This window comes from Ranitomeya variabilis, chromosome 2 (assembly GCF_051348905.1).
Source record: "Ranitomeya variabilis isolate aRanVar5 chromosome 2, aRanVar5.hap1, whole genome shotgun sequence".
NCBI classification, from domain to species: Eukaryota; Metazoa; Chordata; class Amphibia; order Anura; family Dendrobatidae; genus Ranitomeya; species Ranitomeya variabilis.
Genome location: NC_135233.1, coordinates 386,443,480 through 386,513,790, shown reverse-complemented (window position 1 = coordinate 386,513,790; position 70,311 = coordinate 386,443,480). Strand labels below are relative to the sequence as shown.

At 46.9% G+C, this 70,311-nt stretch overlaps 4 protein-coding genes across 8 annotated transcripts; 2 read left to right on the top strand and 2 right to left on the bottom strand.

The window, feature by feature from the left end:
- Positions 1 to 24,262: 24,262 nt before the first annotated feature.
- Positions 24,263 to 31,386, top strand: LOC143806214 (peptidoglycan recognition protein 1-like). The gene is made up of 5 exons (XM_077286354.1): positions 24,263 to 24,356; positions 24,662 to 24,740; positions 27,449 to 27,650; positions 28,992 to 29,110; positions 30,177 to 31,386. Exons 2-5 carry the CDS (start codon positions 24,692 to 24,694, stop codon positions 30,371 to 30,373), a joined length of 567 nt encoding a protein of 188 aa, XP_077142469.1. The 5' UTR covers positions 24,263 to 24,356; positions 24,662 to 24,691; the 3' UTR covers positions 30,374 to 31,386.
- Positions 31,387 to 34,454: 3,068 nt separating this feature from the next.
- PGLYRP1 (peptidoglycan recognition protein 1) lies at positions 34,455 to 39,346 on the top strand. Its single transcript, XM_077286349.1, has 4 exons — positions 34,455 to 34,637; positions 36,246 to 36,447; positions 38,816 to 38,934; positions 39,034 to 39,346. The coding sequence occupies exons 1-4, from the start codon at positions 34,574 to 34,576 to the stop codon at positions 39,210 to 39,212; spliced, it is 564 nt and encodes a 187-aa protein (XP_077142464.1). The 5' UTR covers positions 34,455 to 34,573; the 3' UTR covers positions 39,213 to 39,346.
- A 5,598-nt stretch (positions 39,347 to 44,944) lies between these two features.
- On the bottom strand, positions 44,945 to 48,290 carry LOC143806211 (uncharacterized). Its single transcript, XM_077286347.1, has 2 exons — positions 48,156 to 48,290; positions 44,945 to 46,737 (listed from the first exon to the last, which is right to left on the bottom strand). The coding sequence occupies exon 2, from the start codon at positions 46,555 to 46,557 to the stop codon at positions 45,790 to 45,792; it is 768 nt and encodes a 255-aa protein (XP_077142462.1). The 5' UTR covers positions 46,558 to 46,737; positions 48,156 to 48,290; the 3' UTR covers positions 44,945 to 45,789.
- Positions 48,291 to 51,176: 2,886 nt separating this feature from the next.
- Positions 51,177 to 65,184, bottom strand: LOC143806210 (uncharacterized). Of its 5 annotated transcripts, none has more exons than XM_077286346.1 (5): positions 64,800 to 65,124; positions 63,947 to 63,979; positions 61,379 to 61,502; positions 58,877 to 58,978; positions 51,177 to 58,619 (listed from the first exon to the last, which is right to left on the bottom strand). In XM_077286346.1, exons 3-5 carry the CDS (start codon positions 61,500 to 61,502, stop codon positions 56,161 to 56,163), a joined length of 2,685 nt encoding a protein of 894 aa, XP_077142461.1. In that variant the 5' UTR covers positions 63,947 to 63,979; positions 64,800 to 65,124; the 3' UTR covers positions 51,177 to 56,160. The 5 variants fall into 5 exon arrangements, with proteins under 5 accessions (XP_077142461.1, XP_077142457.1, XP_077142460.1 ...); XM_077286342.1 differs by having other exon boundaries at positions 63,960 to 63,979; XM_077286345.1 differs by lacking the exons at positions 63,947 to 63,979; positions 64,800 to 65,124 and adding an exon at positions 65,145 to 65,184.
- Positions 65,185 to 70,311: the final 5,127 nt, after the last annotated feature.

Sequence of the window (70,311 nt, the reverse complement as noted above, 5' to 3'; positions counted from 1 at the left end):
GGAAGCTTTGGATTCATGACTTCCCAAATATCAGTCCTTGATGACACCCCTGTATACAACAATGCTACAATGACACCTCTGTTCTCCGACATTTGCCGGGTCATCTGTAGAGTTAGGTTCCACTTTACTTTGCCTTTTTCTTTCTGTCCTTTGTTTCAGTTTATTTTATAGGAAATCTTTTCATCCCACTTACATCATTGGTGATCTATAACATGGGACGTCATTTGGTATCAGAAATGGAAACAATTAAGCTTTTAGTAAATGTCAGAAAAGTAGCATTTACCTTTTTTTTGCACCAGATATACTTATAAGCCACTTCTGAAGTAATCATCTGCACTGAAATGCTTCTCAGTCAAAACCTGTTTACTTAGGTATCAGCTTATAGCTGCCCATTGAAGTCTATGGAGGAGGACGAAACAGACAGAGACACACACAAAAAGATGCTGCTGCTTTCTAGTGTTTTATCTAATCCAAATGTGAATTCACTTTAGCACTGCTTAGTACTTCTATATTTAGTCCTCTGTTGTTGGGTGACCCGTGACGAAGGGCTCCTTCCCGGTCCCTAAAACTAGGGGGCACCCTAGCTCGCCTTGTTCCCTGCATTACTTCTGAAGGTGAAGATGCCGGGGCCACGTACCTGGCCTTAACTCCTGAATCCGCCCTCTGTCTGTACCCTTCCTACACCCAGGGAAGAGGGGAGTAGTTGTGCTCCATAGTACACCAACCAGACAAACAAGGTAACACGAACAGGGAAAATGGAAAATACCAATCATACAAATTTTCACTCACATGTAACAAAGGAATGCACCCGGGAGTGGTAAATGGGGTAAAACCAAAGTAGGAGTAGGAAAGGGAATTATCACACTTACCAATGGGGTAAAACCAAAGTAGGAGAAGGAAAGGGAATTATCACACTTACTAATCCAATAAACAGTCACAGAAAAAACCCAAAACGCCTTCTCATATAACCACCAACAACCTCCAGTCATGCAGCATACGCTACCTCTGACAATCAGTGACAAAGAGTTATGACACGATTTTGGATTTTTTTAAATAGCTAATATCATGGATAAATGAAATACATCACCCCAAAATTAATGTGACAATTTGGTTTATACACCAGGCCATTGATAGACAGATACCCTTAAAGCAGCAGATATTTTTTTGCCTCGTGAGTATAGTGATTACTTTTATTGTTGTTGTGTACTGAAAGCCATTCCTTTATTACTTTTCTGTCAATGTAATCACATGAGGATTGCTTTGCATTTTTCAAGTCCCTGTTTAATTATTTATTACACATTATGTAATAGAAAAATATTTAGAATTGAGAGTCCTCAGTGGTTGATACCTTTTAATGGCTAACTGAAAAGATGGTAACAAATTGCAAGCTTTCGAGACTACATACGTCTCTTCATCAGGCAAAGACTAAAACAAATTCTGAAGAATCACATATTTATGCACAACATAGTATAGAGAAAAAAAAAAGAGGGGAAAAAAAACCATGGATAAGCTAGGTGACATGAAGCAGAATTACCATGGGTGATAAACAGTTACGTCCATAAATATTGGGCCAATTCTTAGATAAGGATTGTTTTATTGTCCTGTGATTAGGGTCTCGTTCTGTTGTGATGACCCCACATGGTCTGAGGGGCAAGTTCATTAGTTGAGTTTATGTAGTCTCGAAAGCTTGCAATTTGTTACCATCTTTTCAGTTAGCCATTAAAAGGTATCAACCACTGAGGACTCTCAATTCTAAATATTTTTCTATCTACTGGCTAACACGGTACCAAGATATATTTCTTTCCTGTAACATTATGTAATGAAATAAGTAATATAAATGTATAATATGAAGAATACTAAATCAGTAAGTTGCACAATAACAGCAATCACAGCACTAAACACCCAAGATAAAATATGTGGAGAAAATGTCAGCCAAAATAGTCATATAAATATCAGTTAAACTGTGCATGTGTCATGCTGCTGCAGTGCAGTATAGCGCAGCCTCCACCAGGGGATGCTGGTGAGGGAAGAGAGGTTGCACACACAGCGTAACACCACTGAGCAGCAGCACAAGCGCCACCTGGTGGCGAGAGAGTGGTCAGATGCAAAGTACAAAAAGGAGTAAGAAGTATACGAGGTCAGGAGCAAGCCAGGGGGTTCAGCAACGGTCGAAAGTGGATAAGGCAAAGACAGAAAGCAGAAACAAGTCCGAATACAGGCCGAGTCAGAAACCAGATAATATAACGAGAAACAGAGAAACGCTGGGAAAAGGGGAGACAGAGGAAGACAACAGACACGGGGCAAGTCAGGGATCACAGCAGGACAAATCAAGGGTTACCAGAGTCAGGTTCACACGCTGAAGGAAGAACTATAGCTGACACTGCCAGCAAGATTCATGGGAGCTAAATAGCAAACCTGAACCCAGAATGAGGCAGAGCAAAGTTAACCCTTGACATGATCAGCCCAGAAAAAGGACAGACAGGAATAAACCCTGGAACGGATCATGACAGCATATAGGTATCATACGTGGGCGGTAGCATGGGCGAGGTACTCGTCTCTTACGCCCCGGCACGTTACATGAAGGTAAGGGTCCTAGGTGGGTTTTGTGGACTTGTGATGTGAAGTCTCTATGCCCTCGCAGACCAATGAAGCTGGTTTGCCAGGACCAGATGTTTCACAGTTTAATGATGGAGACCGCCACTCAAAAATAAACTTTTAATAATGGAAAGCTGCTAACTGGAATTTGCTACAAGGCTCCTGATATAGCTGAACAGGTAGAGGATGAAATGCTGCTACAAATTAAAAAGGCAGAACACAGTAATAGGGTTCTTATTATGTGGGATTTTAACTATTCAAACATTTAATGGGACATAAAATCTTCTGGTTGTGCTAAAAGCTACAATTTCTTATCCACCGTTCAGGACAATCACCTCTCTCAGTTGATTGATGAACCAACCAGGGGAGGTAATCTGCTGGATTCGGTTCTGTCAAATAGACCAGATACAATTTCAGATCTACAGGTCAGGGAGCATTTGGGAAGCAGTGACCATAACATGGTAAGTTTCAATGTAATTTTCAATCAAACAATCACAAGGGGAAATGCCAAAACCTGTTACTGTTAGGCCGGCGTCACACATGCGAGTTTTACGGACGTATGAGCGCAGAAAATACGTCCAGAAAATACGCATTGCAGATGGCCCAATGATCCTCTATGGGGCAGCTCCTATCTGCTGCATCCGTTATATACGGTATGTTACGGGCGTAGAAAATCGCAGCATGCTGCGTTTGTCAGCATATTGCGCAAAAAATCCGCCAATGAAAGTCTATGGGGGCGAGAAAATTACAGATTACACACGGACCATGCATGTGACTTGCGAGAAATACGCACCGGTGTTCTATAGAAAAGCCAGCAATTCAGTGCATTGTACAGTAAAATCACACTGACAGAATAGAATAGGTAGAATAAATGTCTACACATACAATGTGTGTATATATATATATATATATATATATATATATATATACATATATATATATATATATATATATATATATGTCAGTGAGACACACACATATATATATATATTTATATTTAATTCAGCGCTAGATAGAAGAAAAGCCAGTAATTCCAGCTTTTCCTATCTCCTTCACAAACCCGACAGGATATGAGACATGGTTTACATACAGTAAACCATCTCATATGCCTTCTTTTATTACATATTCCTCTTTACTAATGTAAGAAGTGTATTTGTGTAAAATTTTGGGCTTCTAGCTATTAAATTAAAGGGTTAAATCCCGGAAAAAATTGGCGTGGGCTCCCGCGCAATTTTCTACGCCAGAGTGGGAAAGCCAGTGACTGAGGGCAGATATTATTAGCCTAGGGAGGTACCATGGTTATAGGACCCCCCCTGGCTAAAAACATCTGCCCCCAGCCACCCCAGAAAAGGCACATCTCTCTTCCCACTCCTGTGTAGCGTAGTGGGGTAATGAAGGGTTAATGTCACCTTGCTATTGTAAGGTGACATTAAGCCAGGTTAATAATGGAGAGGTGTCAATAAGACACCTATCCATTATTAATCCAATGGTAGTAAATGGTTAATATAGCACACACACATTAGGAATAAAGTATTTTATTGAAATAAAGACACATGGTGTTGTAATAGTTTATTATACTCTCAATCCAATTGAAGACCCTTGTCCCACGCTGTAAATCCATCTGAAGGAGTTAAATAATTTTACAAGCAGGAGCTCTGCTAATGCAGCTGTGCTCCTGTCTGTAAACGTTGGGGAATGAATGGAAGCAGGGGAACGTAGCTACCTAGACTTGCGGTGCTGCACCCCCTGCTGGCTGTTGTGAATTTGGATTCTGGGCTCCCCCGGTGGCCGCTTGTGGAATTGGACTTGTCATCCTCTTTCCTGTTTCACCTGGTTCCATCAGTAGTGGGTGTCGCTATTTAAGCTCATTTCTCTGGTGGTTTCTTGCCGGTCAACAATGTTATCTGATGCCTCTCAGTGCTTGTTCCTGCTTCTAGACAACTACTAGATAAGTTGGACTTTTGTCCATGTTTTGTTTTGCCTATTTGTTCCAGTTCACAGCTGAAGTTTTGTTACTGTGTCTGGAAAGCTCTCGTTGATCAGGGATTGCTACTCTGGCGTTATGAGTTAATGCCAGAGTTTAAGGTAATCTCTGGATGGTGTTTTGTTAGTGTTTTTCTGCTGACCATGAAAGTATACTATCTGTCTTCTGCTATCTAGTAAGCGGACCTCAAATTTGCTAAGACTATTTTCCTGCTGCGTTTGTTGTTTCATCTGAACTCACCGTCATTATATGTGGGGGGCTACTGTCTTCTTTGGAATATTTCTCTAGAGGTGAGCCAGGTCTTATATTTCCCTCTGCTAGCTATTTAGGTCTTAGGCCAGAGCTGGGCATCTAGCGATAAATAGGAAATGCTACCTGGCTATTTCTAGTTGCGCGGCAGGCTTAGTTCATGGTCAGTATAGTTCCATCTTCCGAGAGCTTGTCCCTCTATAGGCTTGCTATGATCTCTGCCTGCAGAGATCATGACAGTTTGACCGGCCCCTAAAGTGTTAAAGACCCAGGTTGAGAAAGGAGAGTTATAAGAAGTCTGCTGGAATTTTTTTTTTTTTTTTTTTTTTTCCTCCAGTCTGCCTTGCTGCAGTCTTTTTTCTCTCTCTCCTCCTAATCTCTGTATGGCTCTGTGTGCACCTGACAATAATGGATCTCCAGAGTGTAACTGCGGGTTTGAATAATCTCATCACGAAAGTACAAAATTTACAAGATTTTGTGGTACATGCTCCGGTATCTGAGCCGAGAATTCCTTTGCCGGAGTTCTTCACAGGGAATAGAGCTAGCTTCCAGAATTTCCGAAATAATTGTAAGCTTTATTTGTCCCTGAAGTCTCGTTCAGCTGGAGACCCTGCTCAGCAGGTTAGGATTGTGATTTCCTTGCTCAGGGGTGACCCTCAAGATTGGGCCTTCTCATTGCCAGCAGGGGATCCTGCGTTACGCGATGTGGATGCGTTTTTTCTGGCCTTGGGCTTGCTTTATGAGGAACCTCATTTGGAACTTCAGGCAGAAAAAACTTTGATGGCACTATCTCAGGGGCAAGACGAAGCTGAAGTTTTCTGCCAAAAATTCCGTAAATGGTCTGTGCTTACTCAGTGGAATGAGTGCGCCTTGGCGGCAACTTTCAGAGAAGGTCTCTCTGATGCCGTTAAGGATGTTATGGTGGGGTTCCCTGTGCCTGCAGGTCTGAATGAGTCCATGACAATGGCTATTCAGATTGATAGGCGTCTGCGGGAGCGCAAACCGGTGCACCATCTGGCGGTGTCTATGGAAAAGACGCCAGAGAGTATGCAGTGTGATAGAATTCTGTCCAAGAGCGAGCGACAGAATTTTAGACGGAAGAATGGATTGTGTTTCTATTGTGGGGATTCTACTCATGTTATATCAGCATGCTCTAGGCGTACAAAGAAGCTTGATAAGTCTGTTTCCATTGGCACCATTCAGTCTAAGTTTATTTTGTCTGTAACCCTGATTTGCTCTTTGTCATCCATTGCCACGGACGCCTATGTTGACTCTGGCGCCGCTCTGAGTCTTATGGATTGGTCCTTTGCCAATCGTTGTGGTTTTGATTTAGAGCCTTTGGAGACTCTTATTCCTCTGAAGGGGATTGACTCCACCCCATTGGCTAATAATAAACCACAATACTGGACACAAGTAACCATGCGTATCAATCCGGATCACCAGGAGATTATTCGTTTCCTGGTGCTGTATAATTTACATGACGATTTGGTACTGGGATTGCCATGGTTGCAGTCTCACAACCCAGTCTTGGACTGGAGAGCAATGTCTGTGTTGAGCTGGGGATGTAAGGGTATTCATGGGGACTTACCTTTGGTTTCTATTTCGTCGTCCATTCCCTCTGAAGTCCCTGAGTTCCTCTCTGATTATCAAGACGTCTTTGACGAACCCAAGCTTGGGTCGTTACCTCCGCACCGTGAGTGCGATTGTGCCATAGATTTGATACCGGGTTGTAAATATCCAAAGGGTCGTTTGTTTAATCTGTCTGTGCCGGAACATGCTGCTATGCGGGAATATATAAAGGAGTCTTTGGAAAAGGGACATATTCGTCCATCTTCTTCTCCCTTGGGAGCTGGGTTTTTCTTTGTCTCAAAAAAAGACGGCTCTTTGAGACCATGTATTGATTATCGGCTTCTGAATAAGATCACTGTTAAGTATCAATACCCATTGCCATTGCTTACTGATTTGTTTGCTCGTATAGAGGGTGCTAAGTGGTTCTCTAAAATTGATCTTCGTGGGGCGTATAATTTGGTGCGGATCAGGCAGGGGGATGAGTGGAAGACCGCATTTAATACGCCCGAGGGCCACTTTGAGTATTTGGTCATGCCTTTTGGTCTTTCTAATGCCCCTTCAGTTTTCCAGTCTTTTATGCATGATATTTTCCGCGATTTTCTGGATAAATTTATGATAATATATCTGGATGATATTCTGATTTTTTCTGATGACTGGGACTCTCATGTCCAGCAGGTCAGGAGAGTTTTTCAGGTTCTGCGGTCTAATTCTTTATGTGTGAAGGGGTCTAAGTGCGTTTTTGGGGTCCAGAAAATTTCCTTTTTGGGGTATATTTTTTCTCCCTCTTCCATTGAGATGGATCCCGTCAAGGTGCAAGCTATTTGTGACTGGACCCAGCCCTCCTCTCTTAAGGGTCTTCAGAGATTTTTGGGCTTTGCCAACTTTTACCGCCGATTTATTGCTGGTTTTTCGGATGTCGTTAAACCACTGACTGATTTGACCAGACAAGGCGCTGATGTGGCTAATTGGTCCCCTCATGCTGTAGAGGCCTTTCAGGAGCTTAAGCACCGTTTTGCCTCTGCCCCTGTGTTGCGTCAGCCTGATGTGAATCTGCCTTTTCAGGTTGAGGTTGACGCTTCGGAGATCGGAGCTGGGGCAGTGTTGTCGCAGAAAGGTTCCGACTGCTCCGTCATTAGGCCTTGTGCCTTCTTTTCTCGCAAATTTTCGCCCGCAGAGCGGAATTATGATGTTGGGAATCGGGAGCTTTTGGCCATGAAGTGGGCGTTTGAGGAGTGGCGCCATTGGCTCGAGGGGGCTAGGCATCAGGTGGTGGTATTGACTGACCACAAAAATTTGATTTATCTTGAGACTGCCAGACGCCTGAATCCTAGACAGGCGCGCTGGTCTTTATTTTTTTCTCGCTTTAATTTTGTGGTGTCATACCTACCGGGTTCTAAGAATGTTAAGGCAGATGCCCTTTCTAGGAGTTTTGACCCGGACTCTCCTGGTAATTCTGAACCCACAGGTATCCTTAGGGAGGGAGTAATTTTGTCGGCCGTTTCTCCTGATCTGCGGCGGTCCTTGCAGGAGTTTCAGGCGGATAGACCGGATCGTTGTCCGCCTGATAGACTGTTTGTTCCGGATGATTGGACCAGCAGAGTCATCTCTGAGGTACATTCTTCTGCATTGGCAGGTCATCCCGGTATTTTTGGTACCAGGGATTTGGTGGCAAGATCCTTCTGGTGGCCTTCCCTGTCACGAGATGTGCGAGTCTTTGTGCAGTCATGTGACGTTTGTGCTCGGGCCAAGTCTTGTAGTTCTCGGGCTAGCGGACTGCTGTTGCCCTTGCCTATTCCTAAGAGGCCTTGGACACACATCTCGATGGATTTTATTTCAGATCTGCCTGTTTCCCAGAAGATGTCTGTCATCTGGGTGGTCTGTGACCGTTTCTCTAAAATGGTCCATTTGGTTCCTCTGCCCAAGTTGCCTTCTTCTTCTGAGTTGGTTCCTCTGTTTTTTCAGAATGTTGTCCGATTGCACGGTATTCCTGAGAATATTGTTTCTGACAGAGGTACCCAATTTGTGTCTAGATTTTGGCGGGCATTCTGTGCTAGGATGGGCATAGATTTGTCTTTTTCATCTGCTTTTCACCCTCAGACTAATGGCCAGACCGAGCGGACTAATCAGACCCTGGAGACATATCTGAGGTGTTTTGTCTCTGCTGACCAGGATGATTGGGTTGCTTTTTTGCCATTGGCAGAGTTCGCCCTCAATAATCGGGCCAGCTCTTCCACCTTGGTGTCCCCGTTTTTCTGTAATTCGGGGTTTCACCCTCGATTTTCCTCCGGTCAGGTGGAATCCTCGGATTGTCCTGGAGTGGATGCGGTGGTGGAGAGATTGCATCACATCTGGGGGCAGGTTATGGACAATTTGAAGTTGTCCCAGGAGAAGACTCAGCGTTTTGCCAACCGTCATCGTCGTGTTGGTTCTCGGCTTTGTGTTGGAGATTTGGTGTGGTTGTCTTCTCGTTTTGTCCCTATGAGGGTCTCTTCTCCTAAGTTTAAACCTCGGTTCATCGGCCCTTATAGAATATTGGAGATTCTTAATCCTGTTTCTTTCCGTTTGGACCTCCCTGCGTCCTTTTCCATTCATAACGTTTTTCATCGGTCGTTATTGCGCAGGTATGAGGTACCTGTTGTACCTTCAGTTGAGCCTCCTGCTCCGGTGTTGGTTGAGGGTGAGTTGGAGTACGTTGTGGAGAAAATTTTGGACTCTCGTGTTTCCAGACGGAGACTCCAGTATCTGGTCAACTGGAAGGGTTACGGCCAGGAGGATAATTCTTGGGTCAATGCATCTGATGTTCATGCTTCTGATCTTGTTCGTGCCTTCCATAGGGCTCATCCTGGTCGCCCTGGTGGATCTGGTGAGGGTTCGGTGCCCCCTCCTTGAGGGGGGGGTACTGTTGTGAATTTGGATTCTGGGCTCCCCCGGTGGCCGCTTGTGGAATTGGACTTGTCATCCTCTTTCCTGTTTCACCTGGTTCCATCAGTAGTGGGTGTCGCTATTTAAGCTCATTTCTCTGGTGGTTTCTTGCCGGTCAACAATGTTATCTGATGCCTCTCAGTGCTTGTTCCTGCTTCTAGACAACTACTAGATAAGTTGGACTTTTGTCCATGTTTTGTTTTGCCTATTTGTTCCAGTTCACAGCTGAAGTTTTGTTACTGTGTCTGGAAAGCTCTCGTTGATCAGGGATTGCTACTCTGGCGTTATGAGTTAATGCCAGAGTTTAAGGTAATCTCTGGATGGTGTTTTGTTAGTGTTTTTCTGCTGACCATGAAAGTATACTATCTGTCTTCTGCTATCTAGTAAGCGGACCTCAAATTTGCTAAGACTATTTTCCTGCTGCGTTTGTTGTTTCATCTGAACTCACCGTCATTATATGTGGGGGGCTACTGTCTTCTTTGGAATATTTCTCTAGAGGTGAGCCAGGTCTTATATTTCCCTCTGCTAGCTATTTAGGTCTTAGGCCAGAGCTGGGCATCTAGCGATAAATAGGAAATGCTACCTGGCTATTTCTAGTTGCGCGGCAGGCTTAGTTCATGGTCAGTATAGTTCCATCTTCCGAGAGCTTGTCCCTCTATAGGCTTGCTATGATCTCTGCCTGCAGAGATCATGACAGCTGGCATAACCTCATATGAACTCGAGCGTGGGAATTTTTCTGATTATTTTCTCACTCTCGAGTTCATCTGAGGTTATACCAGCACCGCAAGTCTAGGTTCCCCTGCTTCCCATTCATTCCCCAGTTTTTACAGGCAGGGGCGGCTGCATTAACAGAGCTCCTGCTTGTAAAATTATTTAACCGAGAATACTGAAATAGCATTTCAGGAGTAAAAAGATCTAAATAAGAAATGTAAAATAGAAATCAAGCAAGCAAAGTTATCTACAGAGAAACAAATTGCCAACAACATTAAAATAAATCCCAAAATCTTTTATAAATACATCAATGCCAAAAATGAAAAAATAGATCGTATCGGACCCTTGAAAGATGATAATAACAAGATAATCGCAGAGGACAAGGAAAAGGCTGAGATATTAAACAGGCACTTTTCATCCGTGTTCACAAATTAACTGTCTGTTACAGGGAACATTCAACAAGGCAAAAATCAAAATTCACAACCTGATATAACTAGTCTAACACAAAAAGAAGTACATCTACGTCTGAGCAATTTAAACATTGACAAATCCCCCGGCCAAGATAGCATTCATGCATGGATAGTGAGGGAATTGAGCTCAATAATTGACAGACCACTGTATCTCATATTCTTAGACTCTCTTGCCACAGGATTGGAGGATTGCTGATGTAGTATTGATATTGTCATAAATGGTACGTTCCCTACATGGGATATAGTGAGCAGTGGGGATCGCAGGGACCTGCGCTAGGACCAATTCTTTTTAACCTCTTTATTAATGACCTAGTGGATGGGATTGAGAGTAAAGTGTCAGTCTTTGCTGATGACACCAAACTATGTAGGATATTAAAATCTGACCTTGACATTACAATATTGCAAAACGATCTGGATAAGATGACCCAATGAGCAAACACTTGGCAAATTAGATTTAATGTACATACATGTAGAGTAATGCACGTAGGATGGAGTAATCCTATTTCTGCATATATAGGCTGGGTCATTTATATGGATACACCTGGGTGGGCCATTTATAAAGTTGGATCCAAAATGGCTGACTACAAAATGGCCGCCATGGTCACCACCCATCTTTAAAAGTTTCCCCCCTCTCATATACTAATGTGCCACAAACAGGAAGTTGATATCACCAACCATTCCCATTTTATTTATGTGTATCCATATACGTGGCCCACTCAGGGGTATCCATATACATGGCACACCCTGTACATTAAATGAGAGTATACTCAGGACTACAGAACAGGAGAAAGACTTGGGTATTCTCCTTACAAGTAAGCTGAGCAGCAGTACTTAATGTCAAGCAGCAGCCGCAAAAGCAAACAAGATTTTAGGATGTACTGTATAAAAGAGTGATAAAATCCCCGATCCCAATGTATTATTACCCCCTTATAAATCAAAGATGAGGCCACATCTAGAATATGGGATACAGTTTTGGGTTCACAATTTAAAAAGAATATTCAGAAGTTAGAATCAGTTCTAACGACTGGCAACTAGATTATTACAAGGGATGGAGGCCTCTCATGTGAGGAGAGGTTGGAAAAGTTGGGTTTGTTTAGCTTATAAAAAGTCGCCTCAGAGGAGATCTCATTAACATGTATAAATACATGTGTGGTCAGAACAGAGGACGGCACATGACATATTTCTTCCAAAGATCGTACTGAGTACCAGGGGTCGCTCACTGCAGGTGGAAGAAAGGCGATTCCGACAGCTAAACATGAAAGGGTTCTTTACAGTTAGAGCAGTCAGACTGTGGAATGCCGACCACAAGAGGTTGGAATGGCCGACACTATAACAGCTTTGAAAAAAGGGCTGGATGATTTCCTTGATACACATAACATTGCGGGTTATAGGTAAATTAGTGACAATATGTACAATTGGTGGATAAAGGTTGAACTTGATGGACCGAGGTCTTTTTTTTAACCTATGTAACTATGTAACTGAACGGGCACTCGGTAGGGATTACATATTATATACAGGAGATAGCGGGCACATATCTTGATGAATGTTTCTTTTACATCACCAAGCATTTTCCACACACAGATTCCTTTCTCTTTTCTCATTTGTCCTCTGTCTGCACCTTTCCTCTTCTCTTCTCCACAGCCCAGCTCAGTATTACAGTCTGGCTTGTAAGAGTCCTATGCTCAAACTGCAGTTTTGTGTCCTTAAGGGTAACAATTTGGCCTCTGTGGCTGGTACTTATCTCCTCTGTCTCTGAGGCTCTGGAACTCCCGCATGGGGCACTCTCTTCATCTTAAGGCCCCGTCACACACAGCGACGCTGCAGCGATACAGACAACGATGCTGATCGCTGCAGCGTCGCTGTTTTGTCGCTGTGTGGTCGCTGGGGAGCTGTCACACAGACAGCTCTCTCCAGCGACCAACGATCAGGGGAACGACTTCGGCATCGTTGAAACTGTCTTCAACGATGCCGAAGTCCCCCTGCAGCACCCGGGTAACCAGGGTAAACATCGGGTTACTAAGCGCAGGGCCGCGCTTAGTAACCCGATGTTTACCCTGGTTACCAAAAAAAACAAACAGTACATACTCACCATCTGATGTCCGTCAGGTCCCTTGCCGTCTGCTTCCTGCTCTGAATGAGTGCCGCCGTACAGTGAGAGCAGAGCGCAGCGGTGACGTCACTGCTGTGCTGTGCTCTCACTGTACGGCGGCACTCAGTCAGAGCAGGAAGCAGACGGCAAGGGACCTGACGGACATCAGATGGTGAGTATGTACTGTTTGGTTTTTTTTACATTTACGCTGGTAACCAGGGTAAACATCGGGTTACTAAGCGCGGCCCTGCGCTTAGTAACCCGATGTTTACCCTGGTTACCAGTGAAGACATCGCTGGATCGGTGTCACACACACCGATTCAGCGATGTCAGCGGAACCTCAACGACCAAAAAAAGGTCCAGGCCATTCCTACACGACCAGCGATCTCGCAGCAGGGGCCTGGTCGCTGGTACGTGTCACACATAGCGAGATCGCTACTGAGGTCGCTGTTGCGTCACAAAACTTGTGACTCAGCAGCGATCTCGCTAGCGATCTCGCTATGTGTGACGGGGCCTTTACCTACTTATTCCTGTTTAGGCCCGTTACCTTTCCGAGTTATAAACTCCTCCAGGCCGTACTGCTAGGTGTCCTGTCTCCGATAACTCTATTCTCTCAGTCACTTCTCTTCTATCTCTCTGCTTAGGATCGCGCTATCCCCAGTCTCCATCTCCAGTCTCGGTAGGGACACCCATGTCCGGCGGCACTGCTCGCATTAGACCTCAGGGCTTTACTCTCGGCACACTGGGTCCTTTTTGACTACCTGTCAGGAACTGTCTCTTTCCCTTTAGCTTAGCCCCTATCACTATGGGCTAGTTCCAACCATTACCTCTCACTTTCCCTACACTCCTCAGTAACACCATTAATGCATCACACAATTCACATTGCACAACATGACAAGATACTTGTTCTTCAAGGGAGAACGTGGACAGCATGTCCATCTCCATACAGGTATACCAATCTCTCTGCTCAGTCCCCAATAGATGTCATACATGGGTATTTTTCCATCTCTTTTAAGTTTTGTCCCAAATTTTAAAGCTGGAGCTACAGTGTGGATCTTGACCTGGAGCCACAGTATGGATCTTGACATGGAACCAAAATATGGATCCTGACTCCGGTATCTGGTGCACTTTATTATATACAAATGATATAATCTTGATGATAACTTTGGTAATGAACAGATCCACCTTTAAATGACACGTCGGATGAAGAAGATAATAGGACAGTGACCAAATCTATGGTGGCCCAAGTCCAGACCCCTTTTACAAAGTCTGCATGTCCTAAGGGCTACGTTCCCCACCTCGGTACATACTGGGTTTACTGTGACTGATCTAAAGAATTTTAAAAGATAGTTCCACTGACAGTTCTGCTTAGAATAAAACTTTATCGCTGCGGAGTCCAACTTGTAGTTCTCCAATTATTTCAGAAGTACAACTTCCACCATGTCCTGACAACTGCAAGTCAGCTTGTCACACATGGATAAATGACTTTTTGTATCAGATGCGGAGCTAGTATTTGGTCACAGAGTCACCCGGGCGACATAGACGGTCACAGCCCCTGCGTCCTCCTTCCATCCCCTTCTCCTCTATCTCTTACTCTTTCTGGTGGAATAATCGATGGTAGTCAGTAGTGAAGTCATCCCGACACGTGGAGCGAGATAACTGGGGAGCTTCATACATGAGATTTGCTATTTGCTTTTTTTGAAGGTTAACTTCCATCCTAATTCCATTATCTAGATTAACCCAAGAAACAAATAAAGATCCGGATATTACTGCGTCATCTTTCATTTTGGCCTCACAGGTCTCTATAATCCTGTTTACAGTGTATGTTCCCTTGTTTAGGATCTGGACTTGGTCCACCATAGATTTGGTCACTGTCCTATTATCGTCTTCATCCGACGTGTCACTTAAAGGTGGATCTGTTCATTACCAAAGTAATTATCAAGATTATATCATCTTTATATAATAAAGTGCACCAGATACAGGAATCAGGATCCATATTGTGGCTCCATGTCAAGATCCATACTGTGGCTCCAGGTCAGGATCCATACTGTGGCTCCAGGTCAGGATCCATAGTGTGGCTCCAGGTCACGAATCAGATCCATACTGTGCCTCCAGGTCAGAATCCATACTGTGGCTCCAGGTCAGGATCCATACTGTGGCTCCCGGTCAGGTTCCATACTGTGACTCCAGGTCAGGATCCATACTGTGGCTCCAGGTCAGGTTACATACTGTGCCTCCAGGTCAGGATCCATATTGTGGCTCCAGGTCAGGATACATCCTGTAGCTCCAGGTCAGGATCCATACTGTAGCTCCAGGTCAGGATCCATACTGTGGCTCCAGGTCAAGATCCATACTGTGGCTCCAGGTCAGGATCCATACTGTGGCTCCAGGTCAGGATCCATACTGTGGCTCCACATCAGGATCCATACTGTGGCTCCAGGTCAGGATCTGTGGAGCCCAAGGGTCCTGGTTGTCACAGTAGCATTGCTTTCCTCATGGGGAGAGTGATGTTGCGTTTGGAAGCGATGAAGGATATCTTTTATGAGGTAATCACAATGCACACAACATGTTCACACTCCAGGCCACAAGGGGGAGCTTTTGATCCTATTCCTAAGTGACTCCCCTATATATATTGTGGTTTGGAGGGAAAGAGAGTTCAGTTTCAGTTTCAGTCAGAAAGTGCTAGGAAGCAGACTGGAGCAGTCTGAGGCAGTAAGAACGTACGAAAGGGCCGTGTAGTCTGAAGTACTACAGCTCCTAAAGAAAGAGACATACAGAAAGCTGAACATTGTTCAGTGAGCGTGCAGGAGAGCAAAGCACAGGAGAGCAGGGCTGCCACTAGATATTTTGGGGCCCCATACTGGCAAAATTTTCGGGGCCCCCTTGAGACTCCGCCCAGGCTCCACCCCAACCCCGCCTCCACGCTCCACCCCTCGAACTGTCCACAGTCCCACCGCTCTCTCTTGGAAAATCTCCACTTCTCACCTATCACAGATTGACAGTTCCCATCACCAGATCACACATATAGCCGGCAGCTTTTGTTTTGGCCAAAAGATTTTTTAAGCCACCAAAATGACAAGGTAGACACTTTTGGCCAGGCCTTACTCTACTGTAACCTATTAAATATTTGTTAAAATATGCAATACAATTTAGGTATATTTTTATTTATTTTTACATTTTTAAAATGACCTATAATACCACATACAAGAAACAAATACCACAGCACCATGACCAGATGACATATTACCACCACAGTGATCGAATAATATCAAATACAAGGAACAAATACCACAACATCAAGACCAGACCACATATTACCACCACATAGTGACTGAATACTACAATACTGATCAGTAATAAAAAAAAAACCCACAATACTATCACCATCAGTGCCATTATACACAGGAGATCTGTACTTAGTATGCAGTGTCTGTGTACAGGTAATACAGTGAACTGGTGAAATTATACACAGGAGCTCTGTATATAGTGTATAGGTAATACAGTGATCACTGGTGACATTATACACAGGTCCTCTGTATACAGTATACAGTGTATAGTGTCAGTGTATAGGTAACACACTGACTCACCAGTGACGCCTCTAGGTGAAGTCCTTCATCTTTCATCCAGCACAGATCGCCATCACTTCATCCAGCCAGGACTCGTCTCTGCAGGAAATAACACCGTTATCTCGAGTTCCGCTTGCAGAACACATTACTTAATTTTCCCAACTTCTACATTACACCACATGAAGAAGGCGACATAGTATCACTCTACACAGTAACAGGACCGCCCCCCTATTTAAAACAGTGTACTCAAAAAATAAAATAAATACATCACTGCAGGAATAATATCCCTTAATTAGCCCCTATGGTAATAATATTCGCCATCCTTGCCCCGTGTGTCTCATTCCTGGCGTCAGCCATATGTTCTCCCATCCTGCCCTCATGAGTATCCATTCTGCCCCATATGATCTTCCCATCCTGCCCCATCTGTCTCCATTGTATCCATCCTGCCCCATGATCCTGCCCCATCTGTCTCCAATCCTGCCCCCAGTGTCTTCAATCATGCCCGTATCTCCATTCTGCCATGTCTCCAATCATGCTCCCATGTCTGCAATCATGCCCCCCGTGTCTCCATTCTGCCCCATCTGTTTCCAATCCTGACCCATCTGTCTCCAGTCATGCCCCAGTGTCTCCAGTCATGCCGCCATATCTTTCATTCTGCCCCCTGTGTCTCCAATCATGCCCCGTATCTCCATTCTGCCCCGTGTCCAGCTTTCTGCCCCTGTGTCCAGCTTTCTGCCCCTGTGTCCAGCTTTCTGCCCGTGTCCAGCTTTCTGCCCGTGTCCAGCTTTCTGCCCCTGTGTCCAGCATTCTGCCCCAATGTCCTCCTTTCTGCATCAGTGTCCAGCATTCTGCCCGTGTCCAGCATTCTGCCCCAATGTCCAGCTTTCTGCCCCTGTGTCCAGCATTCTGCCCGTGTCCAGCATTCTGCCCGTGTCCAGCATTCTCCCCATGTCCAGCATTCTGCCCCTGTGTCCTGCATTCTGCCCCTGTGTCCAGCATTCTGCCCGTGTCCAGCTTTCTACCCGTGTCCAGCATTCTGCTCCTGTGTCCAGCATTCTGCTCCTGTGTCCAGCATTCTGCCCGTGTCCAGCATTCTGCCCGTGTCCAGCTTTCTGCCCGTGTCCAGCTTTCTGCCCGTGTCCAGCATTCTGCTCCTGTGTCCAGCATTCTGCTCCTGTGTCCAGCTTTCTGCCCCTGTGTCCAGCTTTCTGCCCCTGTGTCCAGCTTTCTGCCCGTGTCCAGCTTTCTGCCCCTGTGTCCAGCTTTCTGCCTCTGTGTCCAGCATTCTGCCCCAATGTCCAGCTTTCTGCCCCTGTGTCCAGCGTTCTGCCCCTGTGTCCAGTGTTCTGCCCCAATGTCCAGCTTTCTGCATCAGTGTCCAGCATTCTGCCCATGTCGAGCTTTCTGCCCGTGTCCAGCTTTCTGCCCCTGTGTCCAGCTTCCTGCCTCTGTGTCCAGCGTTCTGCCCCTGTGTCCAGCTTTCTGCCCCTGTGTCCAGCTTTCTGCACCAGTGTCCAGCATTCTGACCCTGTGTCCAGCGTTCTGCCCATGTGTCCAGATTTCTGCCCCTGTGTCCAGCGTTCTGCCCCTGTGTCCAGCGTTCTGCCCCTGTGTCCAGCGTTCTTCCCCTGTGTCCAGCGTTCTGCCCCTGTGTCCAGCTTTCAGCCCGTGTCCAGCGTTCTGCCCCTGTGTCCAGTGTTCTGCCCCTGTGTCCAGCGTTCTGCCTGTGTCCAGCATTCTGCCCCTGTGTCCAGCATTCTGCCTGTTTCCAGCATTCTGCCCATGTCCAGCATTCTGCCCGTGTCCAGCTTTCTGCCCGTGTCCAGCATTCTGCTCCTGTGTCCAGCTTTCTGACCGTGTCCAGCATTCTGCCCGTGTCCTGCTTTCTGTCCGTGTGTCCAGCTTTCTGCCCCTGTGTCCAGCGTTCTGCCCGTGTCCAGCGTTCTGCCCATTTCCAGCGTTCTGCCCCTGTGTCCAGCGTTCTGCCCGTGTCCAGCTTTCTGCCCCTGTGTCCAGCGTTCTGCCCCTGTGTCCAGCTTTCTGCCCCTGTGTCCAGCGTTTTGCCCCTGTGTCCAGCGTTCTGCCCTTGTGTCCAGCTTTCTGCCCGTGTCCAGCGTTCTGCCCCAGTGTCCAGTGTTCTGCCCTTGTGTCCAGCTTTCTGCCCGTGTCCAGCGTTTTGCCCCTGTGTCCAGCGTTCTGCCTTTGTGTCCAGCTTTCTGCCCCTGTGTCCAGCGTTCTGCCCCTTTGTCCAGCATTCTGCCCCTGTGTCCAGCGTTCTGCCCCTGTGTCCAGCGTTCTGCCCCTGTGTCCAGCGTTCTGCCCGTGTCCAGCTTTCTGCCCCTATGTCCAGCTTTCTGCACCAGTGTCCAGCGTTCTGCCCGTGTCCAGCGTTCTGCCCCTGTGTCCAGCGTTCTGCCCCTGTGTCCAGCGTTCAGCCCCTGTGTCCAGCTTTCTGCCCCTGTGTCCAGCATTCTGACCCTGTGTCCAGCATTCTGACCCTGTGTCCAAACTTTCTGCCCCTGTGTCCAGCGTTCTGCCCCTGTGTCCAGCGTTCTGACCCTGTGTCCAGCTTTCTGCCTCTGTGTCCAGCATTCTGCCCCTGTGTCCAGCTTTCTGCCTCTGTGTCCAGCATTCTGCCCCTGTGTCCAGCATTCTGCCCCTGTCCAGCTTTCTGCCCGTGACCAGCGTTCTGCACCAGTGTCCAGCGTTCTGCCCCTGTGTCCAGCGTTCTGCCCCTGTGTCCAGCATTCTGCCCCTGTGTCCAGCTTTCTACCCCTGTGTCCAGCGTTCTGACCCTGAGTCCAGCATTCTGCCCCTGTGTCCAGTATTCTGCCCTTGTGTCCAGCTTTCTGCATCAGTGTCCAGCATTCTGCCCGTGTCCAGCATTTTGCCCCAATGTCCAGCTTTCTGAGCCTGTGTCCTGCATTCTGCCCCTGTGTCCAGCATTCTGCCCGTGTCCAGCATTCTGCCCGTGTCCAGCTTTCTGCCCATGTCCAGCATTCTGTTCCTGTGTCCAGCATTCTGCCCCTGTGTCCAGCATTCTGCCCCTGTGTCCAGCATTCTGCCTGTGTCCAGCGTTCTGCCCCTGTGTCCAGCGTTCTGCCCCTGTGTCCAGCATTCTGCCCGTGTCCAGCTTTCTGCCCCTGTGTCCAGCGTTCTGCCCCTGTGTCCAGCGTTCTGCCCCTGTGTCCAGCGTTCTGCCCCTGTGTCCAGCGTTCTGCCCGTGTCCAGCTTTCTGCCCCTATGTCCAGCGTTCTGCCCCTGTGTCCAGCATTCTGCCCGTGTCCAGCATTCTGCCCGTGTCCAGCTTTCTGCCCATGTCCAGCATTCTGTTCCTGTGTCCAGCATTCTGCCCTTGTGTCCAGCATTCTGCCCCTGTGTCCAGCATTCTGCCTGTTTCCAGCATTCTGCCCGTGTCCAGCATTCTGCCCGTGTCCAGCTTTCTGCCCGTGTGTCCAGCTTTCTGCCCCTGTGTCCAGCGTTCTGCCCCTGTGTCCAGCGTTCTGCCCCTGTGTCCAGCTTTCTGCCCCTGTGTCCAGCGTTTTGCCCCTGTGTCCAGCGTTCTGCCCTTGTGTCCAGCTTTCTGCCCCTGTGTCCAGCGTTCTGCCCCAGTGTCCAGCGTTCTGCCCTTGTGTCCAGCTTTCTGCCCCTGTGTCCAGCGTTTTGCCCCTGTGTCCAGCGTTCTGCCCTTGTGTCCAGCTTTCTGCCCCTGTGTCCAGCGTTCTGCCCCAGTGTCCAGCGTTCTGCCCCAGTGTCCAGCGTTCTGCCCCTGTGTCCAGCTTTCTGCCCCTGTGTCCAGCGTTCTGCCCCTGTGTCCAGTGTTCTGCCCCTGTGTCCAGCTTTCTGCCCCTGTGTCCAGCTTTCTGCCCCTGTGTCCAGCTTTCTGCCCCTGTGTCCAGCATTCTGCCCCTGTGTCCAGCGTTCTGCCCCTGTGTCCAGCTTTCTGCCCCTGTGTCCAGCTTTCTGCCCCTGTGTCCAGCGTTCTGCCCCTGTGTCCAGCATTCTGCCCTTGTGTCCAGCTTTCTGCCCCTGTGTCTAGCATTCTGCCCTGGGCCCCCCGGATCGCCGCTCTCAATAAAAAAAGAAAAAAAACAAGTTCTTCTCACCTGACAGCGCTCCTGCGGCGGGCGGAGCTCTCTCCACACAGCTGAAGCGCGCATTTGCCGGCGACTGACAATGACGTCAGACGCCGGCGACATGCACGCTGCGGCTGACGTCAGCTGCCAGCCTCAGATTGCGGGCCCGCACGTCAATAGCGTTAAACAGCTGCAGCGCCGCTAAGGGCCCGGTTTAGCCTGCGGATGCCAGTAGGGGCCCGGTGAGCAGATGAGACAGGGCCCGATGCGGGCCCCCTCTGCCCACCGGGTCCCATACGCCAGTCAGGGCAGTAATGCCCTGATGGCGGCCCTGCAGGAGAGTGACACCAGGAGGAGGACAGCAGCAAGCAGACTGTCTCCCTGGTAAAGTGCAGATAACCGGTAGCCGGACCACTGAGGTTGTAAGGGGACTTACAACAGAAACTGGCAGGACAGCTGAACTGCAAGTTTCCTGTCCGCCACACACACCTGAGACACAGTGACATATAAAGCCCGGGGCGTGCTAGAGTCCCTGTAAAAAGGCATTCTGCCCCAATGTCCAGCTTTCTGCCCCTGTGTCCAGCGTTCTGCCCCTGTGTCCAGCATTCTGCCCGTGTCCAGCATTCTGCCCCTGTGTCCAGCATTCTGCCCATGTCCAGCATTCTGCCCCTGTGTCCAGCTTTCTGAGCCTGTGTCCTGCATTCTGCCCCTGTGTCCAGCATTCTGCCCGTGTCCAGCATTCTGCCCGTGTCCAGCTTTCTGCCCATGTCCAGCATTCTGTTCCTGTGTCCAGCATTCTGCCCCTGTGTCCAGCATTCTGCCCCTGTGTCCAGCATTCTGCCTGTGTCCAGCGTTCTGCCCCTGTGTCCAGCGTTCTGCCCCTGCGTCCAGCGTTCTGCCCCTGTGTCCAGCTTTCTGCCCCTGTGTCCAGCGTTCTGCCCCTGTGTCCAGCGTTCTGCCCCTGTGTCCAGCGTTCTGCCCGTGTCCAGCTTTCTGCCCCTATGTCCAGCGTTCTGCCCCTGTGTCCAGCATTCTGCCCATGTCCAGCTTTCTGCCCATGTCCAGCATTCTGTTCCTGTGTCCAGCATTCTGCCCCTGTGTCCAGCATTCTGCCCCTGTGTCCAGCATTCTGCCTGTTTCCAGCATTCTGCCTGTTTCCAGCATTCTGCCCGTGTCCAGCATTCTGCCCGTGTCCAGCATTCTGCCCGTGTCCAGCTTTCTGCCCGTGTGTCCAGCTTTCTGCCCCTGTGTCCAGCGTTCTGCCCGTTTCCAGCGTTCTGCCCCTGTGTCCAGCTTTCTGCCCCTGTGTCCAGCGTTCTGCCCCTGTGTCCAGCTTTCTGCCCCTGTGTCAAGCGTTTTGCCCCTGTGTCCAGCGTTTTGCCCTTGTGTCCAGCTTTCTGCCCCTGTGTCCAGCGTTCTGCCCCAGTGTCCAGCATTCTGCCTGTTGTGAATTAGACTTTTTTGGCTCCCTCTTGTGGTCACTAGTGATATGACTCTGGGATTTTCTTTCTTCTGTTTGGCACTCACCTGGGCCATTAGTCCAGGGGTGTCGCTATATAAACTTCCTGGATCCTTAGTCCAGTGCCTGGCATCGTTGTATTCAGATCCTTCTGTTGCTCCTGTCTACTGGTCCTGGCTCTTGCAAAATTAAGCTAAGTCCTGCTTCTTTGTTTTTTGAGTTATTTGCTTTGCTCCTATTTTTGCCCAGCTTGTACTAAATGTGATTTCTGACCTTGCTGGAAGCTCTGGGGGGCTGGTGTTCTCCCCCCGGCCGTTAGTCGGTTCGGGGGTTCTTGAATATCCAGCGTGGATATTTTAATAGGGTTTTTGCTGACCATATAAGTCATCTTACTATATTCTGCTATTAGCTAGTGGGCCTCTCTTTGCTAAATACCTAGCTCATTCTTATGTTTGTCTTTTCCTCTTACCTCACCGTTATTATTTGTTGGGGGCTTGTATCCAACTTTTGGGGTCTTTTCTCTGGAGGCAAGAAAGGTCTTTCTTTTCCCTTCTAGGGTTAGTTAGTTCTCCGGCTGGCGCGAGACGTCTAGAACCAACGTAGGCACGTTCCCCGGCTACTTCTATTTGTGGTGCTAGGATTAGATATATGGTCAGCCCAGTTACCACTGCCCTAAGAGCTGGTTTTTTGTGTTTGCAGACTTGGTTTTTATTCCTGAGACCCTCTGCCATTGGGGTCATAACATCTGCCCTTGTGTCCAGCTTTCTGCCCCTGTGTCCAGCGTTTTGCCCCTGTGTCCAGCGTTCTGCCCCAGTGTCCAGCGTTCTGCCCCAGTGTCCAGCATTCCGCCCCTGTGTCCAGCTTTCTGCCCCTGTGTCCAGCATTCTGCCCCTGTGTCCAGCGTTCTGCCCCTGTGTCCAGCTTTCTGCCCCTGTGTCCAGCTTTCTGCCCCTGTGTCCAGCGTTCTGCCCCAGTGTCCAGCATTCTGCCCTTGTGTCCAGCTTTCTGCCCCTGTGTCTAGCATTCTGCCCTGGGCCCCCCGGATCGCCGCTCTCAATAAAAAAAGAAAAAAACAAGTTCTTCTCACCTGACAGCGCTCCTGCGGCGGGCGAAGCTCTCTCCACGCAGCTGAAGCGCGCACTTGCCGGCGACTGACAATGACGTCAGACGCCGGCGACATGCACGCTGCGGCTGACGTCAGCTGCCAGCCTCAGATTGCGGGCCCGCACGTCAATAGCGTTAAACAGCTGCAGCGCCGCTAAGGGCCCGGTTTAGCCTGCGGATGCCAGTAGGGGCCCGGTGAGCAGATGAGACAGGGCCCGATGCGAGCCCCCTCTGCCCACCGGGTCCCATACGCCAGTCAGGGCAGTAATGCCCTGATGGCGGCCTTGCAGGAGAGTGACACCAGGAGGAGGACAGCAGCAAGCAGACTGTCTCCCTGGTAAAGTGCAGATAACCGGTAGCCGGACCACTGAGGTTGTAAGGGGACTTACAACAGAAACTGGCAGGACAGCTGAACTGCAAGTTTCCTGTCCGCCACACACACCTGAGACACAGTGACATATAAAGCCCGGGGCGTGCTAGAGTCCCTGTAAAAAGGCTTGAGTTACCTGTCATGCAGGTATTGTCCTATCCTATCTGGGGGACAGAGAAGAACTGTGAGGACCTTATCTGAAGCCATAGGCAGTAAGGGACTACAACACCACCGCGCTAGAGGAAGGCTTTTAACTCCACCTGGTAAAGGGGACTCTGGATTCGCTTCCAAGCCGGCCAGACCCTGCCTGTCCTGTGATCTGGTACCCTGGACTGTGGCTTCCTGAAGTCTTCAGTAAACCAGGTAAAGAGACTGTAAACCTGAGTCCTCGTTCTTTACTGCACCATTCACCATCTTCCATCTACACACCGGGAGCCCTGGGGATATACTTCACCTGTGGGAAGTTATACCATCTAGCTGCTATAACATCACCCCAGCGGACCCCCTTAAAGCAGCGTCGGTCCCCACTGACCGAATACCACAGGTGGCGTCACAAACATAAACTTTATTCAATTTCCCCTTTTACATGGGCGCCCAGAGCCACGGACCAGGTCGCCACCGTGACATCCCCCTGTGAATACCGGACCCAGTACCGGGTACCCCACGGCACAGGCGGGTGACTCAGATCCATTATGTGGCTCCAGGTCAGGATCCAGTTTAGGATACTGGACAAGGGGAGTACATCAGAGCTGAGCTTGCAGCAAGCAGAGGGTCTCTGCAGTGTGAGTGTTCCAGTACCTTCTTCTTGTTCAATGTCTGCATAGATCTCAAAGGAGTCGTCAAAAGGCAAAAACTTATCTGCAAATTTTTTTATAAAATGTAAAATTATCTATTTTATCATTTATATTTTTTTTTTGTTTTATATTAATTTACTATGTAAGATTTTTTTCTGCCATCTTATTAATTGTCATTTACAATAAACTCGAATTGTTATCTTGACAGTTTATTTTCGTGTAAAAAAAGGAATAAACTTTTCAACTTCAGAAATCCCCGTATTAATGATACCTGTTCTCTAATTTTACGGTGTGACCTCTGAGGTCCCTCCCAGTCCTCTTCGGGTGCCAGCTCACAGATCTGTATAAAGGGTGATGGGAGCACCAGCGTCCTCCATCAGAGGAGCGTCGTCCTGGAGGTGAGTCTCCCACATTCTCTGCAGACGCAGAAATGTTTTTCTAAAAATGTTTAACTTCAATAGAAAAGTTTTATTGAAGCAAAAAGAAATAAATTAATTTTTACTTTGCTCCTTATGGGAAATGACCGTTCACAGACGTTGCATGGCGGCTCAGAAGCTTAACGGTCAGCATTGTGTCCCGCCATATGGGGCACCGTGTTTGTCACTGTTAGTTATGGCTTATGCAGAATTTTTTTGTGGTGGTCTATATACAAATGTATTGTGTGACAATTGACTGTTACGTCCTTCTCTGCTCAATTTCTTAGAGAAGTTTGCTGTGTTGATCCAGTGTCACTATGACTCGTCTCGCGCTGCTCCTTTCGGCCGTCTGCGTCATGGCACATGGTACGTTACCCTCCATATGGTCTAATATGGGCACTTTACCGCCAGTGAGTTTTTATGTCCAGTCATTGGGGTCTCTCCTGTTTGGCCCTGATCACAGACCCTCCCCAGCAGGAACAATACTTTAATGGTTTCTGCTCATGGCTGCAATTGTGCTGCCATAGCGGATCGTCTACTGTACACACGTATGCTCATCACGCCATGTGAAATCTGCAGCCCCGGCTATGTCTGGCTTTTATACAGTATCTCCTGTCTAATCCTCACCTGGTCTCTGCTCCCTCAACACATCAGTCCCCAACACCCCAAGGCACTGATTAATAGACAGCTGAAGGGACTCTGTGCTCAGGACCATGCTGCGAGCGTCAGTCTTGTTTTATTTGAGCACAGTATAGGTGCATTTTTGCACTTATGTTACAGCCACTAGCACTACCGGACTGGCCCACAGGAGAGCAGGAGAATGCTCCGGTGGGTCCCTGTGCAGGAGTGGCCACCACCATCTTATATCAGCAGTACTTGGCATTATATACTTGATTCACTATGTACAGACAAAGGCAGCATCTTATTCAACAATCAACCCATTTTATTGCTATAGAAATGTGTGAATAGAACACAGGCCAAACTAAGCATATTAAAGCAAAGAAAGGATCAAAGAGTATTTTTTAACCAAAAATAACAATTTTTTTTATTAATGCAAATATATAAAAATTATTAAAACAGAGTAGCACTACCAAATGCAGGACCATAAGGGGTTAACAATATGTAAGCATGGCAAAATGTAAACAATAAAACAAGTCAGTACTATTCAAATAAGTGCACAGATAATCCTTAAAGGGAACCTGTCACCCCGTTTTTTCGATATGAGATAATAATATGGTTCAATAGGGCCTGAGATCTGCTTTACATCAGTACCTTTCATATCCCCCGATTCCCCACCTTTGCTGAGAAAATACCTTAGTAATCTCTCCTTTTTCGTATGTCAATCACCCCGGTCCAGTCCGATGGGCGGGGCCTAATCACTGTATCTCCCCCCGCTCCTCGTCGTGTCAGACGTAACTAGATCTGTGAATAGCACAGATCTCGGTCAGTTTCTGCGGTTGCGCATTGAATTAGCGTCTCGCGCGTGCACAGTATGCTTTGACCAACTGTGGACAAGGCATGAAATCATTATTGCGCATGTGCCGGCATTTTCCTTGACGTTCTGTGCCCCGGAAGTCTTTCTATGCTTCCAGGACACAGAGCATAGGGTCAAAAGCCGGCGCATGTGCAATAATGATTTCATGCTTTGCCCACAGTTGATCAAAGCATACTGTGCACGCGCGAGACGCTAATTCAATGCGCAACCGCAGAAACTGACGCCAAAGAAAGGAAAGAAGATTTGTAGAGCAAAGCCGGAGGTGGGGAGAATCGGCCATTAAGCCCCGCCCATCGCACTGGACTGGGGTGATTGACATATGAAAACGGAGAGATTACTAAGGTATTTTCTCAACAAAGGTGGGGAATCGGGGGATATGAAAGGTACTGATGTAAAGCAGAGCTCAGGCCCTATTGAACCATATTTTTATCTCATATTGAAAAAACGGGGTGACAGGTTCCCTTTAACAAGAAAGATCACAGCTGTGTGTCTAACCCAGAATAACACATAAAGGATTAAATATAGGGCAGCACAATAAAATGAGAGGCTGCAGTAAATGCCAGAGGCCTTGAAAAAATCTAGCAGCTAATCCCAATATCCATAGTAATGGAGGTTGTCCTCATGTGAGGGGGAAAATATGCTAGAAAAAAAGTCCCATCAATTAAAGTGTAAATAGTGCCAGGGACGTACCTGCTGTGCAAAGGTTAAGGTGACAAAGTGCAAATTAAGCCAGTACTCACATAATGAGGTGGAAACAACAACCCCGACCTGCCGCCCCTACGCGCGTTTTGCCCTCTTCGTCAGGAGCCGTGGCCATAAGCACCCGCACGGCTTATGGCCACGCCTCCTGACAAAGACGGCAAAACGCGCGTAGGGGGGGCAGCAGCCTCTCATTTTATTGTGCTGCCCTATATTTAACCCTTTATGTGTTATTCAGGGTTAGACACACAGCTGTGATCTTTCTTGTTAAGGATTATCTGTGCACTTAATTTGAATAGTACTGACTTGTTTTATTGTTTACATTTTGCCATGCTTACATATTGTTAACCCCTTATGGTCCTACATTTGGTAGTGCTCCTCTGTTTTAATAATTTTTACATATTTGCACTAATAAAAAATTGTTATTTTTGGTTAAAAAATATTCTTTGATCCTTTCTTTGCTTTAATGTGCTTAGTTTGGCCTGTGTTCTATTGATATCATTTTGAGTTCTAACCCATTTAATTTTTGAAGCCTGGTTTTGGAAAACCTTTGATCTAAAGAAATGTGTCAATGTAGCTGAAAAGTGGGGCCCTGGAGCTGATGTTACTGGTGGGCCCTTGGCATCCCAGTCCGACACTGGCCACAAGACCTAAGTACAGTTTCATAGGGATCTACGAAGCGGATAGTTTGGGTTTGAACGGTTGAGAAATATCTTAAGGTTTATTGTCATCTTCTATCTTCAGGAGCTTTTTATAGGGAAACAAACACAGGACTGAAAACTACCGGGATAGAAAAAGAACAACACACAGAATGTAATGTAAGTTGTGACAAGAAACAGAAATTGATAATACTTTCTAATTTTATTTTTTTTCCATCCAGGATGTCCCAATATCGTCGAAAGGTCGTCCTGGAGTACAAAGAAAACCAACTGCAAATCTGGATTAATGACTCCTGTCCCCTGGGTGATCGTCCATCATACTGACACCCCGACCTGCGAGACAAAGGAGTCCTGCACCGCACGAGTGAGGAGCATTCAGGACCACCACACTCGTAGCAGAAACTATTGTGATATCGGCTACAAGTTAGTATTGATCTTCGATTAAGGGTGTACATGGCGCATAAACTGTTACCATCCTCATATGTTGGTTAGTGGCGCGGCCAATCTTTGGGAAGCGTGAGCCGTGTGCGGTGCATCAGGATGCGGGACCACCATTAGACTGACACCCGATAACCACAATTCTATGGCAGTATTATATAGATATAGTATATCACTGGTGTCACGGATCCCTCTCCGTGCTGTCACTAATTTGTCACGTATCCGCTCTCAGCACGTGACTTGGGGTTGTGCCTGCAAGGGTTAATCTATCCCCCCACTCTCAGTCCAGCATTCAACCTCTGTCCTATGCTGTAATGTGAGCATAAATCACACACCGACCCAGGCCACACACCCGCTCATATATGCTGCCACCACTCACCGAATACACGGGCGATGAGTCCCGGAAATTACTAATACTGTCTACCACTCATAAGGCTCATACAGTTTAAGGCTATGGATTCTTTTAGAACATTCAGGGCTCAACTTGTTAAAGTTTTATGCTTTAATACAAAAAGTACAGTGCTTACAGTATGGAAAAAGATATAAAAATATGGTAATATAAAGACATACAGGTATGCAAAACAGTATAAAATAAATAGGAGAAAACTTACAGAAAATAGCTAACTTTGTAGTCTGCTTTATGCTCCCTGAGGGGGGGGGGGTGAATATGGACTGGATCACATCAGCTTCCCAGGCTGCCCTCACATGTGAACACGATTCTATGTATACAGGCCTAATTTATTGATTTACTCTGGAGGTCAGATTTCTAGACCAGCCCCTCAGGTTAGTATCCTAATTGCTTGTTTTTGATTGGACCGCGGTCGCTCCCCCAATGAATATATCATTTGCTCTGAGATTACCTGTGTAAAAGTTCTCACAGATAGATAGTGTCAGGCTGTAATTGACATCTCTCTTCAAAGAGCTAGGAGGTGTCAAATGTTTCCCTTTTTTCTTGGTTCCCAGCATGACCCCCTGGCGAGATTGGAGACGGTGGTCTGCCTTCTCAAGATATGTATGCTGTGACCTTGGTGAGGCCTGCAGTTTCAGGACAGATGTTCAACTACTGCTAGTTACACATATAACCCTAGACATATGTCACTACCCACATATAGATACATACATATTTCACCACAACTGGTATTAGATGATGTTATGTGGTCACTGTGTTGGTTATTGGTACTCCGGACACCATACAGGCAAAGTGACAATGGGAAATATCACACGTGGCGCCATCTGGACCCAGCCCCAATGAGTGGCTCCAGGATATTTCCAGGTTAATAGACAGGATTATTACAAAGTGCAGAATTCTTTCCTGTTATTTTACAGCTTTATAATCGGAAATGACGGGACCATATTCGAAGGTCGCGGCTGGACAAAGCTCGGGGCTCATGTCGGGGGCTCCAACTCTCAGTCCATTGGCATCTCTTTTATTGGAAACTTTCTCAGTAAGTAGAGAAATGGGTTACACGATGGAAGTGGACATTAAAATGCTTATTATTACGACTGATTGTAGTGGGTCTGACTGATGAGATCTAAGGGGCTCCGCCGGCATGACAGCCAATATAGAAATGTATGGGGCATTGATGGCACAGGAGGGATTCTAGGCCACATGTATACTGAAAAGTTCCCAAAAGATTTACTTAAGTCCTTTTCGAGATCCTCATCAGTTCTCTACTAGACTGCGACTGTGACCTCTCAGGGTGGGTTCACACATGGACTATTTGGTGCGGAGATAACATGCAAATTTCTAAACTGTTTCTGCAATAAAAATGTAGCAAGACAATTGAAAAAAGTGATTTAATCCACAGATTTCAGGGTAATGACGGAGTAAAAACATCACCAAAAAGGTTATTTTCTGCAGAAGACGTGAACATATCGCAGTTTTCAAAATCAACAAAAAAACAATTTCTGCGCACTGAAAAAAGCAGCAAATAGATGTGATTAAGATAAAATTCATTTACTTTGCTAGTACTGTGACATGCTGGCTTCAATGGGATGAAATAAATATGCACTCCATAAAAAAACTTAATTACCCCTTGTTTGTAGAATAGGGAATAACTTGCTGATCATTGGGGGTCCCGCAGGGACCTGAGATTGTGTGCTGGACAGATGTGTGCTTTTTCGGCCTCTACTCCATTTATTGCCTGTGGAACTCTCAGGAATAACCGAGAACAGCCCTCCATTACTCCCAGCAGAATGGAACAAAGGACGAGCGTGCGCATCTCTGCTCCGTTCCAGAGAGGGCTGCAGAGACCCCATCTCGGGACCCAGCAGTCCAACCCCAACGATCAGCAAGTTATTTCCTATTCTTTGGATTTGGGACAACTTCTTATTTTGGGAATAACACCTTACCTACACATGTGCACCTATGTGCTAGGGTTTCGGGTAAGGACAGACATGGTGAGCGGAGCTTTGTTTGGATCGTGGCTGCACTACTCCTGCACCATCCAGCCGTCCCCGTCTTTTTACCTAATGCACCTGACATCTTTCTTCCTCTCCTCTTGTAACCAGACAGTCTCCCATCCTTGGATGCCTTGAATGCAGCCAAAAGTCTCATCCGTTGTGGAGTCGCCCTAAAGAAGATCAAACCAAACTACACCCTGAAGGGTCACCGCGACGTCCTCGGCACGACATGCCCTGGGGACGCGTTATATAAGAACCTCCAGCAATGGGGCCGGTTCTTGGCTAAGAAGGAATCGCTGCCATAGAGAGAGATGTACATGGCAAGCAATGTAGGAAAATAAATCCGAGCACCGCACAAATGACTCTGCTTTTATTTCACCACAAATGGCCGAAAGATCAGAAAATACATAAATTCTAAACTGTAGATCTATACATTCAGAATGAGCCCATTATGTACTGCAACTTCTCGACATTGGGCTCAGGCGTTTTCAGTGGAGTCCCCACATTTACTAATAGACATTACAGAGGATTCATCTTCTAGGGATCAATATCAACCAAATAAAAAATCTGTATTTTACAATAAATAAATGCCCTCATCTCATGACTCAGTCCTGGATCACTGGTCCTTATTAGTCCTGGGCCACCAAGCTTCTGTTCCTGGAGAAACAATATTGAACACCTCCTCGGCCTTGTGGACTGACGAGCTTACGCCTAATGGTGCCCATACACATTAGATAAAGAATTACAAAATGGTCAATTTCAACCATAACAAACAATCGTTTGCTGTTTTGGTGGGATCTTTTGATCAAGTCGAATGTTTGTTATGATTCATAACATTGGTTGGACATGTTGGATTTTTTACATGCCTGTAAGCTCTGACTGCATCAATTGGCTAAAAAATCCGATATTGACCGATGCAGTTTGAGATGTACTATGGCTTCCTTGACCCATTTTGATCTGATGTGTATAAGGACCTTCCCTCCCTCTTTGCTGTGGGTTAATACAGCAGTACTGTGCACTGTGGTGAGCTCTGGAGGACTCTTGGCCTCGTGGCATCTGTGGCTGACTCTAGGAGGGCTGTTACTGACTCTGGGGGTGCTACATTTGACCTTGGGTAAGCTGTGTCTTACTTGCAGAGAGCTTTGATTCTGTTGACACTGTGGCTGATTCTGTGGGCTCCGTCTTACTCTGTGGACACTGGCTGACGCTGAGTGGCCTGTATCTGACTATCAAGACATTGTCGTTGACTATTGATGAGCTGTGGCTGATTTATGGGCATTGGGCTTGTCTTTGGGTGGGCTGTAGCTGACTCTATGGGCATCAGGCTTGGGTGGGCTGTAGCTGACTATGGGCATTGGCTTGGTTTTGGGTGGGCTGTATTTGACTATGGGCATCAGGCTTGGCTTTGGGTGAGCTGTAGCTGACTCTATGGGCATCGGGCTTGGGTGGGCTGTAGCTGATTATGGGCATCGGCTTGGTTTTGGGTGGGCTGTACCTGACTATGGGCATCAGGTCTGGCTTTGGGTGAGCTGTAGCTGACTCTATGGGCATCGGCTTGGCTTTGGGTGGGCTGTAGCTGACTCTATGGGCATCGGGCTTGACCTTGGGTGGGCTGTAGCTGACTCTTTGGGCATTGGCTTGGCTTTGGGTGGGCTGTAGCTGACTCTATGGGCATCGGGCTTGACCTTGGGTGGGCTGTAGCTGACTCTATGGGCATCGGGCTTGACCTTGGGTGGGCTGTAGCTGACTCTATGGGCATTGGGCTTGGTTTTGGGTGAGCTGTAGCTGACTATGGGCATCAGGCTTGTCTTTGGGTGGGTTGTAGCTGACTACTGGCATCGGGCTTGGGTGAACTGTAGCTGACTATGAACATTACGCTTGACTTTGGGTGGACTGTAGTTGACTAGGTGAACTATGGTTGAACTTTGTGGACCTTGGCTGATTCTGGGGACACTGTGGATCACTCTAGAGCCACTTATTCAGGAGTCATGGCCCCGTAGATCCTATAGTTGATTCTGTGTGGAGTGTGGCTGACTCTTGGAGTGCTGTGCTTACCTCTGAGTGAGTTGTAGCTTACTTTATGAGATATGGTTGAATACTTATCCCTATTAGGTTTACTAACTGTCCCAAACCACCACTCTAACATTATATCTGCCAATTTGTATTCTAATAAGAACTTAAAAAGGATCATAAACCAACCGCAGCAGGGTGCTGCTTCCCTTTCAGTTCCTCTAATCACATTTCTCTGGGCGTCATTGATATCCTCCATACCATGCACTATCACGGTAGGAATCTTGGAAATTTCTCGCATGGAGTATGTCAATCCCACCCAGGGAGGAATTATTAGATGATCGGAGATAGGACTTGTCTAGGGAGAGCGGCTGGTTCCCTTTGACGACCTTGGGAGCCTCGGATCAGATAATAGGATCTGATGTAGGAAAATCTGGGTCCCCGGGATAATGGCCACAATAGTAAATACGTGACTACTGGACAAAGCCCCCACAAGACTCGGACCCACTGTCAGTACAAATCACGCTACAGCTGCGTGTTCTGTATCACGATGTTGTGGTTTCCGGATATGACTGTTGAGCAGCTTCGTCCTGCGATCATCAGCTTGTGAAACAATTACCGTTAGTTCTTACCATAACATTCACGGTGTTGAGTAAGAGAAACATTCTCACTTGTGTAGAAATCCCCGATCTATTACATAAGACGGTGGCCATGAGTCGCCACAGAGCCGCGTGGAGGACAACAGGAGACGCAGGTCCAGCGCCGGGACAGTCACAGCTCAGACGTTATAACCGAATAGAAAGAATAATAACCTGAAATAAGAAACACAGCAACAATTAGAAAAGAGAACCTGTCTGTTCCTTACAAACACTATATGGAGGAAAGTATGTGCCCCCCACATTTGGACCCCCATCTACACCTACAGACATTAATATGACGTTGCCCTTCTGCAGATATAATGGCTCTTGCTCTTCTGGGAAGGATTTCTACAAGACTTTAGAATTGTCTGTGGGAGTTTTTGCCCCTTTATCCAGAAGAGCATGTGAGGTTAGACCCTGATGTTGGGGGAGGCCGGGCTAATAATCTCCATTATAGGTGATGGATGGGGCTGAGGTCCGCGCTCTGTGCGGCCCCCTCCATACTTCAGATAAGGGTCTTCCCTAACGTGTTCCCACAAAGCTGAAGTTACAAGTGTTCACAATGTCTTCTGCTGAAGGTTAAGATTTCCCATCACTGGAGCTGAGGGTCCGAGGTCGCCCCCTGATAACGACCCCATAGCATTATCCGCCTCCACCATATGAACAGCGGAACAATGCAGTCAGGGGGTAACGTTCTCTTGGAATCACCAAACCCAGCCTCCGCCATCAGACACTGGATAGAGAAGTGCGACCCATCACTGCCCAGAACACGTCTCCTCAAGAGTCCAGTGGTGGCGGCTTTCCACCACTCCATCCGACGCTCAGCATTGTGCTTGGTGATGTACGGCTGCATGCAGCTTTTCGTCATGAAGCTCACGACTTTTTACACCGATGGCTTCTATTACAGGATCGCACTGGTGTAATTTTGTCACATATCAGTAAAGGCAGATTGAATGGCAAGGGGCCAGAAATTATACCACAGGAGCAATAGGACCAGATATTATACACTGGGGATAATGAGGCTGAATGAGAAACCTGAGTCCTGAACACAATGATTGAGACGTGTGTCCAATACTTTTCTCTATATGGTGTATATCTACTTTTAGGAAAACTAAGTGACAGCTAGTATGGCCGCCATTACAGTTCCCGCAAGGTGTAGGCGCCGTGCTGCACACGTGTTGCTGTGATTGCCGTGCATGGAAGCTGATCCTGTGCAATCATGGAGAGGACGCAGTGATAGTAAATGGTCAGGATGATGGTTTATCATGACAGCATCTGCATAAAAAGGTCCTTAAGTCGGCTGTCACCATATCACTATTATATATAAATGCCATGTCTTTGAAAGCATCATGTAAGAGGTTCACGTCTCCAGAGAGAAAAAAAAAGTGAAAATTAACATTATTAAAATTTATCTAAAAAATTCCACTCTCCCAGAAAATAAAAAGCTGGTTGTTTTGCACTCCTCAAAAATGAATGTCATTTTGTAAAAAAAAAAAAGCATATGTACCCCAAAATGTTTCTACTGACAAAGACAGGTCAGACCACAAAAAACAAGCTCTCAAATAATGTATTGAGGAAAGAATAAAAAATGTTAATCTGAATGCAATAATAAAAAAATGAAAAAAAAATAAATAAATTGTCCAGTCCCAAAGGAATGTATTATTATTGTGTTCTTTACAACTGTGGGTTCCTCTGGTATCTTCTCACTTATCAGGTAGCTGTGGTTTAGGAAGGCGTCCATTCACTGCTGTGGGGCAGTCCCAGATTTCCCAATCTTGACATCAGGTTATAAATACAGAAGCAGCAGAGACATTTCTTCATCTCTACACAAGGAGTCATCAGCAGCTCCCTGGTTAGATGTGTCCTGACACCATGATCCGACTGCTCCTGACTCTGTTTCTGTCCTGCGTTGTTACACACGGTAAGCTCCTGTGCAATTACTATGCTGCAATAAGGTGATTGATGCTGTAGGAAGACGGATCTTGTGCAGCCTAGATAGGTCCACCAGGGTCTAATCAGGCCCCCCCAGGGTCTAGACAGGTCCACCAGGGTCTAGACAGGTCCACAGGAGTCTAGACAGGTCCACCAGGGTCTAGACAAGTCCACCAGGGTCTAGACAGGTCCACAGGAGTCTAGACAGGTCCACCAGGGTCTAGACAGGTCCCCCAGGGTCTAGATAGGTCAACAAGAGTCTATACAGGTCCACCAGGGTCTAGACAGGTCCACCAGAGTCTAGACAGATCCACCAGGGTCTAGATAGGTCAACAAGACTCTATACAGGTCCATCAGGGTCTGGACAGGTAAACCAGGGTCTAGATAGGTCCACCAGAGTCTAGACAGGTCCATCATGGTCTTCTCTGCTGCAATCTCGATAGTATCAAGCCATCAGGTTGCTGGTCTTCCTCTTTGCTCCTTCTATTCTTCTGACCATGATGTCCTTCTCCAGTGATCGCTTTCTTCGTATGATGAGTCCACAGTAGGCAAGTCATAGCTTGGTGATCCTTGCTTCTAGTGACATGTCTGGCTTGATTTGTTCCAGTGAATAGGAGAAGTGAATGTCCAGCAAAGACTAGCCGCCTGTCCTGGACCGATGCAGAACAGAACACATAGACGTCAGCTCACTAGCTGCAAACTGGGATCCAACTTGCACAGATTTTCTCCAGGATTAATAGAGTCCCAAGTGCATAGAAAATAGTAGATGCAGCAATGAAGGAACTTCCAATAAAACGTCGCTATTATTCCACACCACAATAAAATCCTAACACCAGACCAGGAGCTAGGAGCTGCTGATCATCCAACACGTCCCAGTGATAAAACCTTAGTCTTCACCGATTGCAGAAGTCCCCAGCGGTGACTAAGGTTTTATAACTGAGACATTATGGAGTGATGAGCGGCTCCTGCTCGGTTGTTAACTTTTTTACTACAAGATGTTTTATTGGAAATTCTTTTATTGCTGCGTCCTTCTATTGTCTGTGCTTTGTCACCGGCTTCTGTGCTCCCCATCCATCTGTTTAGAGGGACAGGAAAATGGATTTCATGTGCAAAAAAAGATCTGTTGCATTAATAATGAAAATGGAAAAAAAGAGATGGGCCCCATTCATTATTACGGGTCTCTTTGGTGTCGAGTGTGTGCCTGTTTTCCAGAATAGCAAAAAAAGTCCAATATGCAGAGAACTGACTTTCGTTATAAAAACTGGCGCAAATGGGACCTCATAATACTTGCCTTGTCCTGGCACTGGCAACCCACGGCACGGCCTGAGCCGGACCTAGAGATAGGCAAGAGCATGGCGCATCTATCTGGCTTTAGATCAAGCTCATGTCTTGCCGTCTTTGGCATCGGGGATGGGGTAAAACTATCATCAGAAGTGGGAGCATCAATACTTGAAGTAGACAACCTCTTGAGGACATTTGACCATAGTAAAGTATTTAGGTATTTTTGGGCAGTTTTCTTACAAACTTAATGTAAATGGATTCACCGATGCCCATTTACAGCAAACATCAATGCGTTTCCATCTTCCTTTTGGTCAAGGTTGTCCGACTATTGTAACAAGAAGTCAATGGGGAGGGAAGAACCCAACCTGTCGATCCAATCTGAGGACCCCCGTGCCTAATGTGATCATCCACCACACGGAAGGGGCTTTCTGTAACTCCAGGACGACATGCAGCGCCCAAGTCAGGAGCATACAAAACTATCACATGAAGACCAGAGGCTGGTGCGACCTCGGCTACAAGTGAGAGGCAAAACAAGTGTCCTGAAGGTCAAAAATGGCCGAAAGGAATAAAACTGATCACTTCTAATAGCCAAATACTAATTTTCAATGGGAGAAAGAGCGATGCCGAAACCCCCATCCCATCCTTTACAGTCACCTCTGATAGCGGCTTATCTCCCCTGAAAAAAGATCAGCCATGGAAATTTATCTCAATAAATCCTTCTTTACCCAACAAAATCTACCAAGAGAAAGTAGGGAGACCCGTGCACATAATGCATAGGAGAATTTTAGGCAGGTCTAGTAAATTTGGCAAATTTGTATAATTGTTGAATAAACAGGAAATAATTATGCTCCCACTCTACATACTATGGACAGACACAACCTTGCCAAGAACACTATATGTACCACTGATAGACACATATTTATGGGAGGATCCACAGACACGCAGATCTCTGCCGAGGATCATTAGAATTTGCTGCTCCTGTAGGGCTAGGTCTCAACCATTCTATCAAAATCAAGGGATGTAAGTAACATGCGACTTAAATTTTTTTCTGTTGCATGTGAATAAAATGGCGTATGGGATGTGGTCACATGTGAATGCACATTAAAGGGTTTTCCAGGACTCTTATATTAGTGGCCTATCCTTAGGATGTGAGACTGGTGGGGTTGGACATGTGGCACCTCCACCAATCACCTGATGCAGCTCCGGTGGATCCTCGATGCACACAACACGGTGTAGCGGCTGCTCTCAGGTACCGCCTCTCAGCTCAAATTCACTTTAATGTAAGCTTAGCTGCAGTATCGACCACGGCCATAACACATTGTGTGGAGCCAAGACTGAAATAGAAGCAAAACATGGAAACTTCTCAATAAAATTATTTTTAACCCCTTCATGACATGCGCCGTGCATGTACAGTGCATGTCGGGTCTCTCCCTTTGATGTGGGCTCCGGCAATGAGCCCACATCTTTCCCAGCACATGTCAGCTAGTTTGACAGCTGACATGTGCCCCTAACAGCCGCTGGTGGAATCATGATCCACCCATGGCTGTTAACCTGTTAAATGCCGCTGTTAATCTCTGAAAGCGGCATTTAATGTGATCGCACTGGAAGCGTGTCACTAATCCCGCCCATCGGCGCCCGTGTCACAAGACCATGGGTGTTCCCGATGGGTTGGCATGACAACCTGGGGTCTGCAGCACACTCCTGTGGTTGTCATAGCAAGTGAGTATTTCTGCTACACACAGGCGATCTGATCATCGCCTGTGTGTAGCAGAGGCGATCAGAAGATCGCAGCTTCTAGTCTCCCATGGAGACTATTGAAGCAAGTGAAAAGTAAAAAAAAAACATGTTTTTAAAAATATAAAAAATAAAATAAAAAGAAGTTCAAATCACACCCCATTCAAAATAAAACAATAAAAGAAAAATAAAAAATACAGATTTGGCATCACAGCGTTCTATCAAGATATAAAAAGAATTAATCCGATCAGGTAAACGACATAGCGAAAATGTCAAAACGCCAGAATTACGTTTTTTTTGGTCGCCGCGACATTGCATTAAAATGCAATAACGGGCAATCAAAAGAACGTATCTGCACCAAAATGGTATCAATAAAAACGCCAGCTCGGCTCGCAAAAAATAAGCCCTTACCCGAACCCAAATCGCAAAAAAATAGAGATGCTACAGGTCTCGGAAAATGACAAAAAATTTTTTTTTTTAACAAACTTTGGATTTTTTTGTCATCACTTAAATAAAAAAAAGAACCTAGTCATGTTTGTTGTCTATGAACTCGTAATGACTAGAGTTGAGCGAATTTCTTTGGGTCACCGCTTATTCGGAAGGCTATAAGCTGCAGAAGGAACCCGGATACATGGGACACGACGGCTGATCACTGAGCCTGTTTTTTGGGCTCTCCATGCGACACATGCTGCTGCGGTGCCGATCAGCTGGTGCACTCCATGTATCCGTGTTCCCTCTGCAGCTTATTCGGCAAGCGCTATAGCTTTCCGAATAAGCGGTGACCCGAAGAAATTCGCTCAACTCTAGTAAATACCTGGAGAATTATAATGGCAGGTCAGTTTTAGCATTTGGTGAAAATGGTAAAAAAAAATCCAAAAAACAGTTGTGGAATTGCAATTTCACCACACTTGGAATTTTTTTCCCGTTCTCTAGTACAATATATGGTAAAACCAATGGGGTCGTTCAAAAGTACAAATCGTCCCGCAAAAAAACAAGCCATCACATGGCCATATTGACCAAAAAATAAAAAAAAGTTATGGCTCTGGGTAGAAAAGGAGCAAAAAACAAATGCAAAAATGAAAAAAGGGCTGCGGAGTGGAGTTAAAAATTGCAGATAAAATCTAATGATGATTTCAACCTCCCTCCATGCAGTTTTCTTATCGGAGAGGATGGCCTAGTATACGAGGGACGAGGTTGGACAACACTTGGGGCGCATGCCACATCCTACAACCCCATCTCCACAGGCATCAGCTTCATAGGATCCTTCACCAGTGAGTGGAGATATCTTCTGTGCATGTGACCGCGATGGTTTTGAGCAGTTTTCTCAGTTTTTTTTCTCTTTTGCTTGGGTTCTTTGTTTTTTTTTTCAGACCGTGCTCCCAACTCTGCTGCTCTGAATGCAGCGAGGAGCCTCATCGCTTGTGGGGTCTCCAAGAATCTCATCAAGGGGAGTTATGCACTGAAGGGACATCGAAATGTGATGAGCACAAGCTGCCCAGGGAACAGCCTGTACCGGGTGATTCAGGGCTGGCCGCACTTCAAGGCCTGAGCTCGACGTTCCCAGAGATCCAACGTCCAGAATCTGAAGACATCATAAAGCTTCAAGAAGAGGCCAAAGCTGAGAATATCCACTGGTGGTGACGCCATGACGCTTCCCCATCATTGTATGATTATAGACACATTCATCGCATATCATTTGCCATTTTTTCCTGGTACATATTCTGTTGTATTTTCGTACATGAGGCATGTCTGCGCTCTTCTCCATGAAAACCGTCTCAATCAGAAAAAGCTGGAAGATTCAATGAATGGATCGCTTCAATGATGAGGGCCTGTTCACACGTAGCATTTTTGCTGCGTTTTTTTCCATGCAGAAAGCAGCGATTTACATTAGCAGCAAAACCTTATTCACAAAAGCCGTTTTTTGTCCTGGTGTTTCTTCTTTAGACTGCACACGTCACTACCCATTCAATTGAATGCATAAAAAACGCATCAATAATGTGCGTAATTCAGGCAGCATTTTTCCTGCCATCACTCTGCGTTTTTCATGCAGAAAAAAACACTGCAAAAAAGCACTGTGTGAACATCAGCTAAAGAATTCTCAAGGTTTCTTATTTTCTAACACATTATTAAGAAATATATTAGTGATTGTCAATACTCTGGGCCTCTGCTAGAGCCGCAGGGTGAAGGCTGTAACACGCCGGCACGGATCCTTTATGGCTGCTTGGGTACGGACTCCATGTGCGCCCCAGGGTCATCTTCCTGCATAAACCCATTAATCTTTTTTCCTTGGTAATACGATCTCTATCCAGCATAAGGATCAGGCCGTTACGGTCAAGAACCTCCGCATGTATGGAACAATAGTGTAAGGGGTGTACATACAAGTCCATGGATCTGAAGCCCCTGTATCTAACCGCTTAGATACCATAGTCACAGTTCACCATGGCACCTATACTTTATAACTGCTGTGATCAGAGCCATCTCTAATGTCAGCAGTTCCCGACAAGTGGCTGCTGTGTAAACGGCTGGCACCCGTCGGGTATACAATGGGGGCTTTTGGGTACACTCACATAGCAAATTAAAAAAAAAAAAGTCCCATTCTCATCCAGAAAAGTGGGATGATTTTTTTTAAAGGACAAGTTACAGTTTCCGATGCTACAGAATTGGAACGTGCTGTAAAAATTGGATGCCACACTGATGGTCCGAGTACTGATGGTCCGCACACTGAGGGTCCGCGTACTAATGGTCTGTACCGCATACGATTTTTTTCTCACACCCATGAGATTTTAAAGTGAAATTGCAGCACATTGATTACAGATGAGAAAACATACACAGATCTGCATACACATACACTAGACCTCATTTTCACCCCCCTCTGTCCCTTATCTAATCTCACAACCTCTCCCTTCCCCCTATCTGACCACCATCTACTCACCTTCTCATCCTTGTCCTCCTCACCTGCCCCCCAGGTCCAGCCACTACCACATCCTCGCAGAATCCTCGCAAACCTAGACATTCACAGACTCTCTTCTATCTCTGTCTTCCATATCTTCACTCCATGACACGGACAGCGCCACCGCTTTCTATAAGGCTACGTTCACATTTGCGTTGTGCGCCGCAGCGCACAACGCAAACAAAAACGCAGCAAAACGCATGCACAACGCTGCGTTTTGCGCCGCATGCTTCCTTTTTTAAATTGATTTTGGACGCAGCAAAAATGCAACTTGCTGCGTCCTCTGCGCCCAGACGCGGGCGCCGCAGCGACGCATGCGGCGCAAAACGCAAGTGCGACGCATGTCCATGCGCCCCCATGTTAAATATAGAGGCGCATGACGCATGCGGCGACGCTGCGGCGCCCGACGCTGCGGCGCACACCGCAAATGTGAACGTAGCCTAACACCACCCTCACATCAACCATAGACTCAGTCGCCCCTCTCATGCATGGCAAAGTGCGACAAATCAATAGGCAACCCTGGCATAACAATCTCACCAAAAAACTTCGACAAGCATCCAGGGTCGCAGAGCGGCGTTGGAAGAAAACACACCTACCTGACAACTTCACCACTTTCAAACAAGCTACACTTGCCTTCAAATTAGCCCTCACCTCTGCTACACAGACCTATTTCACAAACTTCATATCTTCATTATCCAGAACCCAAAACAACTGTTCAGCACATTCAACTCTCTCCTCCGCCCACCACTGCCACCTACAACTCCCCTCATCTCTTCTGAGGACTTTGCCACCTACTTCAAAAATAACATCGACCAAACAAGGCAAACCTCTACTGTTCCACCACCCCAACCACTCCATATACCAGACCTCTGCCCTTCCCTAATAACTTCCCTCTCCAACATCACTGAAGGAGAGCTCCCCAACCTCACTAACACGCTCATTCCAGCTCTAACCCATCTATCGCTATCTTCTGGTACCTTCCCCTCTGCCTTCAAACATGCCACCATTACACTCATCCTCAAAAAACCTAACCTTGACACAACTGCTATGCCCAGCTATCGCCCCATATCACTGCTCCCGTTTGCTTCCAAACTCCTTGAGCAGCATGTCCACGCTCATCTTTCCTCCCACCTCTCATCTAACTCTCTCCTTGACAACCTCCAATCTGGCTTCCGCCCCCACCACTCCACCAAAACTGCCCTGACCAAAATTACTAATGACTTACTCAGCCAAAGCCAACAGTTCTCCATCCTCCTCCTTCTCGACCTGTCCTCTGCCTTTGACACAGTCGACCACTGCCTACTGCTAGATTCTTTCTTCCCTTGGCATCGAAGACTTTGCCCTGTCCTTGATTGCCTCATACCTTTCCGACCGCACATTTAGCGTTTCCCACTCCCTCACTACCTCCTCATCTGTTGGAGTCTCTCAAGGCTCTGTCCTGGGGTCCCTACTCTTTTCTATCTATACCCTTGGCCTAGGACAACTCAAAGTCCCATGGCTTCCAGAACCACCTGTATGCGGACGACACTCAGATCTACCTCTCTGGCCCAGATATCTCCTCTCTGCTGTCCAGAATCCCGGAGTGTCTATCAACCTTATCCTCCTTCTTCACCTCTGGGTTCCTAAAATTCATTATAGACAAAACCGAACTCATCATCTTTCCTCCATCTCGCGTATCTACCCTACCCAACCTATCTATTATGGTAAACAGCTTCACGCTCTCTCCCGCACCTGAAATCCACTGCCTTGGAGTAACTCTCGACTCCGCCCTGTCCTTCAAACCTCACGTCCAAACTCTTGACACCTCCAACTCAAAAATATTTCCAGAATCTGTCCCTTCCTCAGCCCTCAATCTACTAAAACTCTTGTGCATGCCCTAATCATCTCCCGCCTTGATTACTGCAACACCCTCCTCTGTGGCCTCCCCACTAACTCTCTTGCACTACTCCAGTCCGTCCTCAATTCTGCTGCCCGGCTAATCCACCTCTCTCCTCGCTACTCACGTTTCTTCCCTCTGCAAATCCCTCCACTGGCTCCCAATTCCCCAACGAATCCAGTTCAAACTACTAACACTGACCTACAAAGCCATCCACAACATTTCTCCTCCATATATCTCTGAACGAATCTCCCAATATCTTCCCTCACGTAATCTTCGATCCTCCCAAGACCTTCCTACTCTCCTCCACTTATTTGTTCCTCATACAACCGCCCCCCAAGATTTCTCCCGAATATCATCCATCCTCTGGAATTCCACACCTCAACACGTCCGATTATTCACCACCCTCGGATGCTTCAGACGGAACCTGAAAACCCATCTCTTCAGGAAAGCCTACAGCCTGCAATAACCATTCTGCCGCCTCACCAACCACCCGAGCTGCCGCTTCACCAATCGCCCGAGCTGCCGCCTCACCACCACCAGAGCTGCTACACCCTGACCTTCTGTCTCTTCCCCATTATCCTGTAGAATGTAAGTCTGCAAGGACAGGGTTCTCTCCCCTCTGTACCAGTCTGTCATTGTAAAGTTGTTTACTGTAAACGATATCTATAACTGCATGTAACCCCTTCTCATGTACCGCACCATGGAATTAATGGCGCTATACAAATAAATAATAATAATCTGCACTGAATAACAATGGTCTGACTGAATTACCTTTATTTCTCGCTTTGCATTCATCCGAATTATATGCCAATGTGAGCGAACCCTAATAAAATTGTGACCGGTAGAGTTTAGCAAAAAGATTTGCAGGACCCTGTATCCAAAACAGCAAGTCAATAGACAAGAGCCCCCTGAACTTCCTTTTAGCTGCAGCTTCCCTAGTGCTGCTTCCGATTTGTAGGTCCCCCACAGCGCCAAGTGTGCGTCGCAACGAAATGATGTTGAGGGGACTAAACCTGTTGATAACAGATGTTCATTTATATTTCTGTCTGCTTATTGGGGAAGAATGGGACACATTCTGACCCCACAAGAGGCATACACATTTACCCCCTATATAAACAGTACTTCATTCAAGTACTTAGCGCATCTCATAGTATATGTTCCAGAGCACGTTACATCAGGACAGGGTATCATCACAAATTATGGCTGTTTACCCCCATTAGACACTGCTGTTAATGGAAGGAGACTCCTCTTTACTTCATCGTTTACATCCCCCCCGCATACCGGGAACACCGCACAAGACCCGCCGTATACCAGTAACACCCCCACAAGACCCGCTGTATACCGGGAATACCCCACATGACCCGCCATATACCAGGAACACCCCACAAGACCCGCCGTATACCGGGAACACCCCCACAAGACCCTTCGTATACTGGGAACACCCCACAAGACCTGCCATGTACCGGGCACACACCACAAGATCCACCGTATTCTGGGAACACCCCCCCACACACACACACAAGGCCATTTTTGCTGTAATAATCAAATAAAAATAATATCAGTTGTTGAACACAAGTAATGTAATAAAACAGAATAAAAGGTTTCTCCAAACTAAGCACAAAAAGGTGGAGGCCGTCACCAGCTGCCACCAGATTCCTGAGACTGGTGGTCAAAAATCCTTGAGTGACTGCAAATGATCTTCAGCGAGATCTGGTGGCAGCGGGTGCCCAGGGTTCAGTTTGCACAGGAAGGTGCAGACTAAACGCTGAGAGTCTCCATGTCTGGACTGACACAAAAGCAAAAGAAAAGACAACTCCAATACGCTGAAAAAACATGTAACAAAAACACAGAAGTTTGAGGATTCTACTCAATGGAGCAAAGAAACAAAACTGAAAATGTTAAATTCAATTAGAGTCAGCTCAAAGGCAGCAACTAGATTATTACACGGGATGGAGGCCTCACCTATATTACACGGGATGGAGACCTCTCCTATATTACACGGGATGGAGGCCGCTCATATGAGGAGAGGTTGGAAAAGTTGAGGTTTTTCAAGGGAATCTGTCACCTACTTTTTCGTATATAAGCTTTGGCCACCGCCATCAGGTGCTTATCTACAGCATTCTGTAATGCTGTAGATAAGCCCCCGATATAACCTGAAAGATAAGAAAAGATAAGTTATATTATACTCACCTGGGGGGGGGGTGGTCCGGTCCGATGGGCGTCGCGGACCAGGTTTGGCGCCACCCATCTACATGCGATGATGTCCTCTTCCTTGCTTCCTGTCGCGGCTCCTGCGCAGGCGTACTTTATCTGCCCTACCCGGACCGCGACGCCAATTGGACCGGACCGCCCCTGGGTGAGTATAATCTAACTTGTTTTTCTTATCTTTCAGGTTACATCGGGGGCTTATCTACAGCATTCCAGAATGCTGTAGATAAGCCCCTGACGGCGGTGGCCGAAGCTTATATACGAAAAACTAGGTGACAGATTCCCTTTAAGATTAGAAAAAAGACGCCTCAGAGGAGATCTCATTTACATGGATAAATACTTGTGCGGTCAGAACAGGGGACGGCACATGACTTATTCCTACCAAAGAAGATGCCAAGGACCAGGGGGCAATAATTACGGGTGCAGCTAAATAGGAAAGGGTTCTTTACAGTTAAAGCAGTCAGACTGTGGAATGCCGTCCACAAGCGGCAGTAATGGCCGACACTCCTCGAAACACATAACATTGCGAGTTATAGTTAAATAAGTGACAAATGAACAATTTGTAGAGAACGGTTGAACTTGATGGACTGAGGGCTTTTTTCAACCTATGTAACTATGTATGAAAAAAGAATCATACATTTTATTTGTCCCCCAGAATGGAATAATTAAAAATGACAAATCACGCGCTCAGAAAACAAACCCTCACATGGCTGCATCCACCAAAAAATAAAGACGTTATAGGTCTCAGAATATGCCGGTGATACCCACAAATAAATACAATAAATACAGAAATGTCTCCAAATTCACGTCTCAGAACTGACACAGACAAGTGCTGGATTCTGATGTGACACCAGACTGTTTGACTGATGATTCCTCCAAGGTGCATCGGCTTGAGCTTTCATATATTAGAAATCGTGAGGAGAAAAGTCGAGGTGATAGGTCCTGTAACAGTCTCTGACCACTTTGTAATAATTACAATTAATAAAGCAGAATTCCTTATTTTCTCTCTTCGTTATTGTAACGGCCTCTCAGGATCGAACATCCAGCTGATTTGGCCAGATATCATGGACAATGTCATTGTTGACTTTCTCAGTTGAGTGCCGCATGCTTCACATGTACTTTTTTGTGCTTGATGAGGCTGGAGTTTTGATTGAAGGCTTTCCCGCATTGGTTACAGACATACGGTCTCTCTCCGGAGTGAGTTCTCTGATGCTCAATCAGGTTGGACCTCTGCGTGTAGCTCTTCCCGCAGGCGCTGCACGTGTACGGCCTCAGCCCCGTGTGAGCTCTCTGGTGAGCAATGAGGTTAGAGATCTGAGTGAACCGTCGGCCGCATTTGTTGCAGGAGAACGGTCGCTCCCCTCTGTGCGCCCTCAGATGAGTAACAAGGTGAGAACTGCGAGAGAAACTTTTCCCACACTCTGTGCACACATAAGGACGCTCTCCTGTGTGCGCCCTCTGATGGGTCACAAGGTTGGATACAAGAGTAAAGCTTTTTTCGCAGTCGCTGCAGACATACGGCTTCTCGCCCGAGTGTGCCCTTTGATGTGCGATTAGGTTTGAGCTGTCAGTAAAAGTTTTTTCACAGTCGCTGCAGGCGTATGGCCGCTCTCCTGTATGCGTCCTCTGGTGTTTTACAAGATTTGAGCTATCTGTAAAGCCTTTGCTGCAGATGATGCAGATGTACGGCTTCTCCCCGGTGTGGATCCTATGGTGTGTAACCAGCGATGATCTCCGGGTGAAACTTTTCCCACAGTCTCTACATGTAAACCTCTTTCCATCCCCGGGCTGCGCCTGTTCATCCTCACACAGTGCAATGTTTGGGGCAGTGATTGCGCTTGGGTGACTTTTCTCCATTTTTCACCTTGTGTCTCATTATTACTGGATGGAGTTTCTTGACATTCAGGCGACTCAGTGATGCACTTCTGCCTCCGTGAGTGTGAGCGTAGTGCCTCCTACAGTGGAATCACTTGACATCTCCCATCATAGATTGAAGGATGGTAACAGGAGCTCAGACGCACTGACGCGGCTGAAAATCTGTGAAAACAGAAAAACATTTTGTTATTTTTTAAAATAATAATTTAAACTTCTTACATTGTTCCATAATCAAGTTCTGATGCTCAAATCCCATCCCATCCCCGCACACTCCACAAGACCCGCCGTATACCGGGAACACCCCACAAGACCTGCCTTATATAGATAAAACCCCACAAGACCCGTCCTATACCAGGAACACCCCACAACACCTGCCGTATACCGGGAACACCCCACAAGACCTGCCATATACTGGGAACACCCCACAAGACCTGCCGTATACTGGGAACACCCCACAAGACCTGCCGTATACTGGGAACACCCCACAAGACCTGCCATATACCGGGAACACCCCACAAGGCCTGCCGTATACTGAGAACACCCCACAAGACCTGCCATATACCGGGAACACCCCACAAGACCTGCCTTATACAGAGAAAACCCCACAAGACCCGTCATATACCAGGAACACCCCACAAGACCTGCCATATACTGGGAACACCCCACAAGGCCTGCCGTATACCGGGAACACCCCACAAGACCTGCCATATACCGGGAACACCCCACAAGACCTGCCTTATACAGAGAAAACCCCACAAGACCCGTCATATACCAGGAACACCCCACAAGACCTGCCATATACTGGGAACACCCCACAACACCTGCTGTATACCGGGAACAACCCACAAGACCTGCCGTATACCGGGAACACCCCACAAGACCTGCCGTATACCAGGAACACCCCACAAGACCTGCCGTATACCGGGAACACCCCACAAGACCTGCCGTATACTGGGAACACCCCACAAGACCTGCCATATACTGGGAACACCCCACAAGACCCGTCATATACCAGGAACACCCCACAACACCTGCCATATACCGGGAACACCCCACAACACCTGCCGTATACCAGGAACACCCCACAAGACCTGCCATATACTGGGAACACCCCACAAGACCTGCCGTATACCAGGAACACCCCACAAGACCTGCCGTATACCAGGAACACCCCACAAGACCTGCCGTATACCGGGAACACCCCACAATACCTTCCGTATACCAGGAATACCCCACAAGACCCGCCATATACCAGGAACACCCCACAAGGCCTGCCGTATACTGGGAACACCCCACAAGACCTGCCGTATACCGGGAACACCCCACAACACCTGCCGTATACCGGTAACACCCCACAAGACCTGCCGTATACCGGGAACACCCCACAACACCTGCCGTATACCGGTAACACCCCACAAGACCTGCCGTATACCGGGAACACCCCACAAGACCTGCCGTATACCGGGAACACCCCACAAGACCTGCCGTATACCGGTAACACCCCACAAGACCTGCCGTATACCGGGAACACCCCACAACCCCCGCCACCTCTGCTCCCTCCCAGGACTTGTTGCACCTACCTGAGTAGAAACTGGTTCCTGGTGGAGTTAGGACCTGTGATGATGATGTGATCATGTGACCTGATTTGTGGGACGAGTCAGGCTGTGAGGATTGAGGAGTCATGTGACATGTGCAGCCGAGCTCCTCATTCTCTACAGATATAACGCCTCACCCTTCTGGGAAGGATTTCTTTTCTGCTCCCCCCGCTCTGTAACATTACAGGGTCTCCACTCTCTTCCTGAGTTTCCTTCCACTTCTCAATAATATCACTCACAGGTGATGCTGTTATCAGTGACCTCCGCATCACTGGGCTCAGGACTCCTCCATGTCTGACATTAGTGTCCACAGCCACATGGTGCAATCACTGATGGTACAGTGTGATACTGTCTGCTGAGCTGTGTATCTAATCCTCTCCTGTGTGATACTGCCTGCTGAGCTGTGTATCTAATCCTATCCTGTGTGATACTGACTGCTGAGCTGTATCTAATTCTATCCTGTGTGATACTGACTGCTGAGCTGTGTATCTAATCCTGTCCTGTGTGATACTGTCTGCTGAGCTGTGCATCTAATCCTCTCCTGTGTGATACTGACTGCTGAGCCGTGTATCTAATCCTATCCTGTGATACTGACTGCTGAGCTGTGTATCTAATCCTAACCTGTGTGATACTGACTGCTGAGCTGTGTATCCAATCCTATGTGATACTGACTGCTGAGCTGTGTATCTAATCCTCTCCAGTGTGATACTGTCTGCTGAGCCGTGTATCTAATCCTATCCTGTGTGATACTGTCTGCTGAGCTGTGTATCTAATCCTATATGATACTGTCTGCTGAGCTGTGTATCTAATCCTATCCTGTGTGATACTGTCTGCTGAGCTGTGTATCCAATCCTATGTGATACTGACTGCTGAGCTGTGTATCTAGTCCTCTCCTGTGTAATACTGACTGCTGAGCCGTGTATCTAATCCTATGTTACTGACTGCTGAGCCATGTATCTAATCCTCTCCTGTGTGATACCGTCTGCTGAGATGTGTATCTAATCCTCTCCTGTGTGATACTGACTACTGAGCCGTGTATCTAATCCTATCCTGTGTGATACTGTCTGCTGAGCCGTGTATCTAATCCTATCCTGTGTGATACTGACTGCTGAGCCATGTATCTAATCCTAACCTGTGTGATACTGCCTGCTGAGCTGTGTATCTAATCCTATTCTATGTGATACTGTCTGCTGAGCTGTGTATCTAATCCTATCCTGTGTGATACTGACTGCTGAGCCGTGTATCTAATCTTCTCCTGTGTGATACTGACTGCTGAGCCGTGTATCTAATCCTATCCTGTGTGATACTGTCTGCTGAGCCGTGTATCTAATCCTATCCTGTGTGATACTGTCTGCTGAGCTGTGTATCTAATCCTGTCCTGTATGATACTGTCTGCTGAGCTGTGTATCTAATCCTATCCTGTGTGATACTGTCTGCTGAGCCGTGTATCTAATCCTATCCTGTGTGATACTGTCTGCTGAGCTGTGTACCTAATCCTATCCTGTGTGATACTGTCTGCTGAGCCGTGTATCTAATCCTATCCTGTGTGATACTGACTGCTGTGTATCTAATCCTATCCTGTGTGATACTGTCTGCTGAGCTGTGTATCTAATCCTATCCTGTGTGATACTGACTGCTAAGCTGGGTATCTAATCCTATAGTGTGTGATACTGACAGCTGAGCTGTGTATCTAATCCTATCCTGTGTGATACTGACTGCTGAGCCGTGTATCTAATCCTATCCTGTGTGATACTGACTGCTGTGTATCTAATCCTATCCTGTGTGATACTGTCTGCTGAGCTGTGTATCTAATCCTATCCTGTGTGATACTGTCTGCTGAGCTGTGTATCTAATCCTATCCTGTGTGATACTGACTGCTAAGCTGGGCATCTAATCCTATCCTGTGTGATACTGACAGCTGAGCTGTGTATCTAATCCTCTCCAGTGATACTGTCTGCTGAGCCGTGTATCTAATCCTATCCTGTGATACTGTCTGCTGAGCTGTGTATCTAATCCTATCCTGTATGATACTGTCTGCTGAGCCGTGTATCTAATCCTATCCTGTGTGATACTGACTTCTGAGCCGTGTATCTAATCCTCTCCTGTGTAATACTGACTGCTGAGCTGTGTATCTAATCCTCTCCTGTGTGATACTGTCTGCTGAGCTGTGTATCTAATCATCTCCTGTGTGATACTGACTGCTGAGCTGTATCTAATTCTATCCTGTGTGATACTGTCTGCTGAGCCGTGTATCTAATCCTATCCTGTGTGATACTGACTTCTGAGCCGTGTATCTAATCCTAACCTGTGTGATACTGACTGCTGAGCTGTATCTAATTCTATCCTGTGTGATACTGTCTGCTGAGCCGTGTATCTAATCCTATTCTATGTGATACTGTCTGCTGAGCTGTGTATCTAATCCTATCCTGTGTGATACTGACTGCTGAGCTGTATCTAATTCTATCCTGTGTGATACTGTCTGCTGAGCCGTGTATCTAATCCTATCCTGTATACTGTCTGCTGAGCTGTGTATCTAATCCTTTCCAGTGTGATACTGTCTGCTGAGCTGTGTATCTAATCCTATCCTGTGTGATACTGACTGCTGAGCCGTGTATCTAATCCTCTCCTGTGTGATACTGTGTGCTGAGCCGTGTATCTAATCCTATCCTGTGTGATACTGAGTGCTGAGCTGTGTATCTAATCCTCTCCTGTGTGATACTGTGTGCTGAGCCGTGTATCTAATCCTCTCCTGTGTGATACTGTGTGCTGAGCCGTGTATCTAATCCTATCCTGTGTGATACTGACTGCTGAGCGATGTGTCTAATCCTCTCCTGTGTGATACTGTCTGCTGAGCTGTGTATCTAATTCTATCCTGTGTGATACTGTTTGCTGACCAGTAAATCTCAGAGGGCCGAGAATATTTCTGCCACTCAGGAATCTGACAAATTTCAGTGATTGAGGAAATCCAGCATCTGCTGAGAAGATGGAGGAAAGACGGACAGCAGAGATGGCGAAGATAAAAACTATTTATTGTTACATATAATTTACATATTTCAAATATTAAAGTTGTGAGATAGTTATCCTGAGAAGCGATCATCAGTGTCAGGTCATTGGGTGTCACCCCCCCTTATCAGCTGTTTGCACCTCCTGTGGCTCCCTGAACAGAATGTACAGCTCAGTACGCCGTGTAGTGGACGTTCCTGGTACTGCAGCTTATATTATTTATTTATACAGTACCATTAATTCCATGGTGCTGTACATAAGAAGGGATTACATACAAAGTTATAGATATCGTTTACAGTGAACAAATTTACGATGACAGAGGTGGCAGCTCGGGTGGTGGTGAGGCGGCAGAATGGTTATGGCAGGCTGTAGGCTTTCCTGAAGAGATGGGTTTTCAGGTTCCGTCTGAAGGATCCGAGGGTGGTGAATAATCGGAAGTGTTGGGGCAAAGAATTCCAGAGGATGGGGGAAATTCGGGAGAAGTCTTGGAGGCGGTTGTGTGAGGAACGAGTAAGTGTGGAAGAGAGTAGGAGGTCTGGGGAGGATCGAAGATTATGTGAGGGAAGATATTGGGAGGTTAGTTCAGAGCTATAGGGAGCGGAAGGGTTGTGGATGGCTTTGTAGATCAGTGTTAGTAGTTTGAACTGGATTTGTTGGGGAATTGGGAGCCAGCAAAAGATTTGCAGAGGGGATAAACAGGGAAGTAGAGAGGTGGATTAGGCGGGCAGCAGAGTTGAGGGCAGACTGGAGTGGTGCAAGAGAGTTAGCGGGGAGGCCACAGAGGAGGGTGTTGCAGTAGTCGAGGCGGGAGAAGATGAGGGTATGCGTTGCAGTAGTCGAGGCGGGAGAAGATGAGGGTATGCACAAGAGTTTTAGTAGATTGAGGGCTGAGGAAGGGAAGGATTCTGGAAATATTTTTGAGTTGGAGGCGACAGGAGGTGGCAAGAGTTTGGACGTGCGGTTTGAAGGACAGGGCAGAGTCGAGTTAACCTGAGGCAGCGGATTTCAGGTGCGGGAGAGAGCGTGATGCCGTTTACCATAGTAGATAGATCACTTAGGGGAGATACGCGAGATGGAGGAAAGATGATTTCGGTTTTGTCTACATTGAGTTTTAGGAAGCGAGAGGTGTAGAAAGAGGATATGGCTGATACTCTGGGATTATGGACAGCAGAGAGGTGACATCTGGGCCAGAGAGGTAGATCTGAGTGTCGTCCGCATACAGGTGGTACTAGAAGCCATGGGATTTTGAGTTGTCCTAGGCAAAGGCTATAGATGGAAAAGAATAGTGGCCCCAGGACAGAGCCTTGAGGGACTCCCAACAGAGAGAGGGCGGGATGAGGAGGTAGTGTGGGAGTGGGAAACGCTAAATGTGCGGGCGGAAAGGTATGAGACAATCCAGTACAGGGCAAGGTCTTTGATGCCAAGGGAAGAAAGAATCTGTAGCAGTAGGCAGTGGTCAACTGTGTCGAAGGCAGAGGACAGGTCGAGAAGGAAGAGGATGGAGAACTGTCTGTTAGCTTTGGCTGTAAGTCATTAGTAATTTTGGTCAGGGCAGTTTCGGTGGAGTGGGGGGGGGGGGGGGCAGAAGCCAGATTGGAGGTTGTCAAGGAGAGAGTTAGGTGAGAGGTGGGAGGAAAGTTGAGCATGGACGTGCTGCTCAAGGAGTTTGGAAGCAAACAGGAGCAGTGATATGGGGCGATAGCTGGGCATAGCAGATGGGTTAGGGCTGGAATTAGCGTGTTAGGTGGTGAGGTGTGATTTGGAAAGGAGGTGAGTAAACTCTCCTTCAATGATGTTGGAGAGGGAGGTTATTAGGGAAGAGCAGAGGTCTGGTATATGGAGTGGTTGGGGTGGTGGAACAGTAAAGGTTTGCCTCATTTAGTCAATCTTATTTGTGAAGTAGGTGGCAAAGTCCTCGACAGAGATTAGGGGAGTCGGAGGAGGCAGTGGTGGGCGGAGGAGAGAGTTGAATGTGCTGACTGTTCAGCTAATTTGAAGGCAAGTGTAGCTTGTTTGAAAGTGGTAAAGTCATCAGGCAGGCGTGTTTTCTTCCAATGCTGCTCCGCGACACTGGATGCTTGTTGAAGTTTTTTGGTGGTACTGTTGTGCCAGGGTTGCCTATTGATTTGTCATACTTTACCATGCATGAGAGGGGCGACTGAGTCTATGGCTGATGTGAGGATGGAGTTATAGAAAGCGGTGGTGTGCGTGTTGTGGAGTGAAGATATGGAGGACAGGGGTAGAAGAGAGAGTCTGTGAATGTCTAGGTGTGCAAGGTTTCTGTGAGGATGTGCTAGTGGCTGGACATGAGGGGCGGGTGAGGAGGACAAGGATGAGAAGGTGAGTAGATGGAGGTCAGATAGGGAGGAGAGCTTGTGAGATTAGATATGGAACAGAGACGGGTGAAGATGAGGTCTAGTGTATGTCCGTCTGCGTGGGTGGCTGTGGAGGACTACTAAGTCCAAAGGATGAGGTAAGGGACAGGAGTTTGGAGGCAGCTGGGTATCAGTAGGGATATTAAAATCGCCCATGATGCTGGTGGGGGTGTCAGCAGAGAGAAAGTGAAGAAGCCAGGTGGAGAATTGGTCGATGAAGGCAGTGGCTGAGCCAGGTGGTCGGTATATGACGGCCATTTGGAGATTAGAGAGTAGATACGGACAGACTGAACCTCAAAAGAAGGGAGGATAAGGGAGGGTGGGGGTTGGATAGGGCTGAAGGAGCAGTTTTTGGAAAGAAGGAAACCCACTCCTCCGCCATGTCTGTTGCCAGAGCGAGGAGTGTGGGTAAATTGAAGGCCACCGTAAATCAGTGCAGCAGGGGAGGCAGTGTCAGGGGGCGTCAGCCAGGTCTCAAAGGTTGCGGGAAGTAAAGAGATTGTGGATCATGTAGAGCTTGTTGCAGACAGAGCGGGCATTCCAAAGCGCCCCAGAGAGAGAAAGCAGGGGGGTGGGGGTCAGTGGCACAGATTTTAAGTGTGTGAAAAGGATAGGGGTGAGGATTAGTAGTATATATGAGGCGGGTGGGCCAGGATTGGGGGGTATGTCGCCAGCAGTGAGAAGGAGCAGAGAAAAGGAAAGCAAGTGGGTGAAGGAAAGTGATCGGCTTATATTATATTTTAGTTGGAGAGGTCTGAGGTTAAGGAGGTCTGCAGATAAAGCAAGGTAGGGGGGGGGGGTAAGAGAGAGGGGGGGAGATAGTTATTTGGTTCGAGGGTGAAGGGATTTGGGGATAGTGGAGGGTGAGGATTAGTGGAGCAAAAATGGTGAGGGCAAATGTGAGCATGGTTAAAGAGCAGGCTAAGAGAAGAAAAGGTAAGTAAAATTAGAAGATAGTGATTAGTCTTACCCTCTGACTGATTTCTGGACTATTTCTGATGTTACACTTGAAAGATGTCACACTTCAAATGATGTCACATCTGACCTAAGTCATATCTGACCGGCTCCATTCAACATCACATTCACTTCAATTGGAACTGAGCTGCAGTACCTGAGAACGGCCACTACCAAGTGTAAGGCGCTGTTCTGTCTCGATACACTGTGCCCTATGACTACCAGAGCACCTGGAGACCGCTGATCATGGTCTTGCCTTGTGTCAGACCTCACTGATCTGATGCTGATCACCAATCCTAAGAATAGGTCATAAATATCAAATTGTTGGACATACTATAAAACTTGCTGCATTGCTGATTTGCGCTTGTTCTCCCTAATTTATCTGAGAGAGTGTAAACTAAGCTAAGTGCTCTCTTCAGTGGAATTTTATTCAAAATGTGGCTTAAAAAATGGATTAGTAATTTTGAAAAATTCTGTATTTGTACACAGACGCAGCACCCGCCTGTAAATACAATCAGTCCTTCTGGTCTGCGCTCAGGTACATCACAATAATCGGAAATAAACTGATTATTCTCTTCTCTCTATCTGCACTTTTACCAATGTAGTGTTACCTTTTTGCATCCTGTTTTTCTCTTCGGATGTTTTGAGATGATTTGGTTACACAGCTACAGGCACTGTGCCTGCGGAGTGACCCCATATGGTAGTTGTGCTCTCCTCTATCAGTAGACGCTGATGACACCATATCGATGTGCGACTGCTGTGAATACGATGGGTCTCCGCTTGTCTTGTCTAAGAGGCCACACATTTATCGTTACAATTGTCGCCAACAGAGTCTCTAGAAATAACTCAATGGAAGAAACAGGATGATAAATGCTTTCCAGAGACCGTGATCAGTGGGGGTCACAGTAATCAAACCCACCTTAGGAAATACTATTAAAACGTGCTGCCCCGATAGAATAAAGGCTAATTCACACGATGGTATGGAGGGTGAATGTTCTTGTCCATATTAAGTCCACAATTCCTGTCCCATCGACGCGTTTCATGGCCTCCAGCACCATCATATCTGCTTATGAGGCTCTTCATTCAGTTCACCAAAGCTGCGGCCATAATTCAAACACGCACCATCCTGTGATTTAGAATTTATGTTGTAAAGTGAAAAACAGATAATAAGAAAGATGCCCTAAACTTGACATATCGGCTCCGATCGCGGCACCTTCACTTCAGGCTTTGACGAGAAGAGAAGTTTCCTCCCTTTCTATGTGACAAGTGTGAAGCGTCCTGACTACGTTCGGTAACTAGCCCCCTATCCTTTCTCTGTATCAGCCACGATGGAGAAGGGGCTGGGTTAGATATTGAAATGGTGCAGTCAACCAGCCCCCTGTAAGTGCGTCACCGCAAGAATCGCTCTACTATGTAAGAAAAACAAGGCAGAAGAGGAGATTCCGGGCCGATATCTCGAGATCCGGGCGGCTTTGTGAATTTGTATATTAGTAACTTTCATCTCTTTTCATTCCACACACTTTTTTTTCTAGCTAGGTATCCCCTTAAATTATTTTCCTGCAACAACTCCCTTAATACATAAACTATCAAGCAACTGCTTAGTTGGAAATGACTACAAGAATCGTGGGACAATGTGGTATCTCGTGGAAAATCCATTCTTAGAATCTTCCATCTTCTTCCTCTTTGATTTCCAGCTTTACAGTAATGTGATTAAAGTCTTCTTGGTTTTCAGAAATGTCAGCATCTACTGAATTATGAGGCTTTTCAGGTCGATTTGAGGGTCCACAATCGTCTGTTTCGCCGGCTGCGTGAGTTTTCTGGTGTTTGATGAGAGCAGACCTCCTTGCATAGCTCAGTCCACACACCGTGCACATGAACGGCTTTTCTCCTGTATGAAGTCTCACGTGTTCGACGAGCGACGATTTCCAGTTGAAGCTCTTGTCGCATTCAGAACAAGAGAACGGTTTCCTCTCTTTGTGGACGGCCTGATGCTTGATCAGTTTGGAACTGTCTGTGAAGCCTTGACCACATTCTGAGCAAGTGTATGGCTTCTCCTCCTCGATGTGATCACTTTTGTGTCTATCTAGAAGGGATTTCTGGCTAAAACTTTTCAGACACTGGGGACATGAAAATGACTTCTCCCCAGTATGTATTTTTCTATGGTTTATGAGGGCCGAGTTGACATTGAAGCATTTTCCACAGTCTGAACAGGAGTATGGTTTCTCCCCAGTGTGGCTGCTAACATGTTTGTCAAGATGCGATTTCTGAGAGAAGGCCTTTCCACACTCAGAACATGAAAACTGATTGACATCCTTGTGAACTTTCTCGTGCTCAGTAAGGCTTGAGTATTGAGTAAAGGTTTTACCACACTCAGAACAGATATATGGCTTTTCGTCATCATGCAGGACCTGGTGCCGCTCCATATGGGCTTTCGTTAGAAAGCACTTCTCACAATGAAGGCATGAAAATTGCTTCTCTCCTGAGTGAGTTTTAACATGCTGCTTAAGACTGGAATTACTACAAAAGCATTTTTCACACTCCGGACAGGAGAACGTCTTCCTTCCCGTGTGGATTATGAGATGCCTGGTAAGATCTGACTTGGTGAAGAAATTTTTAGTACACTCTCGGCATGAAAATTGCTTCACTTTGTTGTGAACTCTCTCATGTTTCACAACTTGACATTTCTGGCTAAAGCGCTTCTGACAGATAGGACATTCGAATGGTTTTTCTCCAGTGTGGATCCTCAAGTGTTTGATCAGGGCAGATTTCTGAGCAAAACGTTTGTCGCATTCGGAGCAGGCATGTGATTTCACTCCTGTATGAACATGCTGGTGATTGCCAAGGTTTGACATGCTGCTAAAGCGCTTCCCACAAATGGAGCAGGAATATGGCTTCTCCCCCGAGTGAGATCTTAGATGCTTCAGGAGTTCGGACTGGTAAGTAAAGACTTTCTCACAATCTTTATAAGGGCAGGTCTTCTTATTGTGGACCTTTTGGTGCTGGGTCAGCGCCAACTCTCTCGTAAAGCACTTTCCGCACTCGGCACAAGAAAAGCGAGCGTCTTCACAGTGCACCACCTGGTGCCGTACCAGATGCCTTTTGCGGCTAAACCTCTTGTCGCAGCCTGAGCACGCGTATGGCTTCTCTCCTGTGTGTGTCCTTTGATGCTGCTCCAGGTTAGATCGTTTATAGAAAGATTTATCACATTCAGAGCAAGAAAAAAGTTTGTCGATTGAGTGAACTCGCTGGTGCTCCACCAGAGAAGACTTCCAACGAAAAGTTTTTGTACATTGTGAGCAAGAAAATGGCTTCTCACCAGTGTGAATCCTCACGTGTTCCAAAAGGGACGACTTCCACCGAAACCGCCTTTGGCATTCGGAACATGAAAAAGGCTTATTACTAGAGTGCACCAGTTTATGTTTCGCGTGGTCGGCAGCGGATGAAGAACGAACACCACATTCCCAACAAAAGAAGAACTTCTCTGCAGAATGGGTTATTTTATGTTTCTCCAGATGTGACTTCTGCCTGAAACACCTCCCGCACATAGAACATGTGTACGGCTTCTCACCCGTATGGATCCGCAAGTGTTTAACAAGGCCTGAACTTATGCTGAAGCTTTTGCCACATACAGTACAAACAAACGGTTTCTGCCCCCCATGGATTTTCTCATGTATGATAAGATCGGATTTCTGCATGAAAAGCTTTCCACATTCCAAGCAAGAAAACGCTGTCTCTCCTTTGTGGATTCGACTGTGCAGGAAAAACGTTGAGTACTGTGTGAAACATTTTCCGCATTCTGGACATATCAGCGGTTTTCGGTCAGAGTGAGTGACCTGATGCCTCACAAGATGCGATTTTGTGCTGTAACTCTTTCGACATTCATGGCAAAAGTATGGCTTCACAACAGCGAGGGATTTCTGGGGTTTTTTAAGAGCAAGCTTATTAGGGAAGGGCCTTTTGAGTTCAAAGAAAGGAAAAGATTGATTCCGCTTTTCTTTTTCCACAGGTTCAGCAGGGAGAAATAATTTGTCCTTATCATCAGGATTTTCCCTTGTTGCTGGAGGAGTCGCTGAGGCTGCAGACAGGATACAGGGAGCCGGCTGCAATACATCTTCATCTGAAAAAAAAATAGGGAAAAAATTATTTCTGTGCACAGAAACACTATGCAATGTTCATCAAAAAATGGGAAAAAAATGAAATTTTCTAATTTTGGAGCCGCTTCCAAATGCCCTTTTTAATGGGAACCTCTGCAAGAAATTAACCACAGACAACATGAAAAAAGAAAGCGCAAAATAAAGCGTTCTCCGGTCAAGAGACGTTTCCATGTGGCATTTACTCTACTGTCACTTTGTAACCAAAGATGATGAACCTTACCTGGGCGACTATGCGCTATTGTGTGCGGCCATCGCTCTGGAACCCAGGGCTCCTCCATGTTTTCGATCTTTGATATAATCTCGGGTTTTACAGTGACGTCACCTTGGTGATAGAAGACACAGAAGTGAATCTTTCCATCAGATGTGATAGTGGAGGATGATCTCAGAAATCGATCTCGATTCTCTGCATTTCTTATAAATTGCTACTTACAGGGGTCGTCCCACTAGAATCTCCCCTTGTCCATGTGTGTTAGGCTACTTTCACACTATCGTCGGGCCCGGCCCGTCGCAGTGCGTCAGGCCGAGGTTACCGACGCTAGCGTTCTCTGCGCCGCACAACGGGGGCAGCGGATGCATTTTTCCAGCGCATCCGCGGCCCCATTGTGAGGTGCGGGGAAGTGCGGCGGAGTTCCGGCCGCGCATGCGCGGTCGGAAAAAGCGGACCGTCGGGAGCAAAAAACGTTACATGTAACGTTTTTTGCTCCCGACGGTTCACCACAACACGGCGCAACCGTCGCACGACGGTTGCAACGTGTGTCAATGCGTCGCAAATGCGTCGCTAATGTTAGTCAATGCAGAAAAAACGCATCCTGCAAGCACTTTTGCAGGATGCGTTTTTTTGGCAAAACGACGCATTGCGACGTATTGCAGTTAACGCTAGTGTGAAAGTAGCCTTAGGCTCATTGACCTAATTGACTGGATTCCCCACCCGGGACCCTTCCACCTGCACCTTGCCTTATATAGGAGGATATGCACCACACATGATCTGAAGCTGCAGCCGGATATACAGTACAGACCAAAAGTTTGGACACACCTTCTCATTTAAAGATTTTTCTGTATTTTCATGACTATGAAAATTGTACATTCACACTGAAGGCATCAAAACTATGAATTAACACGTGGAATTATATACTTAACAAAAAAGTGTGAAACAACTGAAAATATGTCTTATACTCTAGGTTCTTCAAAGTAGCCACCTTTTGCTTTGATGAATGCTTTGCACACTCTTGGCATTCTCTTGATGAGCTTCAAGAGGTAGTCACCGGAAATGGTCTTCCAACAATCTTGAAGGAGTTCCCAGAGATGCTTAGCACTTGTTGGCCCTCACTCTGCGGTCCAGCTTACCAAAAACCATCTCAATTGGGATCAAGTCTGGTGACTGTGGAGGCCAGGTCATCTGGCGTAGCACCCCATCACTCTCCTTCTTGGTCGAATAGCTCTTACACAGCCTGGAGGTGTGTTTGGGGTCATTGTCCTGTTGAAAAATAAATGATAGTCCAACTAAACGCAAACCGGATGGAATAGCATGCCGCTGCAAGATGCTGTGGGAGCCATGCTGGTTCAGTATCCCTTCAATTCTGAATAAATCCCCAACAGTGTCACCAGCAAAGCACCCCCACACCATCACACCTCCTCCTCCATGCTTCACGGTGGGAACCAGGCATGTAGAGTCCATCTGTTCACCTTTTCTGCGTCGCTCAAAGACACGGTGGTTGGAACCAAAGATCTCAAATTTGGACACATGAGACCAAAGCTCAGATTTCCACTGGTCTAATGTTCATTCCTTGTGTTCTTTAGCCCAACCAAGTCTCTTCTGCTTGTTGCCTGTCCTTAGCAGTGGTATCCTCACAGCTATTTTACCATGAAGGCCTGCTGCACAAAGTCTCCTCTTAACAGTTGTTGTAGAGATGTGTCTGCTGCTAGAACTCTGTGTGGCATTGACCTGGTCTCTAATCTGAGCTGCTGTTAACCTGCGATTTCTGAGGCTGATGACTCGGATAAACTTATCCTCAGAAGCAGAGGTCACTCTTGGTCTTCTTTTCCTGGGGCGGTCCTCATATGAGGCAGTTTCTTTGTAGCGCTTGATGGTTTTTGCCACTGCACTTGGGGACATTTTCAAAGTTTTCCCAATTTTTCGGACTGACTGACCTTCATTTCTTAAAGTAATGATGGCCACTCGTTTTTCTTTACTTATCTGCTTTTTTCTTGCCATAATACAAATTCTAACAGTCTATTCAGTAGGATTATCAGCTGTGTATCCACCAGACTTCTGCTCAACACAACTGATGGTCCCAACCCCATTTATAAGGCAAGAAATCCCAATTATTAAACCTGACAGGGCACACCTGTGAAGTGAAAACCATTTCCGGTGACTAGATCTTGAAGCTCATGAAAAGAATGCCAAGAGTGTGCAAAGCAGTCATCAAAGCAAAAGGTGGCTACTTTGAAGAACCTAGAATATAAGACATATTTTCAGTTGTTTCACACTTTTTTATTAAGTATATAATTCCACATGTGTTAATTCATAGTTTTGATGCCTTCAGTGTGAATTTACAATTTTCGTACTCATGAAAATACAGAAAAATCTTTAAATGAGGTGTGTCCAAACTTTTGGTCTGTACTGTATGTGCCGCCATACAGGCTCCTGAGTCTTGCTATAGCGCACCGAAGGGTCAAAATGAAACCCCAAAGACCTACAAGATAAGATGAGAGGATGACTTACCAACAGAGACGAGACAGCGGAAGTTTTCCATCATCACTTCCTTATATATTTCTTTCTCTGTCAGCTGCAGACATCGCCACTCCTCCTGCGAGAAATACACCGCTACGTCTTCAAAGGTCGGCATCTGTGGGAGGAAGAGGAACAAAGCTGATGTTTGTATATAATGTGTATGTACATACACTACTGTTCAAAAGTTTAGGGTCTCTTACAAATGTCCTTATTTTTGAAAGAAAAGCACAGTTTTTTCCAATGAAGTGAACATTGAATGATTCAGAAATACACTCTATACATTGTTAATGTGGTAAATGACTATTCTAGCTGCAGACGTCTGGTTTGTAATGCAATATCTTCATAGGTGTATAGAGGCCCATTTCCAACAACCATCACTCCAGTGTTCTTATGGTATTTTGTGTTTGCTAACTGTGTTAGAAAGCTAATGGATGGTTAGAATACCCTTGTGCAAGTATACTAGCACAGCTGAAAACAGTTTGGCTGATTAGAGAACCTATAAACCTGACCTTCCTTTCAGCTAGTTGAGAATCTGGAGCATTACATTTGTTGGTTCCATTAAACTCTCAAAATGGCCAGAAAAAAAAAAGAACTTTCATATGAAACTCGACAGTCTATTCTTGTTCTTATAATAATAATAATAATTTTTATTTATATAGCGCCAACATATTCCGCAGCACTTTACAATTAAGCGGGGACATGTACAGACAAATTCAATACAAGTTAAGACAATTTAAACAGTGACATTAGGAGTGAGGTCCCGGCTCGCAAGCTTACAATCTACAAGGAAATGGGGGGACACAATAGGTGGAAAGTGCTTGTTATTTCAGGTCTGGCAATTATAATAAATAGGGATTTTCATACAAAGCTGCATGATCCGGTCATCAGCCCGTGTGTTTAAGTGCAATAGTCAAGTATCAAGTGCAGTTATAATGTGCATGGAGGGTCTGGAGACAGATGAATAGTAGGGGGCAGATTCAGAGTAATATTTGGAAGGAGGGAACAGGGTAAAGTTAGTTTACTGAGTAGTTGATGTGGTAGGCTTGTTGGAAGAGATGGGTTTTCGCGCTTGAATAGGTCGGGGCTAGGTATCAGTCAGATCGTCTGGGGAAGTGCATTCCAGAGAGCTGGCGCAGCACGAGAGAAGTCTTGGAGACGGAGGTGTGAGGTTCGGATTACAGGGGTTGTTAGTCTTAGGTCATTTGTAGAACGGAGGGCAGGTGTAGGGCGATAGACAGAGATGAGAGAGGAGATATAAAGCGGTGCAGAACTGTGGAGGGCTTTGTGGGTGAGAGAGGCGTTTATACTGGACACTGTAGCGAATGGGTAGCCAGTGTTCTTAGAAATGAAGGCTATTCCATGAGAGAAACTGCCAAGAAACTGAAGATTTCCTACAACGGTGTGTACTACTACCTTCACAGGAGAGCACAAACAGGCTCTAACCAGAGTAGAAAGAGAAGTGTGAGGCCGCGCTGCACAACTGAGCAACAAGACAAGTACATTAGAGTCTGTAGTTTGAGAAATCGACGCCTCACAGGTCCTGAACTGGCAGCTTCATTAAATAGTACAGGCAAAACGCCAGTGTCATCGTCTCCGGGATGCTGGCCTTCAGGGCACAGTGGCAAAGAAAAAGCCATATCGGAGACTGGCTAATAAAAGGATAAGGTTAATATGGGCAAAAGAACACAGACATGGGACAGAGGAAGATTGGGAAAAAGTGTTATGGACAGACGAATCCAAGTTTGAGGTGTTTGGATCACACAGAAGAACATTTGTGAGACGCACAACTGAAAAGATTCTGGAAGAGTGTGACTCCATCAGTCAAGCATGGTGGAGGTAATGTGATGGTCTGGGGTTGCTTTGGTGCTGGTAAAGTGGGAGATTTGTACAAGGTAAAAGGGATATTGAATAAGGAAGGCTCTCTCTCCATTTTACAACGCCATGCCATACCCTGTGGACAGCGCTTGATTGGAGCCAATTTCATCCTACAACAGGACAAGGACCCAAAAGCACACCTCCAAATTATACAGGAACTATTTAGGGAAGAAGCAGCAGCTGGTATCTATCTGTAATGGAGTGGCCAGCGCAGTCACCAGATCTCAGCCCCATTGAGCTGTTGTGGGAGCAGCTTGACCATATGGTACCATAAAGTGCCCATCAAGCCAAACCAACTTGTGGAGGGGCTTCTGGAAGCATGGGGGGAAATGTCTCCTGATTACCTCAGTAAATTAACTGCTAGAATGCCAAAGGTCTGCAATGCTGGAATTGCTGCAAAGGGAACATTCTGTGACGAAAGCAAAAGTTTGAAGGAGAAAATTATTTCAAAGAAAAATCTTATTTTCGAACCTTGTCAATGTCTGGACGAGATTTTACATTCATTTGGCAACTCATGTGAGAAAATTGTCTGGGTGACCCTAAGCTTTGGAACTGTAGTGTATATATATGTGTATTTAATGTATGTATATATATGGAAATTAAAGGGAGGAAATTCAAATATTTATCTGTTTGAATGAATGATATTTCACAGTAAAGTTATCAGAGCTCATCCTGGGTCCTGACCTTCTCCCATCACCTTCATCCTAGGGCCCCGTCCTATAATAATGCCATGTTCAGTGTCACAGCTGAGATCCGGTGCAGTGTGTCCGGCGCCCCAGCTGACAGCTCTCTATCCTATTCACTGTGCACCACAGGAGTGTGCTGTGCTCTCGTTCTCCACCCGTCACCCTGATCCCGGGGTACCGTTGTCCACCTGTCACCTTTCTACCAGTGTCCTGTCCTCTGCTTGTCACCTTCATCCCGGGTCCCGTCTTCTGCCCACCTTTACATCGGGGTCCCGTCCTCCGCCCACCATCTTTACACCAGGGTCCCGTCCTCCACCCACCATCTTTACTCCGGGGTCCCGTCCTCCACCCACCATCTTTACACCGGGGTCCCGTCCTCCACCCACCATCTTTACACCGGGGTCCCGTCCTCCACCCACCATCTTTACACCGGGGTCCCGTCCTCCACCCACCATCTTTACACCGGGGTCCCGTCCTCCACCCACCATCTTTACACCGGGGTCCCGTCCTCCACCCACCATCTTTACACCGGGGTCCCGTCCTCCACCCACCATCTTTACACCGGGGTCCCGTCCTCCGCCCGTTACCTTCATCCCGGGGTCCCGTCCTCCTCCCACGTCACCTTCATCCCAGACTCCTGTCCTCCCCGCCCCCACCTTCATCCTGGGGTCCCGTCCAGACACCCCCCCCCCCCCCCCCCCCCTGGTCCCGTCCTCCATCCGTCACCTTCATCCCGGGATCCCCTCCTCCTCCCACGTCACCTTCATCCCAGACTCCTGTCCTCCCCCCCCCCCCCTTCATCCCGGGGTCCCGTCCTCCCCCCCGTCCCGTCCTCCATCCGTCACCCTCACCCCGTCCTATATAATGCCATGTGCAGTGTCACAGCTGAGATCCGGTGCAGTGTGTCCGGCTCCCCAGCTGACCGCTCTCTATCCTGTACACCGTGCAGCAGAGGAGCGCGCTCTGAGCAGAGTTCAAACCGCATCTGGCAGGAGCCGCACACATGGATATGACCCTGTACACACCGCCCCCGTGAACATCGCTGGGAAATACATCGGCGATACAGAACGCACATCTGCTTGCAGAACTACAAGTCCCAGAAGTCACTCTGAGTCTATCCAGAAATACAGGGGCAGAGAACCGACTGGGAGTTGTAGTTCCCCACCAGGAGCGACACTAAACCACCTCCTCCTCACCTGCACCAACCCCGGGAGCAGCGGCACAGGACCTGCGGTGACGTCATGGTCATGTGACAAGTCACAAGTGTGGGTGGAGTCAGAGCTGTGTGCGTCCCAGTGTAGCCGAGCCCTACACTTTTCTCCATAGAGCGACTGTTGTAACGTCCTACAGTCACCACTAGGGGGAGATTTATTATTCCTGAGCTGTAATCGCCAAGCTTCTATCTAGCTCCCCCTGGTGGCAGCTCCCCGTAGTTGCGCACCTTACCTGTAGCTGCTTCTATAAATACGTATAAGGTACCTTCACACAGGTCGGCGTGTATCGTTGTGTTTGACAGCAAAAGCAATGATGGCAGGACTGTTTTACATGGAGCTAATGACCTGTGAGAACGATAAGTGAGTCACCGTTACGTCACAGGATCGCTCCTGCATCGTTCTGGAGCTGCTGTGTTTGACGTCTCTACAGCGATCTAAACAGCGACGCTGCAGTGATCGGCTCGTTGTCTATATAAGGTACCGTTACACTAAGCGACGCTCCAGCGATATAGACAATGATCCGACCTAAATTAGATCGCTGCAGCGTCGCTGTTGAGGTCGCTGTAGAGACATCAACACAGCAACTCTAGAACGATGGAGGAGCGATCCTGTGACGTAACGGCGACTCACTTAAGGTACCGTCACATTAGGCGACGCTGCAGCGATATAGACGATGCCGTCGCTGTTTCGTCGCTGGAGAGTTGTCACACAGACAGCTCTCCAGCGACCAACGATGCCGAAGTCCCCTGGTAACCAGGGTAAACATCGGGTTACTAAGCGCAGGGCCGCACTTAGTAACCCGATGTTTACCCTGGTTACCAGTGTGAATGTAAAAAAAAAAAAAACACTACATACTCACATTCCGATGTCTGTCCCCCAGCCTCAGCTTCCCGCACTGTCTCAGCGCCGGCCCTAAAGCAGAGCGGTGACGTCACCGCCGTGCTTTACGGCCGGCCGGCGCTCAGTCAGTGCGGGAAGCTGAGGCTGGGGGACAGACATCGGAATGTGAGTATGTAGTGTTTTTTTTTTTTTACATTCACACTGGTAACCAGGGTAAACATCGGGTTACTAAGCGCGGCCCTGCGCTTAGTAACCCGATGTTTACCCTGGTTACCAGTGAAGACATCGCTGGATCGGTGTCACACACAAGTGTCACACACGCCGATCCAGCGATGACAGCGGGTGATCAGCGACGAAATAAAGTTCTGGACTTCTAGCTCCGACCAGCGATATCACAGCAGGATCCAGATCGCTGCTGCGTGTCAAACACAACGAGATCGCTATCCAGGACGCTGCAATGTCACGGATCGTTGTCGTTCTCGTTGGAAAGTTGTTTAGTGTGAAGGTACCTTAAGCGACTTTGCAATGAGAACGACGACGATCCGTGACATTGCAGCGTTCTGGATAGCGATCTCGTTGTGTTTGACACGCAGCAGCGATCTGGATCCTGCTGTGATATCGCTGGTCGGAGCTAGAAGTCCAGAACTTTATTTCGTCGCTGATCACCCGCTGTCATCGCTGGATCGGCGTGTGTGACACCGATCCAGCGATGTGTTCACTTGTAACCAGGGTAAATATCGGGTTACTAAGCGCAGGGCCGCGCTTAGTAACCCGATATTTACCCTGGTTACCATTGTAAAAGTAAAAAAAAAAAAAACACTACATACTCACCTTCTGATGTCTGTCACGTCCCCCGGCGTCCACAGGGTTACACGCTGCTGCCGGCGCTGACACATTCAGTCAGTGCAGGAAGCTCTCGGCAGCAGCGCGTAACCCTGTGGACACCGGCGGGGGACGTGACAGACATCAGAAGGTGAGTATGTACTGTTTTTTTTTTACTTTTACAATGGTAACCAGGGTAAATATCGGGTTACTAAGCGCGGCCCTGCACTTAGTAACCCGATGTTTACCCTGGTTACCCGGGTGCTGCAGGGGGACTTCGGCATCGTTGAAGACAGTTTGCCGAAGTCGTTCCCCTGATCGTTGGTCGCTGGAGAGAGCGGTCTGTGTGACAGCTCCCCAGCGACCACACAACGACTTACTAACGATCGCATCGCTGGTCGTAATCGTTGGTAAGTCGTTTAGTGTAACGGTACCTTAAATATATAGCAAATGTCTGTCCTTATGCGCAAGAAAAAGCGCCTTGCGTAAAGCAGAGCTGCAGTGTAAAGCATGGAGGGCAAAACAGTGGTCTGATCCTTTAGTGAAATTAGTCATCTAAACTACCCCAGAAAAGCATCCATTTTCTCTTCATATGCACGACCAGCCTTATTTTCAACTTACAGTTAGGTCCATATATATTTGGACAGAGACAACGTTTTTCTAATTTTGGTTATAGACATTACCACAATGAATTTTAAACAAAACAATTCAGATGCAGTTGAAGTTCAGACTTTCAGCTTTCATTTGAGGGTATCCACATTACAATTGGATGAAGGGTTTAGGAGTTTCAGCTCCTTAACATGTGCCACCCTGTTTTTAAAGGGACCAAAAGTAATTGGACAATTGACTCCAAGGCTATTTCATGGACAGGTGTGGGCAGTCCCTTCGTTATGTCATTCTCAATTAAGCAGATAAAAGGCCTGGAGTTGATTTGAGGTGTGGTGCTTGCATTTGGAAGGTTTTGCTGTGAAGTAAACATGCGGTCAAAGGAGCTCTCCATGCAGGTGAAACAAGCCATCCTTAAGCTGCGAAAACAGAAAAAACCCATCTGAGGAATTGCTACAATATTAGGAGTGGCAAAATCTACAGTTTGGTACATCCTGAGAAGGAAAGAAAGCACTGGTGAACTCATCAATGCAAAAAGACCTGGGCTCCCACGGAAGACAACAGTGGTGGGTGATCGCAGAATAATCTCCATGGTGAAGAGAAACCCCTTCACAACAGCCAACCAAGTGACCAACACTCTCCAGGAGGTCGGCGTATCAATATCCAAATCTACCATAAAGACTGCATGAAAGAAAAGAAGACTGCATGAAAGTAAATACAGAGGGTTCACTGCACGGTGCAAGCCACTCATAAGTGTCAAGAATAAAAAGGCTATACTGGACTTTGCTAAAAAAAACATCTAAAAAAGCCAGCACAGTTCTGGAAGAACATTCTTTGGACAGATGAAACCAAGATCAACCTCTACTAGAATGATGGAAAGAGAAACGTATGGCGAAGGCGTGGTACAGCTCATGATCCAAAGCATACCACATCATCTGTAAAACACGGCGGAGGCAGTGTGATGGCTTGGGCATGCATGGCTGCCAGTGGCACTGGGTCACTAGTGTTTATTGATGATGTCACACAGGACTGAAGCAGCCGAATGAATTCTGAGGTATTCAGAGCCATACTGTGTGCTCAGATCCAGCCAAATGCAGCAAAACTGGTTGGTCGTCGTTTCATACTACAGATGGACAATGACCCAAAACATAAAGCCAAAGCAACCCAGGAGTTAATTAAAGCAAAGAAGTGGAATATTCTTGAATGGCCAAGTCAGTGACCTGATCTCAACCCAATTGAGCATGCATTTCACTTGTTAAAGACTAAACTTCAGACAGAAAGGCCCACAAACAGCAACTGAAAACCACCGCAGTGAAGGCCTGGCAGAGCATCAAAAAGGAGGAAACACAGCGTCCGGTGATGTCCATGAGTTCAAGACTTCAGGCAGTCATTGCCAACAAAGGGTTTTCAACCAAGTACTAGAAATGAACATTTTATTTAAAATTATTGATTCTGTTCAATTACTTTTGGTCCCTTTAAAAACAGGGTGGCACATGTTAAGGAGCTGAAACTCCTAAACCCTTCATCCAATTTTAATGTGGATACCCTCAAATGAAAGCTGAAAGTCTGAACTTCAACTGCATCGGAATTGTTTTGTTTAAAATTCATTGTGGTAAAGTCTATAACCAAAATTAGAAAAATGTTGTCTCTGTCCAAATATATATGGACCTAACTGTATGTTGTCCCTTGTACTCACACAATCTGGTCTCCCTGTCCAATTCTGATGTATGGCCATTATAGAGGGAGAAAAAATGACCGACATTCAGGACCCCATGTATGAGCCAAGTACACTGCAGTAAAGATGTCCAAACACGTTAGATCACTATTGGTTGACAGATCTCTCACACACACAAGGCAGGCGTTCTCACTGGGGAGCTCCTGCTACTTCTGGTAAAAGTTTTCTCACCTCAGTGCTGGTTTCACAGCTACCCTGCTGAGTACTGATGTATATTGTCCTCTATGCTGCTGCATTCTAGTGTTTTATCCCACACTAGTGCTGGATACAGAGCTATCCTGCTCAGGACTGCTGTATAATGTCCTCCATGCTGCTGGTTTCTAATCAGTCTTTTATCTCATGTCGGAGCTGGATTCACTGCTACATTGGTCAGTATTGCTTTATAATGTCTTTCAGGCCTCTGCATTCTAGCTAGTGTTTTCGCTTTCCAATACTGGATTCAGCTACACTGCTCATTCCTGATGTATAATGTTCCTCATGCTGTTGTATCCTAGTATGTTTTATTGCACCCCAGTTATGGATGCACAGCTACCCTGCCCAGTACTGTATAATGTCCTACGTGCTGCTGCATTGTAGTGTTTTCTCATCACAATACTGGATTCCCAGCTACCCTGCTGAGTACTACTGTATATTGTTCTCTATGCTGCTGCATTCTAGTGTTTTAAGTCACTTCAGTTCTGGGTTCACAGCTACACCGCTCAGTAATGCTGTGTAATGTCCTACATGTGCCAGTCACTACACTGGCTGCCATCCACTACAGAGTCCAATATAAACTCAGCACTCTCACCCACAAACCGCTCCACAGTTCAGCACCATCCTACATCTCCATCATCTCAGGCTATCAGCCCACCCGTGCCCTCCATTCTGCTAACAGCCCAAGACTAACATCCTCGATAATCCGAACCTTACACTCCCATCTCCAAGACTTCGCTCATGCTGCAACAAATCTCTGGAATGCCCTACCCAGGACAATTTGATGAATTCCTAATATCCAATTTAAGTGTGGCCTAAAGACGCATTTCTTCAGACTAACTCACCACCTCACTTATATAACTATCCCCGTTTTGCCCAAAATTTTATTCAAAATCAAGCCCCTCGTATCATCTGTTCTCACCCTCCCCTCACTTATTACCCTCGGTGTCTGTG

Coding starts and splice junctions, on each gene's coding strand:
- LOC143806214 (XM_077286354.1), top strand. CDS start 24,692: ATGACTCGTCTCGCGCTGCTCCTTTCGGCCGTCTGCGTCATGGCACAT. Junction 24,741..27,448: donor CGTCTGCGTCATGGCACATG/GTACGTTACCCT, acceptor TTTTCCATCCAG/GATGTCCCAATATCGTCGAA. Junction 27,651..28,991: donor TATTGTGATATCGGCTACAA/GTTAGTATTGAT, acceptor GTTATTTTACAG/CTTTATAATCGGAAATGACG.
- PGLYRP1 (XM_077286349.1), top strand. CDS start 34,574: ATGTGTCCTGACACCATGATCCGACTGCTCCTGACTCTGTTTCTGTCC. Junction 34,638..36,245: donor GTCCTGCGTTGTTACACACG/GTAAGCTCCTGT, acceptor CTTTTGGTCAAG/GTTGTCCGACTATTGTAACA. Junction 36,448..38,815: donor TGGTGCGACCTCGGCTACAA/GTGAGAGGCAAA, acceptor CCCTCCATGCAG/TTTTCTTATCGGAGAGGATG.
- LOC143806211 (XM_077286347.1), bottom strand. CDS start 46,557: ATGGAGAAAAGTCACCCAAGCGCAATCACTGCCCCAAACATTGCACTG.
- LOC143806210 (XM_077286341.1), bottom strand. CDS start 63,778: ATGAGTTGCCAAATGAATGTAAAATCTCGTCCAGACATTGACAAG. Junction 58,979..61,378: donor CCGCTGTCTCGTCTCTGTTG/GTAAGTCATCCT, acceptor TCTATCACCAAG/GTGACGTCACTGTAAAACCC. Junction 58,620..58,876: donor AATAGCGCATAGTCGCCCAG/GTAAGGTTCATC, acceptor TTTTTTTTTCAG/ATGAAGATGTATTGCAGCCG.